Genomic DNA, 52,879 nt, shown 5'->3' on the forward strand with positions numbered 1-52,879 from the left:
ATATTATAATGTATATGGCCCCGAAAAGACCCCAGTAGAGGCTATTGATGTATGGAATCTAGTAAATGAATGCATAGATCCTCAACATGAGAATGCTGAACTTAATCTTGAATTAAGGGAAATTTATGAGTTAAAGGACCCTTCTGAAAAACCTGAGGCTGAGCCATATGCCGCAGCCCAAGAGAGTCTGAGTGAGATTTTGAAAAGGGAACAACAACCAGTAGATATTGAGTATCAGATTTCAGGTTTGAATATCAAGGAGAAAAGTTATGATGAGTCAATGGAGGGCCGGATGGCTACGGTGGAGAGGAAGTTAGAAGAAATGCTACATGTTCTATCGAAAATGGTGATGGAGCAGAGAGCCCCCCCAGAAGTAGGAAAGAAAGATGACCTTCAGGCCACTATGATGTCTGATTCTAAACCTTACCCCTCACACCCACCGCCTCCGGCTGCAGCCTTACGGCCTCAATCCCTTTTTCAACCTTTAGGCAAGCCTAAAAGCCCTAGCAACAAGTCCCTTTTAACAGGCACCACAACCAGGCACAGTGGATCGCAATTGAACCTGACTCAGGCTGCTAGAGAGAGGGAAGATATTTCAGGGCCTCGATGCTTCCCTAGTTTAGTTGATCATGATGAACAAGTATACCATCAACCTGTTCCTGTTAAACTATTACAGGATTTAAAAAGTGCCTGCTCCCAATATGGGCCAACTGCCCCTTTTACTCAAGTAATATTGGAGGCCGCGTGTGCTGGTATTGCATGCCCAAATGACTGGAAGCGGCTTGCCAGAGCATGCCTTAGTGCAGGAGAGTACTTATTATGGGAGACAGAGTTCACTGCACAGTGTCGGGCTAAAATTGAAACAAATGGGTCTAAGAACCTGCCTTACACTGTTGATCAGTTGTTAGGAGAGGGAACCTATAAAAACACCGAAGATCAATTGGGTTATGCAAAGGAGGCCTATTTACAAATAAATGCTGCGGCGAGAGAGGCTTGGAAAAGGTTACGCAATTCCAATCGTACAAAAAATCTAGTAGAAGTTAAACAGGGACCGAATGAACCTTATCTAGAATTTTTGTCTCGATTAATGGAGACTGCAGACCGCCTAGTACAAGATGAGAATGCAAGGAAGATTATAGTTAGACACATAGCCTATGAAAATGCCAACGCCGCCTGTCAGGCTGCTATCAGACCCCATAGGAACAAGGGAGGAATCACGGATTTTATTTCACTGTGTGCTGATATTGGACCCTCCCATGTGCAAGGCCTTACTTTAGCCGCCGCTCCTCAAGGAAAGACTGTTACTGAATTTCTAAAATATAGAGGTCAGCGGCATTCTCGGGATGCTAGACCCCCAGGGCGTTGCTTTTCTTGTGGACAAATAGGACATTGGATGACGCAATGCCCACGCCAGGCCAGGTTAAAGAGAGAAAAATCACCTGGCACATGACCACGCTGTGGTAAAGGGAAGCACTGGGCTAAAGATTGCAAGTCAGCAACAGATCGCAATGGCCGCCCGTTTTCGGGAAACTGGAGAAGGGGCCAGCCCCTGGCCCCGCAAAACCATGGGGCAGTCCCTCCCTCTTCTCGGCCACAAGTGCATCTTCTAACAACCCCCCAAGATCAGTCTCCAGCCTCCTCCGTGCCACCCCAGGCAGTGCAGGATTGGACCTCTGTTCCTCCACCTGCTCAGTATTGACCCCAGAGATGGGGACACAAGCTCTCCCCACGGGGGTCTTCGGCCCCCTTCCCCCGGGAGTGGCTGGATTGCTGTTAGGGCGAAGTAGCTCAGCCCTTAAAGGGATACAGATTACACCTGGCAAAATTGACCAGGATTTTACTGGAGAAATCAAAGTTATGGCCTCTGCCCCGAAACACGCGGTATCGATCCCAGCCGGTCAAAAATTAGCACAACTAATACTTGTGCCTTTACCTCCCGGGGAGACTGCTAATTCCCCATGTGGACAGAGAGGATTTAGATCTTCTGATATCTATTGGGTACAAAGCATAAAACAAGAGAGGCCTGAGATGACTATATTTATACAAGAAAAGCCCTTTAAAGGAATATTAGACACTGGAGCAGATGTGTCTGTGATATCTAAAAAACATTGGCCAGCCCAATGGCCCCTGACAACCTCTATGACTTCCCTACAGGGGATGGGGTATGCAACTGACCCACAGCAGAGCAGTGCGATCCTTGTTTGGAGAGATGAGGAAGGGCACTCTGGTCATTTTCAGCCATTTGTCCTGGATCATCTGCCAATTAATTTATGGGGTCGTGATATCATGGAAAAAATGGGAGTGTATATGTTTAGTCCTAGTGCTGCGGTCACTAAGCAGTTACTTGATCAAGGCCTCCTCCCCTTTAGGGGACTAGGCCAAGCAGCACAGGGGGAGCCAGAGCCACTCCAACCCCAGTCTCACCCCCCGAGACAAGGATTAGGGTATCGTGGAGAGAGCTAATGGATTATTAAAACATCAAATTGCTAAAATACAGAAAGGAGAGTCATATCCCGCTACCCCTGTGAATATACTTAATCATGCCTTATTTGTTTTAAATTTTTTGAATTTGGATTCAAATAATTTATCTGCTGCTCAGCGATTCTGGGAAAAAGGAGAGCAGTGTGCTTTTGCCTTAGTAAAGTGGAAGGATCCCCTAACTGGTGCTTGGCATGGACCCGATCCTGTTCTAACCTGGGGTCGAGGGCATGTATGTGTTTTTTCACAAGGAGAAAATGACGCCTGCTGGCTGCCTGAACGCTGTGTTCGGATCGTGGAGAGTGGGCCTACACCCCCAACCCTCCAGTGGTGCATCCTGCGACGTGGGAAGGACCTGAGTTATTTGTGCATGTCAATTGGGACTGATCCACTTGTTCCACATATTCATATGAGCTGTGTTTCTCCTCCTTTTACTATTATGTAGGGACCTTTTAACATATTCATTGACTCTACACAATTTAATATGTGACATTATTTTGTCTTTACCATCCCTCTTCTTAATAACCTTTTTTGTAAAAGATGCCCAGGTGAAAAGCAAAGGCCTCCAGAGGTAAGTAGAAGTCGGCCGACCCCCTGTATGTCTGTGTTTTATTTTATTTTATTTTTGTTTGTTTGTTTGAAAAGGTGCACTGTGGGCCTAAAACAGAGGCCTGGGTGGTCAAGGGACGCCTTGACCCCCCCCTCCCCTTCTGAGTTTCTTGTCAATAACAAGGCATACCTGAGAGTCCCACCAGCAAGACATGTCTAAATCTAAAAATAACTGTTTGGTGAAAACATTCATTTGAGCTCATGTTTTTTATGTTAAGTGTATCTGATTGAGTCCAAATTTCTTGTTATATGTCAATGTCTGATTCTGTTTAAAAGTCTCTGCTTCTCTGTCTTGTTCATGTTACATAGTTTTCCTTGGGTATTTTGTTTTGTTTTGTCCAGTTTTGTCTTTAAAACTGGTACCAGTTCTAAATATGGATCCTTATGGTTTTTCTGCGTGTACACAAGCACATCCTTGGTATCTTTTTGAATATTTCTGGGAAGTAAAAAGTTTTTCGCTCCACTCGGGCCTGGTATGGCCCCTCCCAATTGGCTGCAGCTGAGGTGAGCAGAGGCCAGACAAAGCAGCTGCAGTCTTCGTCTAGTTTCCTCTTTCCTACAACCTGCTGAAGTGACAGTCTAGAGACAGTTGGTGGCAGGACACAAACTTCAGTCTTTAATTTTAGCTAGTCGCTTTGTTAAAAAGCTTTGTTTTAAAACTTGGTTGTCACCCACAAGAATAAGATTAGCAAAAAACCTTCATGATACTAAAATTTTCCGGAAAATGAACGGCCGATATTAATTTTGCGCGCTTTAAGATCTTTGAGTATGAATGTGTGTGCGAATGGGTGTGAGTGAACATGTTCAAGGTTAAATTGTCAGCATGCTGTATAAAACAATGGTTGAGCTCATTTGAAACACAAAGGGAATTGGGTAAATCTAAGTCTGAACTTCAAAAAAAATTAGTAGGTTTGAATGTTTCCTATATCTCAAAGGTTTATTGCATTGTCTTAAGAAAAGCTGGTAAATATTTTTCTAGATCCTGAAATCTGCATTTTATTGCAAGGCATACAGCTGTTTACATTGTAAACATTGTATCCTGTTTAGCACAGAGGTGTTAGGGAATTTGGGATTTATTACTTTAAGTTAAAGTTTGGAAACATGTATTAGAGATTTAAATGTAAAATTGTTCATTAACATCAGAAACTTTGCCTGTCCTTTCTTGCAAACTGACACTAGAAATCTGATGGTAAAATGTGGATAATGTGATTAGTATTTTAAAGGAATGTTTAAAGGTTTATCTCCATGCTATTGGGTGTATTTAAAAAAAAAAAAAAAAAGAGAGGAAACTAAGTCCAGACTTAGACTTTTGGTGCACTGATGTCTATAGTTCTTGAATTAGGGAAAAACTGTTATTTGAGTTTAAACTGTTGTTGGAGTTTTAGACAGTAATCTAAACTGCAAAAGAGCCCCTTTTTTCTAAAAGGCAAGAGGAGTGCCTTGGGCCCTAGGGGGCCTGAGGGCAGAAGGAGTTCTTTGTGCCCTTAAAGGTTTTTCAATTACAAATAAAGGCTAAGGTGTTAATTGTTTAAGCCAGTATCAGTAAAAGTTATTAAGAACATTGGAAATGGGTTTCTAAACAATATTTGAAAGTGAAGTTGTCTTAAATGTTTAAAGAAAGAGAAAAAAGGAAAATTAGGACTACCAAAATGATTGCTTAATTGCTATTTAGCCTGCTCTTATAAAGTCTCCTTATAGCAATTTCCAGCTGGCCCATGGAGAAGGACAGCAATCCTTATTCAGATGTAACTTTGGCTCTTACCAAGTTCCAGGTAAGATCATGCTTAGAGACTATTTCTGAGTTGACCACCTTGTTGCTTCTAATTGGAGTAACTTGGTCTTTTGTAGGACTCATTGATCTGAAAGCTGCAGTTTCCAGCCAGCCCGGGCAAAGCAAGGTCCCTGTGAGACTGTGGTGTCTAATCTGCCAGCAGAATGCTGAGGCAGAGTTGCTTTGGAGCTCAAAGTGGCAGAGTGCTAGCCTTGAGCTGGAGAGCTGAGGGACAGTACCCAGACCCCGAGTTCAAGTCCAGCAACCAAGCAAGTGAAATGCCCATGGGATGTTTATCCCTGTGTGGAGAGACACTACTGGGACAATGAAGTATCCAGATGCAGAAAGCCTCTGCGTGGATGGCAGAGATGGTGTCAGATCCTAGAGTCACTCGTGCTTGGCCATTCAATATTAATCAGAGCCGGGAGGTCATAGAATAGTTTGTAAGCATGCCTTACTAGTGCCCGTGCCTTTCATAACTGGGCAGGAACTTGTCAATCTTCTGTGATAGTGGGTAGTTTAAAGTCATAATTGAGCGAAATTTTTATTTATTTATTTATTTATTTTTGACACCAGCCACAAATTCAGGAAAAGTTTGTGGATCTGAGGCTTGTGTCTTTATTAATCTGTTTAGATCTGACAACTGAAGCATTGTTAAGGTTGCAGAAATTTAGTTCCCCAGACAATCAAGAAAAAGCCTTTGCAAATGGGTGCTATGTAAGCTACACTATTGTAGCCAAAGATGGTTTGTGCAGTTGTTAAATGTTAAATATGATCTCCAGTTTGGAGCAAATTATTATTCCTGATATCTAATCCTTGCAATCCCTGATAAAACAGGCTAGGCTTCTTAAGGTCCCTGGTCAAGCACAGAGACAACGCCCTTGAGTCAGCTTGAAGAAGTCACAGAAGCTGAATCTCCGCCCATCAATCCCCTTTAGATGAAGGGACCAGTCATTTTTGGAAAGTGAGACAGGATAATTAGAGATATTAGAGATAGTGGAAAGAATAGAAATTGCACTTGTGTTTCTTTTAAAATAAAAATGGGGGATATGTCGGGAGCAAGAGTGGAATCAAACTGTACTTTGATTTGCATCAGATAATTGCTTGATTGTCTTATTGTTTTTTGGCCTTCTCTTGTTCTATTGATCTGAGATTTACCATATGAATGTAACCCCCAACAGTTCCCTGATTAACCATCTGGATGTAACACCTGGGAGTGCCCTGGTCTGGGGAGGGGATATAAGCTTTGAGTTGAGAATAAACGGGGGCTCTGCAGTTTTTGCCTGGGCTGCAGACCTCCTGGACCTGATGTGTTTGTCTCTCTTCTATTTTTTCCAGTCCCTGCCCCCTATTTCAGGAACCCCAATTTGCTGCCGGTAGGCCCCGGCAGATCCCTGCCGATCTGGTGGTGTAGCTAGGAAAGGAGTCCAGTGCGACTTGGTGAATCTAGCTGGAGGCTGACCTGTCAACTACCTGGAGGAGGCACGTTGTGGAGAATAGATAGTAAATCCTAGACCAGCATGAGTGTGCAAGGAAGGCTACTGAGAGCGAGAGCATGTGGTGTGGCAACAAAAATCCCTTGAGGTTGGCAATGTGTCTGTAACTGGTGTGGTAACTTGTTTACTTTCATACTGTGTAGTGGGATTTATTTATATGAGTTAGGCCAATTTCCGGGTGTCGTGGGTTTTTCTTTTTCAGGCTTCTATTATCATACACCTTGTCTGAAGCTTTTGAGGGACTGCAAATCCTGGAGGAATGGTAGAATGGCAAGAATGTCTTTTTAAATCACTTTGAGGGAAAATATGAATTTGACAGAACCAACAGAATTTGAGCAGATTTGTAAGCAGTTTTTTAGTTGGGGGTTATGATATTGTTGGATAGATAATCTGTTTCCCTCCACCCTAAATTAGATTTTGTAAATAAGGACTCTGGGTGTATAACTGTGTGTGGGGAGATGGGGGCCAAATATGTTTTGAGTTCTTTTCCCCTTAGGTCTGTAGAATTGTAAAGGCAGATGATTCAAGGTAAAAGGAAAAAGAAAAATCCAGTCTTAGGATAATGAGAGCACCACAGGTTTACAGTTTGTTTAAACTAGAGACCAGTGGCTCTGTCTGGAGGAGCTGTCCATTGGAGAAATGGTTGGTAGTTATTCTTCCCTCCCCTCCCCTTAATAATCCTATTTTTACTTAAATTACTTGGGGCATGGTCTTCACAGGGAAGAGAGGGATGTTTTTTCTAAGATTTTCCACAGATGCTATAGTACTGTTGACAAAAGTGGGTTAGAGAAGGCGTGTACTGCTGTGCTGCTGTTGGCACGAACACTTCAGGGACTGGAGCTGCCTCTTGGAAGAGTTATTCCAGTTGAAGCTGAAAAAAGCACAGTGCAGCTTTGGCTCATACTCAGTCATCTCAGGAGAACTTCAGGAACGCTCGACAAAATATCCAAGAGTTTCATTGGAAATAATAAACAGTGATGAAAAAGACAGAATGTACCGGTTCATCAGTAGATTTTTATTAGCAGTAAGACCCAGTGGTCATGTGTCAGCAGGCTCCTAACAGGGGGTGAGTGTCAGCAGAACATCCTCCCTCACAGTATCTTGACTACAGAAGTTGAATCTGTGGAGGGAAGCATCAAAAGGTCACTTCCAGGCACACAAGTGGAGTGCTGGATATGAGGCCAGCTATTGCTGTTTCCACTTACTCTCCCCCATGGGAAAGGGGACACCCAGTTTTCAAAGTGAGATGTGGACATTGACAGAGATGTCTATTTAAATGAATGCCTCTCTTTGGCTATGTATGTCTAATATTTTTCCTATTCATTCCCTATTGTTTTCTGTTTGCTTTCCCTTTCATTGTTCTCTTTTACTTCTTTAGGCTCTTTTTATGGCTTATTTCTTATTCTTTTCTATGCTTTTTTTTGGTTTTCTTGCTGTAATTTTTATTATTTTAATTGTTACACTGGAATTGATAATATACACTTAAACTTACCACATTCTATATTCAAGTGGTATTATTCCAGCCCACATAAGGTCCTAGGATACTCACTAGTATATTTCAGTTTTTCACTTCTAATTATTATTATTATTATCATTTTGCCAGACCTGGGACTTGAACTCAGGGCCTGAGCATTGTCCTTAGGCTTGCCTCAAGACTAGTGCTCTACCACTTGAGCCACAGCACCACTTTCTAGCTTTTTCTGTGTATGTGGTACCAAGGAATCAAATGCGGGTCTTCGTGCATGCTAGGCAAGCACTTTACCACGAGGCCTAACTCTTCTTTTTTTTTTTTTTTGTCTTTTTCTCTTTTGGTAGTGGGGATTAAACTCAGGACATTGTACTTGCTAGGCAAGCACTTTGTCATTGAGCTACAGCCCAGCCCAATCACCTCTAATTCTTTAGAATATTATCTTATGCTTTACTTCTTTTCATTCTTGATACTGAGGATGATCAATACATGTTTTGCCAATGAGCTATACCTCCAGACCCTAGTGAATTAGTTTTGTATTTATTTATATGTTTATTTATTTGTTATGAGGTACTGACATTTGAATTTAGGGCCTTGAACTCAGAAGGATTGTTTGCTCAGCTGTCACCCAATCACTTGAGCCATATTACCAGTTCTGTTCTTTTGCTGGTTATTTGTGCATGGAGTTTATTGCACTTTTTTATGTCACAAATTCTGATCCTCCTGATTTCAGCTTCTAAAGTACATATAATAACATTTTTGAGTCATGAGTGCCAGCTCCAGTCAATTATTTTAAAAGAGAATTAAAAACCTCATGTTTTCCCAGTGTAGTTAATATTTTTCTTCCCCTAATTTCCTTCTACATATTATTTTCTAACTCATTATATTTCTTGCCTAATACTATTTATTTATTTTACTATTTCTTGTCATGGTTGACTTGCCACTGGTAATCAACTTTGCGATACCTGAAGAGCCTTTATTTCACCATCAACTTTGAAAGTTATTTGTGTGGGTATAAATTCTCATTGGTGAATATTTATTTGCACTTTTGGAATGCTGCCCATTGCTCTATAGCTTGCACCACTATGACAAGAAATAAGTTGCAATTTTTAAGTTCATTTTTCTACATGCAATCTATCAAAACAAAGCACCATTCCTGGCCCTAGGAGGTACTGAGTACGGCTCCCTCTAACCTGCTCAAATGGCTGTATCCCTCATCATGGCTTGGTCTCTGATCATGGCTGGTTTGCTCACAAACATGTCCTAAGTATCATGCTGAATACTCAAGATGGCTTCTAGACCTCTACAAGTCTCTCTCTGTAGCTTTTTCTTCTCTGGCACACTGTCCTGTGTGATCTAGCTGCCTTAGATTCTCTGATTCTTCAGTCTCCTCAAATCAACTTAGAGCATCCATTGGTCTCTGCCTGAATTTCTCCTGCCTATCCCACACACTGGAAGTTCTCTCAAGGCAGTAGTTGGAACATTATGACTCCAACTGCTTACTTTTTGTCACCCATTATTGTGTTTGATTTCAGTTTGAAGTTCAGTGTCACAAAAATGGTTGTTTCATGTATTTTGTTTAAATTTATACGTGTTATATTCTGTATTAGATACAAGTTTTCTTGGGTTTTAATGAAGATAAATGAAATTTGACAACAGAAGAAGCAATGTGCTCTGCTTCAGAATTCAGCTTACTAATAAAAATCCTCTTAAATCACCATCACTGTTACTGTGATTATTTTAGGTCACCTTCCCTAGAAGTTCGTAATGACATGAATCTTTAGGCTAAGAATCACTCCCCTGTGGGTCAGAACAAAGGGCAGATCTTCTGGATCTCTTCACCAAACCAATTATATGGAACAACTTATTCTGTTTCTTGATCATTTCAATGAGTTTGCTGATTAAGTGGCAATTTGTTGAACCCATACAGTTTGGATTCACATATGATACATTATTTATACACATGGCACAGATTTATCTACCAAATGAAACAATCTTTTCACTTTAGAATCTAATTCTCACTCTAACATTTAATTTCTATCAGAAGAAAAACACTTATCTACAAGTTTATCATTATTGTTTCCCTAAATTCTGATGCTTTCTCCTAAAGATACAAAGGAAGTGCTAGGAAGCATCTGTGACTGGGACACTGTAGGAAGTATGTGTACTTAAGAGAGGATTTTAGTGGCAATAGAATAATAAACACTACTTATTCATCTGACGACTACTTACACTCTTCCATCATTTCTTTCCACTGTGATTCTTGATGCGCCCACTCTGGGCAGGGTTGGGTTGATCACATTGTTATTCCAAACAAATTTCACCTTCTGCAGGTCTCCAGCATCCACATCAGAGTCAAACTCATTGGTATGAGTCTTACCAGGTTGGAGAGAGCCCCTGAGGAGTGGAGAAGTAAAACAAAAAATTCTTGAAATGCACATGTATATGCATTAATCAACATACATGTAAATATGTGTACATATATGTGTAGACATATATTTCTAAAACTGTTTTAGAATCATTCTCTAAGTTGATTTGTTAAAATACTTGTTATTATAATGAATTAAATTCACACAGTGACAAGTTTTTTAATCAGTGATTCATATAAATTTCACACAACTGCAGACATTTTAGTCACAGTCTTCTCACAGTTTAATTTATGATGACATCATTATATCAGATTTCCCCAGTCTTTTACAAGAAAAGTATTTACCACTTATGTCCCAGATGTCCGGCATTGAAGTAAACACTAAGAGTTTTCTTGAGTTATAACAGAAAAATATTTAGAAGCATAGTTCTGAAATATAGTATAAGTGATAGAATATTTTTTCTTACATGTGGCAATATTCTACTCTTGTATGGGAACAAATAAAACCAGTTAATTTACATATGCTACTTTATTCATGGACAGTATGAGAATATTCTAGAAACTCAACATGATATTTTACTTACTTGTAAATTTCATACTGCTTAGAGTTTCCTGTACTTCCAAACAAAGAAACCAGGATATGTCCTGTAACCTTCTGTCCAGACAATGTGACAGCTACTTGATACCTCCAGCCTGAATGGGAATTTTTGCAAAATGTCAATTTATAGAGAAGACAAACTGAAACCTGTGTTTATTTTATACTTGATTTTTTTCTTGTGCTGGGCCTTGAACTCTGGGCCTGGGCACGGTCTCTAAGCTCCTTTTACTCAAAGTTAGCACTCTACCAGTTGACCTACAGGGCCACTTTTGGATTTTTCTGTGATTAATTACAGAGAAGAGTCTCATGGACTTTCCTGCCCAAGTGGCTCTGAACCATAATCTTCAGATTTCAGCCTCCTGAGTACCTGGGATTACAGACATTAGCCATCAGTGCCCCACTCGAAGCCTATGTTCATTTTATTCCACAATATTGGATAATTTTGATAGGAAGTTAATAGCACTATCAATAAAACAATCACAGCCATGCTAATTGGGCAGAGAGAACCAGCATTGATTGAGCACTGGGATAGTACACAATCCCTCTAAAGCTGTTTTTGTTCAAGCCAGTGACTCAGAGATTTTAATTTGGAAATCAAGCAATTCAGAAATTATTTTTTTTCAGTGATCTAAGAATGTTATCTCAAGAGATAGTGGAAAAATGACAGAGGGTCATATCCTCTTCAGTTTGACTTATTTTCAATGATTGCCAATCTGTAGTGTCTTGGCAGTTTCTCCCTAAGCCATCATTGTGAATTAAAATTTCTTTTTAATCCATTTTTTTTGTTGCCTCTGAAATGTATCTATTCCAGGAATCAAAAGAACGATACTGTGAACTATCAATTTTTACTAACTGGTGGCATGAAATTTGTTCTTAGCATTTACAAGACTGCTAAACCCAGTAGTTCCCATTGTATTCTTCTCTTCCTCTGTCCTCCAGACAAGAAACCTGGGGCCTATCCCCATGCCTCACCATTCCCTCATGCTGTTCTTCCCGTGACCCAAGGAGTCTGCACTCCTAAATAGCCTCTGAATCTGTCATCCCCTTTCCATTCCAACCTCCAGCTCTATTGGGGAGATGGCTTTTCTGCTTGTGTAAACCCCCAGGATTCTGCTCAGTGTATTTTTTTTTTAAGTACAAAGGCTAGACCAGAAGTCTTCTGAATTCAGCCCTAAAATCAAATGTCTCTCTAATACTGCGAACCCCAGATTCTTTCCAGCTACCTCAGTTAGTCATCATTACCTCGAGCATAGAACCAGGTATGCTTTTCATATTGAGGAGGAATACTTAAAGATTTGTGTAGAAAAGCTATTTCAGACATTGTCAGTGAATATGTTAAAATACATAATATTTAAGGTACATAAAATAGACTTACGTGCAAAATTACTCTTATCACCGGTGTTCAGATAAAATGTCTGGTATAGTCTACTTGTTTTCCCAGAAAATCTGTCAGCATAATGACCCATCTGCGGGCACTCTCCACTTGCACAGGGGAAACACTGGTTCTGTGGGAATAAAGACGTCCTGGATGAAGTGCTCTTTCTTTTAACAGTGTATCATCTTTCCCTTCATGGCATTACAAGTCAAATGTTTACAGCTAATTTCATTTCTGATGGTGGGAAATGGGATTTTATTAATGTTTCAGTGAGGATTATCAATGCATCTCATTACTCACAGCATAAGCCAGTATTTCTACTGTTGGACTGTATTGAACACTGTTGAAAAACACAGAATGGAAATGGTTATAGACATAGGTTTTGTTTTCTTTTTGTTTCTTTCAGTTGATCTAGGTATGCTAAAACATTTACCTGTCAATAAGATTTTAGAATTTATTTACTTATTTATATAAAAAATAACAACCCAGGGCCTTGAGCATGGAATCTAGGGCCTGGACCTCTTAGGCAAAAGCTGTGTACATGAGCTCTTTCCCCCAAATCTACAATTTATTTTAGAAAGATTGCCTAAAACAGAACAACTTCTGAAGAAGAATAGGCTCCCAAGTCTGTCTTTTCTTAATTTATTTAGAATTAATGCCTGGTGGATCCCTGAACCACAGAACTATCTGATACCTTAGGCAGTCTGGAGTTGGTCCTATAAAAACAAGAAAAGACTGATCCACCAGCAAGTCACCAAAGCTGTTTGAAGGAATATTGATGGCAGTGACCTCATTTTGCAGTTCAGCCCCCATGCTGTGCTGTGTAACCGCTCTATGAATTTGCTGACATGCCAAAAGAGTTATCTGCTGAAAAGCTACAACCTGTAACTTCATGTCTGTAGAAATAACTTCTCTCTAGAACCACAGTTGGGTTGGACGACTGAGCTATACAGATAAAATTATCCTTTCTCTTTCAGTAATAATTCTTGTATCTCTTAACTTGGTTAGTCACTGAGACTTCCCCTGAGGACCAGCTAAGCTCTCTCCAGTGAACACATTCTGTCTTCCAATGGAATCTTTGCTCCTCAAATGACTATTTTTTTTGCCAGTCCTGGGCTTGAGCTCAGGACCTGAGCACTGTCCTTGACTTTCTCAAGGCTAGAGTTCTACCACTTGAGCCTCAGCACCACTTCTGGCTTTTTTCTATGTATGTGGTACCAAGGAAATGAACCCAGGTCTTTGTGCATGCTAGGCAAGCACTCTACTACTAGGCCAAACTCCTGGCCCCTCTTTTTCTTATTCTTAACAGCTCATTAGAGCCTCTCTGAACAAGTTCTGAGGTCATTTCCTAAGCTAGAAGGTGAACAGTATGAATGTACCATCTTTCATCTCTAAGTGCTTAGAGTGTGTCCACCAGCAGACTAGAAAGGGATGTGGCTCAGAAGAGACATGTGTGATGGTCCCTAGGCTGCTCTTAGTATGGACCATCCTGTACAGATTGACGTCTACATGACCTGATCCAGTGCCAGCCTTGACACAAGCTGGAGATGGGGCCGCAAGGCAGACAGATCCAGAAGACCAAGGCACTGTCCTTCAAAAAGTACTAAGCTCACCTAAAAAGATTGCTTATTATTGCCTCAGCATTGTTTTAACTGTAGGAGATGCATCTCCTCTATCCATCCTTGGTTATAGGGGAAGATTTTAAGACATGTTAAACCAAAGAAAGAGAAATGATGTTTTCTGTATTAATATATATTATCATTGCTGTACAGTGAATAAAACATGTATCATTTCAGCATAATAACCAAAGTCTATTGAATTATAATCATTACCATTTTTATTCTAGTCTGAATAATTTGTACAAATAATTTTATCAATGCCTCCTACCAAATACATTGAGTCTGTCATTATCATTTCCATAGCTAAATGAAGAAAGACTTAAAAGGAGTGAAGTATTTTACTCAAAACCATTTAATTATTTAATGGCAAAGCCTAGATTTCAGGCTTCTCTCTTCATCATTATGGTACATTTTTGGTAATTATTAGAGCTCCTGGGAGGAACTAATTTGATGCTTTCTTTATTTAATAACATAGGTTACAAGTTTAGAGTTGAGTAGAAATTAAGGTGAGAATACTATGTCAGAAGTTTACTGTTGAAAAGAAATTAAGATGAAAATAACAGTTTTGTAAAAACAGCTGACAAGTGCTGGGAGTTAAGCCTAGTGGTAGAGTGCTTTCCTAGCATGCACGAAGACCCGGGTTCAATTCCTTGGCACCACATACATAGAAAAGGCTGTGGCTCAAGTGGTAGAGCTCTAGCATTGAGAAAGCCCAAGGACAGTGTTCAGGCCCTGAGTTCAAAGCACAGGACTGGCAAAAAAAAAAAAAAAAACAACCCAGCAGGAAAGGAGGGGCAGCAGAAGATGGCGGCGGTTCAGTTTGAGTCTTTCTGAGCTCTCGCCAAGGTACCAGTTTTGGCAGCGTAGGGCACAGTACATACCTCAAATCGATCCTAGGTAAGCTTTAGCGATACAGAGACCTCAGTCACAGAGGAAAAAGGCAGAAATCCGGCACAAAGAAGACAGCGGGGACTGGTGCCAGCCGCTTGGAGCGGCCGCGGAGACAAAGCGGCTCTTCTGAATCTGAGCAGACAGGGCTTCTTGGCGCCGCAACCTGCCAGCTGCAGACAGAGCCACACAGAGCCTGCGGGAGCCCAGAGCCACTGCACGGAGCTGCCAGCTTCACGGAACCGGAGAACCCAGCAATTTGTGAGTAATGCCCAGGAGAAGTTTCCACTTCTGCTCCCAGAACGGCATTAGGAGGGAGCCCCTCCCCCACAAGCTGAGAGCAGCGCCATCTTGACTACTGGCAACGACCTGGCCAAAGCAATTGGAGCCTGAGAGGTGTTGCTGACAGCGCCATCTTTTTTATTGGCAAAGGATTTCCCAGAGATCCCTTAGCCGGAAATCCAGCCCCAGAGCTGCTGAAGTCCAGACCCTGCGGCAGCCGCAGACCTGGTAAACAAAGCCGCCCGCGGATCTTTCAGCTTCATTTTCCCAAACAAACAATCGGATCCGAAAAACCTCATAGCCAAATCACAAGAGAAAAAGACTTTCTGAACTGTTCGGATCCCGAATTTAGTGGAAACACAGTTTCCTATCCTGCCCTGACCCCCCCCCCAAAAAAAAAAATCCTGAAGAATACCCTTTTTTTTCTTTAATTTTGTTTTGTTCTTTTTCTTTGTTTTTGTTTTTTTTTCTTTTTTTTCTTCCACCCCTTTTTTTATTTGCATTTATAGGTGTTCTTATTTTCTCTTTACCATCCTACCTACACTTTTTTTTCTCTTTTCTCTCCCGCATCCCTCTGTCACTGTGGTTGTTCCTGGAAACATAGTGACAGCTCTGGATACAGTCTGAATACAAACGATATCTATATTGATACAGTCACCTGCTTTTTAATCTCCTGGTCTCAACCCTAGTATTTCTTAAGTAAGAGCTCACAATAGTGAGGAATCTCCCCCCACCTTTTTCTTTTTTTTGATTTTTTTGTTATTGTTGTTGTTTTTGCTTTTTTGTTTGTCTGTTTTTCATTCTATATGGGTTTTTTTTTGTTTTTTTGTGCTTGTTGTTTTTGTCTTACTTTGCTTTTTTTTTCTTTCTTTTTTCATCATTGAAATCTCCTATATCTACTTCCCTCTTTTCTCTATATATTCTTCTTATTACCCTTCTTACTTTCATAAGATTTATCTAATACTTTCCAAACTTTGTACTCAAATACGCTACCTGCTTATCAACTTAGGTCAGTTATCCTTACGCTATACTTTTTCTTCATTACTATAATAATCTTACACTCCTACGTTATTCCTCTTGTACCTCCCCTGTTCTCTCTCATACTATTTTTTCTATCTCTGGTCCTCTGTTCATCTTTCAACCCTTATAATACATGGATCTAAACTTGATGGCTGTTGAGCAATACTGTATATCTAGGTGTTCAATTATACTCTAGGTCCAGAGGGACTTAAATACAATAGAGATTGGATTGAGAGGCTTATTGTTTTGGTCATAAATCAGTTATCAGTGGTTATATTAGGCTGGTCTGTAAGTGCACAAAAAGAAAGAGTGATAATACCAATCAAAAATTGTGAACATCTAGTGTCTTCCAGCTACAGAGGTCTAGGTTGGTTATATCTGAAAAATTATAATCGTGTTTAGTATTAATCTTGCTCCCATTTTCAAATGGGCAGAACAAGAAACTCAAGAAAAATGTCAAATCAAGGAATAACATCTTCCACCCAATATAAACAGACAATGGAACAGTCACTGGCAAACCTAGAGGAGAGTCTTCCAAGTGCTATACAAATGCAATTGATAAACATCATTAATGAAAAATGTGAAAATATAAAGAAAGAGATAAGGGAGGAAGCCATAGCTAAATAAGAGGAAATCATAAACAAGATGATAAGTAAAAAGGAGAAGCCATAAAGGAGGCCATAAAAAAGGTTTTTCAAAGAAAAATGGATGAGTTCATAGAATCCACAAACAAAAAGGTGACCGAACTCCAGCAAATGTCCAAAGAGAATAAAGCTACTGAGCTAACCACTCAAATGGAAATAAAGGAGCTAAAGAAATCCATACATAATCTAAAAGAAGAGATGCAAGGCATCAAAAATGAGCAATTAGAAGCAAGGGAGATGAAGAATAAAGTAGATACCTTTGATAGCAGATTAGACAATGCAGAAGAGAGAATTTTCGGGGCTGAAGATAATTTAGTTGTTATAAAGAAAGAACAAAAAATGAGTCAATCCAAATATGAGAGAGTGTTTCAGGAGGTCCAAGATACAATTAGGAAGCCTAATTTAAGGCTAATTGGTATTGAGGAGGGTCTGGAGAAAGAGGTTAATGGTATTGGAAATATACTTCAGGGAATCATCTCAGAGAACTTCCCAAATATCCAGAAGGGCAGGCCCATCCAGATACAAGAAGCTTTTAGAACCCCAAACAGACCTGACCAGAAAAGGACATCCCACCACCACATTATAATCCGAACTAAATCAATAGAGACCAAAGAAAGGATCCTAAAGGCAGCCAGGGAGAAGGGATCAATCACCTATACAGGCAAACCAATCAGAATAACCCCAGATTTCTCAGCAGAGACCATGCAAGCAAGAAGTGACTGGAAGCATATATGTCATGTCCTTAAGTCAAATAACTACCAACCAAGAATACTGTACCCAGCTAAGCTCTCATTCATAACTGAGGGAACAATAAAAACATTCCATTCCAGGGAAAAGCTGCAACATTATGTAGCAACCAAACCAACATTACAAAAAATTCTCAAAGATGTTCTACACATAGAGAACCAACATAAATGCAATACAGAGAAAGAAATGGCACCTAAACATCATACCATCTAAGTGCCACAAGAACTGTCAGACACAGGCCCTAATGAAAGCTTTTAAAAATGGTAGGAACTAATTAATATCTCCCAATCCTAACTCTCAATATCAATGGACTTAACACTCCAATTAAATGGCATATTGTCTAGTTGGATCAAAAAGCAAGAGCCATCGTTCTGCTGTCTTCAAGAGACACATCTTACCCAAAAAAACCAATCATCTTTTGAAAGTGAGAGGTTGGAATAAACTCTATCAAGCTAACGGCCCTAAACAGGCTGGAGTTGCCATCCTCATATCAGATAAAATAGACTTCAAACTAAAATTAGTGAAAAAAGACAAAGAAAGTTACTACATAATACTAAAGGGATCTTTCCTCCACGAAGACAGAAGGATCCTAAATGTGTACACACCGAATCCCGGCGCTCTGAACTTCATCAAGCAAACTTTACTTTCACTGAAACCATACATAGATCGAAACACAGTGATTGTTGGTGACTTTAACACACCACTCTCACCTATGGACAGATCAACAAGGCAAAAACTCAACAGAGAAACCTTAGAACTGAACAACTATATAGACCAAGTAGATCTAACAGACATCTGCAGATTATTCCACCCAGCAACAACACAATATACGTTTTTCTCAGCAGCACATGGAACATTTTCCAAAATAGACCACATCTTAGGCCATAAAACAAACCTGGACAGATTCAGAAACACTGAAATTATTCCCTGCATGCTCTCAGACCACAAAGGCATCAAATTGGAACTGAACACACATCTCCACCAACAAAAACCCTGTAACTCATGGAGATTGAACAACACATTGTTGAATCACTAATGGGTCATCGAAGAGATCAGTACAGAAATCCAACAGTTTATGAAATTTAACAATAAGGAGCACACAAAATACCAGCTCCTTTGGTACATGGCAAAGGCAGTACTCAGAGGAAAATTTATAGCGCTGAGTGCCTACAACAACAAGTTGGAAAAATCGCAAACCAACAAGTTAATGTCTCACCTTAAGCTCCTGGAAAAAGAGCAACAAACCAACCCTAATCCCAGTAGAAGGAAGCAAATTATTAAAATCAAAGCAGAATTAAATGATTTGGAATCCAAAAAACTATAGAAAGAATCAACAGTACAAGGAGTTGGTTCTTTGAAAGAATTAACAAAATTGACAAACCCTTAGCAAACCTTACCAAAAAAAAGAGAGCATACCAAAATAAACAAAAATTGCAGACAAAAATGGTAAAATCACGACAGAAATTACTAAGATCCAGAATATCATGAGGGAATACTTCTCAAACCTTTACGCCAACAAATTTGAGAATCCAGATGAAATGGATGAATTGCTAGCCAGTATTAACATACCCACACTGAACCAAGAAGAACTAACCCAACTAAACAGGCCTATCTCACTGAAATAGAAATGGCAGTAAGAGACCTTCCACCTAAGAAAAGCCCAGGGCCAGATGGATTCACAGCTGAATTCTATAAGGTCTTCAATGCAGAGCTCACACCAATACTCCTCAAGCTCTTCAACGAAATTGAAAATGAAGGTTCTTTACCAAACTCATTCTATGAAGCCAGTATAACCCTCATCCCCAAACCAGACAGAGATTCATCAACGAAAGAGAACTATAGACCTATTTCTTTGATGAACATCGATGCAAACTTCTCAACAAAATACTGGCCAACCATCTATAACAACTTATCAAAAAAATTATACACTATGATCAAACAGGATTCATCACAGGGAGGCAAAGTTGGTTCAACATATGCAAATCAATTAATATAATTCAACACATCAAGAGGAGCAAGGACAAAAATCACATGATTGTCTCAATAGATGCAGAAAAGGCATTTGACAAGATCCAACACCCCTTTATGTTAAAAGCTCTGGAGAAACTAGGAATCCATGGAACATTCCACAATATAATAAAGGCTGTGTATGACAAACCCACAGCTAGTATTATATTTAATGGCGAAGGCTAAAGCCATTCCCTCAAATCAGGAAGGAGTCAAGGATGCCCACTCTCTCCACTCCTCTTTAACATAGTATTAGAATTCCTAGCCAGTGCAATAAGGCAAGAAGCAAGCATAAAGTGGATCCAAGTAGGGAAAGAGGAAGTAAAACTATCCCTCTTTGTAGATGACATCATGATTCTGTATTTAAAGAATCCTATATACTCTACTCCCAAGCTCCTTGAGCTGATTCAAAACTTAGGAAGGGTAGCAGGCTGTAAAATTAACCCTCAAGAATCAACTGCTTTCCTCTATGCCAACAGTGAGGGGAATGAGGCAACAATTAGGAAAGCAACTCCTTTTGCAATAGCCTCAAAGAAAATAAAGTACCTAGGAATTAGCTTAACTAAGAATGTAAAGGACCTTTTTGATGAAAACTTTAAAACCCTGAAAAAGGAAATTAAAGCAGAACTGAGGAAATGGAAAAACCTCCCATGCTCCTGGATTGGAAGAATCAACATCGTGAAAATGACAATCTTGCCAAGGGCTATCTACAAATTCAACACAATACCCATCAATATCCCAATGTCATTCTTTAAAGAAATAGAAGAAGCAATCCAACATTTCATATGGAATAATAAAAGACCCTGTATAGCAAAAACACTTCTTAGCAGAAAGAACAGCACAGGAAGAATTTCAATACCAAACTTTAGACTCTATTACAGAGCTATAATTATCAAAACAGCTTGGTACTAGTACAAGAACAGGCCTGAAGACCAATGGAATAGAACTGAGGACCCAGATATTAAACCACAGACCTATGGCCACCTAACCTTTGTCAAGGGAGCCAAAAAAATAGAATGGAAGAAAGATAGCCTCTTCAACTGCCGGGGCCTCCCGGCAGCAAATTGGGGTTCCTGAATTAAGGGGCAGGGACTGGAAAAATTAGAAGAGAGACAAACACATCGGGTCCAGGAGGTCTGCAGCCCAAGCAAAAACTGCCGCCTCGTTTATTCTTAACTCAAAGTTTTTATCCCTTCTTGAGACCAGGGCACTGCCAGGTGTTACATCCAGATGGTTAATCAGGGAACTGTTGGGGGTTACATTCATATGGTAAATCTCAGATCAATTGAACAGGAGAAGGCCAAAAAACAATAAGACAATCAAGCAATTATCTGATGCAAATCAAAGTACAGTTTGATTCCACTCTTGCTCCTGACATATCCCCCATCTTTATTTTAAAAGAAACACAAGTGCAATTTCTATTCTTTCCACTATCTCTAATTATCTCATTATTAGTCATGCAGGCAATTGAGAAAAAAACAATAGTGCAGAAATTAAACAAAAAATTATTCTTCCCTTCCGCCCTCCTCTATACTCTTCAAAACGTCTTTCCCGGGACCAGGTGTGAGGCCTCTGAGGCACGGCACGCGTCACCATCTGCCGTTAGAAGCTCTACCCGCGGCGACTTAGTACATTATAAAAATGTCCACATGCAGAAGTCTAAAAAAGGTTGAAAAGCTACAGCAAATCTACAATATAGTGTTTTATATCTGACCACTGGTTTGTTTTATATAGAAGTCATAGATTTGGTAAAGCATTTTAACAATTTAGGAAGGCATCTAAATCTGCAAATTCTTGGTGAATTTATTATGTTTCACTCTTGCTCCCGACATTCAACAAGTGGTGCTGGCAGAACTGGTTAAGCACATGCAGAAAACTAAAGTTGGATCCTTCTTTGTCACCCTGCACTAGAATTAACTCCAAATGGATCAAAGACCTGGAGGTAAAACCCAACACACTGAAACTTTACAAGAAGGAATAGGAGATACACTAGGCCTCCTTGGCACTGATCAAAACTTTCTCAATAAGTACCAAGAAACACAAGAAATCAGAGAAAGGCTGTATAAGTGGGACTGCATTAAACTGCAGAGCTTTTGTAAAGCAAAGGACATAGCTAGTAAATTAATTAGGAAGCCTACAGAGTGGGAGAAGATCTTCACCAACCAAACAACGGACAAAGGCCTTATATCTAAAATATATCAACAGCTTAAAAAATTGAATCACTCCAAAACTAATCTCCAAAGTAACAACCATCCCATTAAAACATGGGCCAAGACTTAAAGAGAGTCTTCTCTGAAGAAGAAACAAAAATGGCCTATAGACACATGAAGAAATGCTCAACATCTCTGGTTATAAAAGAAATGCAAATCAAAACAACTCTAAGATTCTACCTCACTCCAGTTAGAATGGCCAGGATCAAGAAAACTAATAACAACAGATGCTGGAGGGATGTGGCCAGGAGGGATCACTACTACACTGTTGGTGGGAGTGCAAACTCGTTCAACCACTATGGAAAGCAGTATGGCAGTGCCTCAAAAGGCTAAACATAGAGCTTCCCTATGACCCAGCAATTCCACAACTTGGCATTTACCCAACCATCCAGAAACTAGGGCATACTAAATCCACTACCACAACAATGTTCATTGCAGCATTATTCACCATAGCAAAGATATGGAACCAACCTAGATGTCCCTCAGTTGATGAATGGATTAACAAGATGTGGTATTTGTACACAATGGAATTCTATGCTGCTGTTAGAAAAAACGACATCACCCCATTTGTTAGGAAATGGAAAGACTTAGAAAAAAATCATATTAAGTGAAGTAAGCCAGACTCAAAGGAACTTAGGCTCAATGGTTTCCTTCATTTGTCATAATCAGTAGAAACCTTGGGCTCTACTAGCAGAGATTTGCAATAGAGCAAAACCTTGATATATAAGGCCATATAGTATGAAGCTAATTGAAAGGACCTCTAGGATATTGAAACAAAAGCCATATAATGAATGATTGTTATCCTTAATGTACTATGTTATCTCTCATCTCTTTGCTGTCCCTTGGTTATCTCATATTGTTACAGTATCTCTCTTTGTTATCTGATATATTGGATATATTTGTATTTGGTTATTTGAAATTGGATAGGGAAGGGGGGAAAACCAAGATGGGGGGGTAGGGGGGAGGGTAATGGGGACCAAGACATGTGAAAGGGTATCAATGTATGTGAATTAATGCACCTTCTATCTGGCAAGTATCATGTAACCCTTTTATTAATTACAAGAAAAAATATTAAAAAAAACCCCAGCAGGTAATAAATGTGTCATATTCAAGAATGCATATAAGAATTCAATTTATATATCAAGAGGATATGAAATAATATGAAAGCTCAAATACTAAGAAATGTAAAAAGTCATAAACATTTTCACAAGAAAACTTTTTCCACATTGTTTAGCATCCTATAAGTATCCACAGAAAAGTCCTGTTACTATTGTGACTTAGGGTTCTTTCTAAAATAAAAAAGCATTTATCATATATATATATATATCTAATCGTGGTAGAAGGCTCAATACAGGACATTTCATGTTCAAGTCCATTTCTCTGCAATCTTCTGGTATTTCTATGAGGTCAGACCCAGTGGCTCAAGCCTGTAAACCTGGCTGCTCTGGAGGTAGAGATCAGGGAGTACAATTTAATGTCATTTCTAGGATAAAAGTTCATGAGATTTCATGTCTAACTAGTGACTAGCTGCAGTGGTGTGCACTTATAATCTCCAGCTATACAAAGAAGCATAAATAGGAGTATAGTACTCTAGGTAAGCATGGACATAAAATGCCACCTTTCTCCAAAATAACCAACTAACAGAAAGTGGCTGAAGTGGTCGAGTGCCTGGAAAGTGAAAGGCTCTGAATTCAAAACCTAGTACCACCACCAAAATGATTCTCTGATATATAAACAATATGAACATATAAACAGAATAAATCATACCAAGTCATGAAAAATGACAATTATATAGTTCTCAATTAAAATGTGGCTACTTACTGCAGTGAAATCATTATAAGAGGAACAAGAGAATCCAGCAAAGCCAGTAGGGTTGAGGATGCTGTCAGCATAATACTTGTAGCTTCTTAAATGATTACAGGCCACAAAGTCACGACTTCCTGTGAGATCAGATATGATTATGCATCAGTACAGATTTGATTCTTCCAAGTTAACATATTGATGACAATGTAGTTATTGAATAAGTTCCTCCATATTCAAAGGAGGTGAAAGTAAAAAAATAATTCATGAAATATATTTTTATTTAAAATGCAATCAAATTTAAAATTATGATAATAAATATTATTAAATCAATAAAAATGTCTCAAGAAGGGAAACATTGATCCATTCAGATATAAGGATAACTTAGTAACAGATTTCCTGAATTCGATCCTTAGAAGGTTAATCATAAATATGTATTTTCCTAAAGTGTTCCTATGTCTCCTTGGGAAAGTCAGGGATCCAATTAAAAGCCCTTTATCAGATAAAATACGATTAAGGTCAATTCCAATATTCAGCAAGATTAGCAATAGCAAACAAATGTTCTCTAGTGATATTCTCTGTGCATTCAGGATGTTTTTACCTTCCCAGATACCATCAATGTCAACGATCTGAGAGATAGGATTCTTCTGACATCCAGGCATTTCCTTCCCACCATTTGGAAAGAAATCCAGGTGGCCCACAGTTTGGCTCATTCCCAGTCCTGAAAAGTTTTTTTTAAAAACAAGAGAAGCTTTATGTGACGGTATAGTAACAAGTCAGACTCAAGCACTGTGAAACACTCTAAACAACAGTTATGACAGGACGCTCCAGGAGGACAAGTTGAGACACTCACCCATGTTGGGAATCATGGGGGCAGAATCTGTATGAATGACATCCACAAACTGGGCATCACTAGGGTCCAATCGAACTATTTCTGGTGTGTTCTGAAAGTAAGGTTCAGCAGGATCCAAACCTACATAAACCAAAAGTGTCATGAACGATTCCAGCACTCATGAATAGTCATTTTTCTACACTAGTTACATACCCGATACAAGTCGTATCTACAGTTATGATTTACCCATGGAAAGAAACAAATGAGTTTTTCTTATATGACCACATTTGAAAAAGAGATTTGCTTCAAGTTCACTATTTGATACTGCCCAATTTTCTCTCTAGACCCACTCAGAGGTGTTTATGGTTAAATTTTACAGCATGTGGTGAGTCATGACTGACCTGTGATTCTTCCAATGGCTCCATTGGTCCTTCTTCCAGCATCCCCAGCAATATGGGAGCCCAGGCTGTGGCCAATGAGGTGGACGTTGGAAGGTGAGTATCCAAATTGAGACTATTGGGGAATGAAGAAAACAAGCCTTGATCATTAATCACTATCATTACCAGAAATTCTTTGAGCTGGGAGCAGCAGAAGAGTAGACTACTTCATGTACCCTAGGTCAGCCACCATAAGCTGAACCACTTTCTATGAAAAAAAACAACACTAGGTGACTACTGACTAACTGACTACTGGGGCTACAATGTTTGTGAAAATTAACTTACTACAATACCCCTTCCCTGCTACTTCATATTCCTCTTAGTGACAGCTCTGGTATTTACTTTCCCCAGTCCAAGACCCTTGGTCATTGTGTGTGTGTGTGTGTGTGTGTGTGTGTGTGTGTGTGTGTGTGTGTGTGTGTGTGTGTGTGTCCTGGCACTTGAACTCAGGATCTGGGTCCTGTTTCTAAACATTTTGCTCAAGGGCTCATGCGGCACTTTACCACATGAGCCACAGCTTCACTTACAGTGCTTTGGCGATTAATTGGAGATAAGAGTCTCCTGGACTTTCCTTCTTTGGCTGGATTTGATCCTCAGATCTCAGACTCCTGAATAGTTAGGATTACAGGCATGAGCCACCAGTGCCTGGCTCATTATAGGGATTAAAAAAAACCCTCTAAATCTCTCCTTTGAGCCAAGATTTACATATTCAGCAAAAAAGATACTTGTTTAGTAAACCATTCCAAAGATAAATAGATCAGAACAGTTTCATTTTTGTCTTCAGTGGAAATTTGTTCCCCAGTATAAAGGCATAGATAGAAGAGAATGAAATCATCTTTGGTAATAAACAATTTCTTCTCTGGGTGTCATTCATGTTACAACCAAACATCTTTTTTGGTCTGGGACTGGGTTTTAAGCTCATAGACTCACATTTCTAGATGAACAGGCTACCTGAAGTCATAACCCCAGCCCTTCATGCTTATTTTTGAGATAAGGTCTCAGTTCTGTATAGACTAGAATAGCATGCGTGTTCCACTACCCTCAGGATTTTATTGGCTGAGATGACTCCTGTAAATGTTTGCCCACACTGGCTTGTAACTTGCATACTCCAGATCTCTGCTTCCTGAGTAACTAGGACTAAAGACGCGAACTCATGGTACTCTGGTATAAACCAGTCCTTTGAGGAATTAAAAAACAACTGCTACTGTTTTGCAAATTGACTTTCTGCAAAGTATATTATTGAAATATCACATAGTACTGTGTGACTTTGTTCAATGTTTATGTATCAGTTAAAAATAAGTTTACGTAATGGTCACAGGTACTGTTTTCTTTTGGGAAAAGTGTCTCAAGGAATTATGAGTAGAGTTAAAACTAATCTGAAGCAGTTACCTTAAGCACATCAACGAAATAAGCTATTTCTGCAGCCACCACCCTGGTGTTCTGTGTGGCCTGTGTGTATCCAGTTCGGGAGCCTCCTTTCCAGTCCACGCAGATGCAGTTCACGCTTTCTACCTGTAACATGTTCTGATGGGAGAGACACAAGACACCGGTAAGTAAACCAGGGTGCTTACTCATTTCTAATGAACACGTTTGAAGTGTAGGACAGAGGTATACAGCATAATGTTATTTTTTTTTAACATCTATGCTGTCAACGAGCACTTAAGTACCAAATTCCAACCCACCCCACCCCCTCCTGAAATTTACTAGAGGCACTGGCCAGCATGAGGGCGGAATTATTGGATTTCTAGTGAAATCAAGATAGTCATTTGGTTCCTAGGAAAATGTTTAGGATGTGACAGAGTTAGTTGTCTCATAAGAGCGTCATAAAGACCTTTAGATTACACTGCTCCTTACTAAAGTGCAATAGGGCATTGCTTGCCTTACCTTAGTGTCTAGAATATTTTTGCTACATAGGTGTCTTTACTGAATGACAAATTGATTTATATCCGAATATATTGAAGGTTAAAGAGTAAATTTTTTAGGTGATAAAGTCCAATCTATTTTTTGGGGGGAGGGGGAAGATTTTTCTGTTGTGTCTCACTGCAGTTGTTTCACATAGCCTACCTGATATGAGGAACTGTAATAACTTTTGGTTATGGTTTCATGAAGGGTAGTTATAGGAGAAATATATATATATGTATATATATATATTCCTAGCTATGACCCTCAAAGAACTTGAGAATAATGACTACAGAGAAATCATTTCCTCTTTTCATTTTACAAAAGGAAAAAATCCAAAGCAAGGAACTTATTTCCTACAGGCATGGTAACGATAGCATCAAGACTGGAATTGGGGACCTTTAACCATGCAATTGAATCTGTTAATATCTCTACCATAGCACAACTGCATTGCCAAAGCTAAATGAAATGCATGTAAAACAAACCTGTTTTGGGAATCTTAGAAACTCAACAAACATATCTTTAAAAAATCTGTATCCTCTTTAAGCACAGAATCACAATGTTTTCTTCACTCTGTACAGAGCTATTATTGCCCCCACCCACAATAACTATAGAATTTAAATTGTATTAGAGGAAAAGCTATGATTTTACTACTATTTCTAAACTAATGAAGAGAATGGACTTTGGTGTGCTTATCTGTCACCAAGATCAGACCAGATGCTCTGCATGACTGGTTCTGCATTTGACTTGAGTCAAAGATAAACCCCAAAGTAATGGATTTAACAGAGCTTGGGGTTCATTTCATGACAGTCCTGAAGAAATGAGAGAAGTGTGTTATGGCAGCCACAGAAAAATGGATGAAAATGTGAAGAAATACAGAAGTAAATAAATCAATAATTGTGATCCTCCAGGAAGTTTTATAAAAGTTGATTTACTGTCCCTTAAATCGTCATTATCACTAGAAGAGTCAAATGTAAATTAAAGAAAACTAGATCACTTCTGTAGAAACAATGGCAGCCAGAGATAAAAGCTGTCAAGTGATCATTGACGTCACTGCCAGACAAGATCAGCTGATGACGTGAAGATGGAAGGAGAAGTCTGGGACAATGAGAGCTCTTAGTAGTTCTTCACCCAGAAATTAAAAGTGAATGAACAGAGGCCATCCTAGGGCTGGCTAGGGCACCAGTGTACCAGCATACATTCTTTTGAAGTAGCACTACTTCAATTATTAAAATATATTTTGGCAGTAGTGGTGTTTGAATGCACAGCCTACTGCTTATTGGCAGGAATTCTACCTCTGAGCCACATCTCTAGTCCGTATTAATGATGAAGTAACCACTTTCAGGAGCCATCAAATGCCAGCCAACATCACTGTATGACTGTCTCAGAGTCTCTACATCTGCCACACTCCCCTTCCCCTCACCTCCCTCCCCTGGGACCTCCCAGGGGACCCCTGGACTAGCAGGGGCAGAGCAGAGGCCACAGGATGTTCCAATGTGGTGGTGACCTGCCTTGCAAGTTATTGCTGTTTACTCCTAGGACTCCACCTTTCCTTGCGAGATCACCGGGTCTCACCTTGCATATACTGGCCAACCAGTTTTCTTCCCCCTTGTCTGTGAATCCATGAATAATAAAGCGAGTTTTTCTGTTTGTCTTGAAATTGGAACTCCTGATGCTTGATGCGTCTGCAGTAACAACCTGTTTAGGGGAGAGAAGTATTTCAGGTCAAGTTCTTTGTAGTGCTTTTGTAACAGAGTTGATTGTTTTGTAATATCATATGATACTGTAATAAATTATCTAATAGGTGCATAATATAATTTCATAATTATAATATTGGGATTTTGTTGGTGGTAGTCATGGGGCTTGAACTCAGGGCCTATCCCCGAACTTTTCTGCTCAAGGCTAGCACTCTACCACTTTGAGTCACAGTGTCACTTCTGGTTTTCCAGTGGTTAATTGGAGAAAAGAGTCTTATGGCCTTTCCGCCCAGGCTGGCTTTGAACCGTGATCCTCAGATCTCAGCCTCCTAAGTTGTTAGGATTAGAGGTATGAGCCACCAGTGTCCACTAATACTGGGACATTTTAAATATACGTACATACACATAAACATATACTCATATATGTAAATTGGTTAAACAAAAAGTTTATTTGACAGGGGCTTTAGTGCTATCTTCCCATGCTGTAATTTAGATTGGCAAGTCAGTGTGAGACAGACAACAAGAGACAAACTCATTTTTTTCTTTTATGCAAAGATATAAAATGATTTTAGAACAAGAGCAATAATAAACAATAGCAACAATAGCAGAAATTTACTAGCAGGGGTTGTATGGCATACAAAGTAAGATTTATCCCAGCAATAAGAAAAAACACCCAGCATTATCCACTATATCAACAGATAGAAGAAGAAATTTCACACTATTACCATATTCACTAGTGTAGGAAACACCTTTGACAAAACCGAATTCCCACTTGTGACAAAAACTTCTAGAACTAGCCATGTGCTAGTGGCTCACAGCTGGAATCTCAGCTACTCAGGAGGATTGAAGTTCTTAGCCAGTCCTAGAAAACGCTCATCTCCAACCAACCAGCAAAATGACAAACTCACTTTTTATCTGGAAAATACTCTCATGATAACTACCTAAATCCATTTTGAATATAACTTCTTAATAACAATACAATAGCAACTAAATGTTGATTGTATGTTCATGGAGCCATTGGAATCCATTTTAGAGTACTTATTAATGATATTATGCATATAATACATGAAATTGAATATTTATAAAGAAGATACATAAAATAATACACTTATTACCTGAAAGTCTACAGAAATGCAAATGCCATCATCTGATTAGTTCTCCTTATAAAACTTGGATACTTGCTCTTTTTTATTTTTGTTTCTGGTTCTGGGGCTTGAACTCAAAGCCTGAGCATCTTTTGCTCAATGTTAGAGCTCTACTACTTGAGTCGCAGCTCCACTTCCAGCTTCTGTTTGTTTGTTTGTTTTAGTAGTTTAGTAGAGATATGAATTTTGCAGACTTTCCTTTCTCCATGATAGCCCTAGAGCCCTACAAGGACAAGATGGTTGAGAAGTAGGGTCTGAAACATCCTGTCTAGGTCTGCTGCTTAGGCTGCCTTCTAGTCCCTGTAGTTTACTTTTCCTCAGACATCCCTGTTATGGCACATGCAGGCTCAGGCATAGCTCAGGTTATCCTCTGAAGAAGGCAACCTGTAGACCCGGGTGCTATCCTTGTGGTATTGTCCTCAGGCTTGCAGAATGCCAGGGCAGTGGAGCATGTAAGCCTATGTACTTCAAAGGCTGTTAAGGACAGTTTGGGGGTCCAGAAAGACTATTACAATGACAGGGAGGAAGCACCACGGAGGATCCTCTGAAGAGCATTCCTGGGGGAGTTGTGGCAGTGAGGCAATCCCTGAGACCTCAGAACTGCAGTGCTACCATCTTGTACCATCTGCCTGGAGGAGCTATAGGTATAAAGTCCAGTCTATGAGCTGTTGTATGGACTGCATTCTCTAACCAGGGCTGGGAAATTCTGATCCATCCCATGTTTTCCTTCTCTTTTACATGTGATGTCTAACACTACATTCCATTATGATGCAGTGAGACAGTGTTCAAACGCTTGGGTTCTGGGGATATCCTTCTCTCAAGAGCTGTGAGTTGAATGGGCATCAATTTTAAAAATAATGACCTCTCTGTGGTATTCTCTCACCGAAGTGGCACACAGAGTACAGACAGACTTCTTACATACAAGAGATGGCACTAAGTGTGAACATCCTTACTTTATAATTGTTTGGATTCTCATTAGTGTACAGGAGGAAACGGGTGTTGATCAGTTTTGGAGACCAGGGCAGCATTTTCAGGGGTCTTTCCACAGTGCCGCCATATGGGGCATCGTCACTGAAGCAGCCCAGTCTGTCAAAGCAGACTTCTTTTCCTGAAATGATCCAGAAGGATTTCAAGGATAGTAGCTTACAAACAATTGTCCTTTGAATAGTCTCTCAATCAGAATATAAGTTAAATTACATAGTATGCAGATCTGTTTCCACTACTCTCCCACAAAACATCTATACAGATCAATGCTTTGTTGTAAGCTAGCTGATTCTTCAGGGAACCACATCACTTTCCTTTTGTTCCTGCTAAGGAAAAGGCAAGTACTCATTTTAGCTTCTCAAAACAGATTCATCCTTTGGCAATTGGTGCCTAGGAATGGAGTAGCTCTATGTGTTGTGTTTTAGTGGTGGACTGAGTGGAGGTCTCAACTGCCAGTAGCTTTGTAGATTGGGTGGCACAAGTTTTATCTCCATTCTGTATGAGCCCATAGGTATCTGGCCTATGTTTGAGGGTTACCCTGGATTACTGTGAGGAAGGAAGTACTCAATTGTACAAACAGTGGAAGAAAATGTCCGTGCTTGACATAACTACAGAGGGAATGTGACTAGTGACATATCAAAAGTAACTTCATCATATCAGCAGGGGTACATGCAGTGGCTGTTGTGGGAACTGAGTTCCTCTAAATTTCACTATGTGCCAGATGTTGGGCAAGGTGATTTCTTTGTCTAACCTAAGCCTCACCAGCATCCCATGAAAGGGATGTCATTATCCTCCTTTGCCCAAGAAAAGAGCCTGAAGCACAGAGTTGGTCAGTGTTTTGTTCAGGATCAGTAAGTTGTGGATGATGAAAGAAGGCCTCACACCACTCCCTGGATTCCAAGCTTAGAGCTTAGAGTTCAGAAAACAAATGTGCACAAGGAAACTGAAATGAAGTACTCATTAGAATGCTTCCAGGATTTGTTTCTAAAATGAATATCACACTTTCATCTGTCTTAAATATTTTTTGTTTATTCAGAGCTGGAGCTGGGTGTATAGATCTTATTTGACAACCAAGCTCTGGGCTCTTAATCCTGCATCTTCCTGACTTTACTACACAGACTTATCATGGCTGATTTTAATCTTCTGGAATGAACTGAATAATGAGGCTTCCTCATTGCCAAATAAGTGTCTTTCCTCACCTACTACTGTTCCCAGCAGCAGTGGCAGCGTCCACAGCAGCAGCATCTGCAGAAAGGTAAAAAATAGGGTTGATCCAGGTAGAGTGTGTAATTCCAGTGCATGCAGAACTCTGGGGAAATTGAGTGAATTCTATCAAATTAGTGCAGAAAGCATGTTCCTGACTCACCGTGATGGGTCCGTTGGGTTCTTGGGCAACCAGCTACTACTGAAAGTTCTTTTTATAGAGCAGCCTTATCTTTTTGAGCAGTGCCATGGAAAAGTGGCACAAAAGAGAGAGAAGGTTCCAAGGACATAGTTATAATTTTAATTGCAGATAAGCCCATATTGATAGAACAGGAAAGGTTCTCCAAGTTGCTGTGTGAAGATACAAAACAATAGATGGGGAACATTTAAATCGACAAATTTGAAATCAGCAAATGTATATGTCAAAATTTTTCAAGTATTGATTACTATAGCTCTGTTATAGAGTCTAAAGTTTGCTGTTGCTATTCCTCCAGCACTGCTCTTTCTGCTAAGGATTGTTTTGGTATTCAGGATCTTTTATTATTCCATATGAATTTTTGGATTGCTTCCTCTATTTCATTAATGAATGACACTGGGTTATTGATGGGTATGGCACTGAATTTGTAGATAGCCTTTGGCAGGATTGCCATTTTCACAATGTGAATTCTTCCAATCCAGGAGCATGGTTTTTTACATTTCCTTAGTTCTGCTTTGATTTCCTTTTTCAGATTTTTGAAGTTTTTATCATAAATATCTTTTACATCCTTAGCTAAGTTAATTCCTAAGTATTTTATTTTCTTTGAGGCGACTGCAAAAGGAGTTGCTCTCCTGATTTCTGAATCACTTTTCTATGGAATCAACCCAGATGACCCTCAGTAGGTCAGTGGATCAAGAAAATGTGGCATTTATACACAATGGAATTCTATGCTGCCATCAGAAAGAATGACATCACCCAATTCATAAAGAAATGGAAAGACTTGGAAAAAATCATATTAAGTGAAGTAAGCCAGCCCCAAAGGAACGTAGGCTTTATGGTTTCCTTTATTTGTAATAATTAGTACACATCAAGAATTCCCCTAACAGAGGATCACAAAAGCTCAAAAGCTGTGCACTCATTCTGTGTCATACAGGATGAGTCTAAACAAAATGAACTCTAGGTTAATGAAACAAGAGGTTTATCTTTGTGATTGTTGTTCTTAATGTACTATATGAAGTTATTTCTTTTCTCTTTTTTTGACTTATCTTTAATCTCATGAGATTACTGCATCTGAATTTGTATACTGATATACTATATATACACTGATTTGTTTATTTGAAATAGGAAAGGGAAGGGGAAAAACAAGATGGATGGGAGGGGGTGGGAGGAAGGAAAAGGGGACAAAAACATGAAAAGGTGTATCAAGGTTCGAGAAGTAATATAAGTCACTATCTGATGAATGTAACTGTAACCCCTCTACATATTATCCCAGCAATAAAATACAATAAAAATTTTTTTCAAGTAAAAATGGAGTCCTTATACAAATGAAAGGTCTACAAAAGAGTCACATTTTCTTTTCTCTGTGTGTGTACACAACAGGGCTAAGGAAAGAAGGCAATGAACTACATGGACTATAGACTTGGGGGCATTTTACTGAATTCTGAAACAGAATCCATGAGAATTTACTCTCCAATATTCCTTAATTCAATCCTGGTGAACTTCCCAACAGCCCCAGTGTTTACTTGGACCACTCACTTACCTTCTGGTAAAGAAGGCTGACATCTTTTTATAGGAGTACCAGCCATCATTTCTTCCTCTGTAATCACAGGAAGATGGACACATGCCAGCTTTCTTCCATAAAGTGTGCACGTGTGGTTTGCCTGAGTTCCAGTCCTGTTCCTAAAATCCCACACAAGATCCTCCATGTGCTTATGCCTCCATGAGTTGATGCAGGCAAGCACAACAACCTGGAAATCAGGTGCCGAAGATGGAAGAACTTAAAACATTCCCCACTAGGAAGAAAGCTAGTCAACAGCTGCACTCAGTTTCCATCTCATGGTCTCCATGCTTGCCACCAATATATTTTACAAGTTTCCCCATTAATGCTAGGCCTTTAAGTCATCTCTCCTGCCATCCCTTAATTATAAAAAAATAAGCACTCAGTCCTTCACCTCACAATGGAAGAATTTTAATTTAATAGACAGTTTTTCGTGTAGTTCTTCCTGGGGAACCATTTTTCATAGGCAAACTGGACTACAGGTCAAAGTTGGTGAAAATTCACCCGTGTTGTCATAGCTGTAATTATTAATGTAGACTTGAAGCAGCTCACTGTTCTGCATACTCAGGTGCCTGTCTTGGAAGTTTCTCATCACCTGCCTGTATTTGCATAGGAGATAAATCTTGCCTTATGCAATATGCTGATTCTGGCAGCTGTGTGAAGTCAAAGTCCAGGCAAAGGAAAGAAAGTTCCTAGAGCACCTGTAGCCAGATAACAAGAACATTATACAGCTGGGGGCTCATTTACTCGAGCTTCAGAGAGCCTGTGCTGTTTGCCCCTTGTAGAACTCAGCTGCTGCCAGGGCTGTCCTGGGGAAGGGAATACAGTTCCCCAAACAGAAAATACTGTAATGACAGGGGGTGTTAGTGCTCTACAACTTCCAGAACAATAATTCTGTCAAATGTGAGGGTTTCCAGTACCTACTTACTCTAATCCAGGCATCAAATTTTAGCTATCTGTCTAGTATTATTCATGAGTTAATTTCCTGAACAGAAAAACAAGTCTATTCAAATTTTATTTTATTTAGGGTCCCATAATTTTGAATTTTTGTATCTTATCCAAGTGCGACCTTGTGCATGGTGTAGATATTTTTCTTATGCAGTTGGTTGAAATCCAGTTTATACAATCTGTTCAGAGACATAGAAGTGATAAGTAGCAGAGTTCAGCCAAGTTGCACAAATTCTTTCCACTAGCTTCAACTGAGCATGTTTGTGTCAATACACAGAAGATTATCCTGTCCTGGACTGTGTTCATCTAGATTTGATCTGAAAAAGTACTTAAGAATATGTGTACAGAGGAGATGTTAGCATGTGAACACAGCCATCTGTCTAAGATGAGAAAGAATATACTTTCTCAAATTAACATATTTTTAGGTAACCTAGGCTTAAAAAATTCTTTATAGTTGTTTTCACTTCCATACAACTAGGGAATAGCAGATTTATCAAACAAAAATACATCTATGTACTATTAAATATAATCTTTCATTTTCTGAGCAGTATCATTAATTTTCTAACTTCTCTCTTTTCCAGATTATTTCTCCTTGTCTTTCCTCTATACCCAAACAGTCAGTACAAAAATGACAACTATTCATGCTTCTGTCCTTAAAATCTCAGTTGCCTTCTCCTGCTTGTGTTTCTTTGCTTGGCACTGTTTAGTAGAGATATAATGCAAATTATTCTAAAAATGCCAGGAAGGTGGTGGCATTTAGTGGTGAAATACATACCTACTATGTATTAGGCCCATGGTTAAATCCTCATTACCATTCTCCAAATTAAGAAAATTTCAGTGAATTTAATTTAAATAATTTATACAATCTAATAACATTCCCAAATATTATAATTTCTCTGTGTGTTACTAGATGCATTTAAAATGATCAATGGCTTCCTTTGATAGTGGCTACTGTATCGCATAACATACTTTCCAGATAATTTATTCTGAGGACTTCAGTTCAAAGCCAGCTTGGGCAGAAAAGTGCCCAAGACATTTATCTTCATTTAACCACTAGAAAACTGAAGGTGGTGCTATGGCTCAACGTGGTAGAGTGGTAGGCTTGAGCAAAAGAGCTGAAGGACAGTGCCCAGGCCCTGAGTTCAAGGTCCATGACCGACAAACAAAGATTCTGCTATGCCTATTAGACTGCAATTCTGCTCATTGTTGTTGTTGTTTTTTTTAATTTTTTAGCTATAGCTCTTACTGGACCCTGAGTTCTATCTTTAAGTTGTTAACAAAGGAATTTCAGTTCAACATGTCAGTTTATGAGTACAATGCTAACATATATAAATCAATGAATATAATAATGTAAGTATAATTAATGGCAACTATCACATGACAAACAGCCATGAGGACATACTCGTTCGAAGCATCGAACTTTAGCATAGTAAAGGTGATGTATGACATAACCATAATCAGCACTGTAATGAATGGGGAAAAATTGAAAGTATTTTCATACTACAAAATAGACTAAGCTGTCCACTGTCAGTGATCTTATTCAATACGGTATTTGAAATCTTATCCAGAAAGAAATCAAAAGACTATAAATGCAGAAAGAAAAACACTGAATTATCTCTGTTTTCAGATGCAAGATCCCATGTATATTACAGCATACAGGCTCCTTTATAAAACTCATATATATATATATGAGTCTTACATATATAATAATCTATTACATATATACATGAGCACTTCAAGGTAGATCAGCCAACAAAAATTACTTCTATACACATATATACTTGCTGCTGAGAAATGAATCAGAAAAAGTACACTTCCATAACCTAAGACACATGAAATCGTTGGAGTGATTTTTCTGTGTGTGTGTGTGTGTGTGTGTGTGTGTCGTGTGTGTGTGTGTATGTGTGTATGTGTGTGTATTTGTGTGTGTATGTGCGTGTGTGTGTGTGTGTGTGTGTGTGTGTTTTGCTTGGCTTTGAACTGAGGGTCTGAAGGAGGCACTGTTCCACTGAGCTCCACCTCCAGCCAGCATCTTTTCACATTTGCCATTCTGAAGGTCTGGTCTCTAGGTCTGAGCTGGTCTAGGCTATGATCCTCTACTTGTATGTCCCCTCCTCCCCACCCCATCCCTATATCACTGAGAATGTCAATGTGCCACTGCATACACACTGTGTCACTGAGGCTGTGCTGCAGCATACACACTTTGTCATTGTGAATACCCTGCATGTGGGATAACAGGCATGGGACACTACGTCCTGTCACAGATTGATATGGAGCCTCCCCAACTACCACCACTGCTCCCATCTTCCCCAGGGTCACCGCCCCAGCAGCTGGAATTCCAGCTACTCATCTACCACTGCACGCTGCTAGGATCGATTCTTCTTCTTAACAACAGACTGAAGTAGAAGTGGTTTTAAATCTTCAACAAAGCTAAAGTCCTGTTTTTATTTAATCTTATACGAGAGTCAATTTGTAGCTAACGCGTTTCTTTGCTAATTTTAGTATCATATTTTCATTTTTTGTTGCAATTTCACTATGCAGTCCAGACTGACTTTAAAAGAACCTTGCTTCTAACCTCCCAAGTGCTGGGATTATACATATGTACTGCCATGCTTGCCTCGTCCATATTAATTTTATAGAAATTTATATAAGGTCCTAACACAAAATATAATTGTAAGCATTAATTCGCACTGATGTGTAAAACATTGTGCTAGTCTCCTATCAGAAAAATACAGGTCTTCAAAACATGTCAACCATATCTGAAACATACCCAAGTTTTTATGTCTCATTCAGGCCTATATCCTCTACTCTAAACCATATGTCCCTTTGCTTATTTAATAGGGCCCTTTGAGGTCTGATAAACATCTCAGAGGACAAGATGAAATTGACCTTCTGACCTTGCTCCTGAAATATTTCTCACAGAGCATTCCAAATCAAAGACATTTGCATGTTCTAGTTGTTGACTAAGGAGGATGGGTCCTCATTTTTTATTTTAGATACTCATTCCTTGTGCACATGAACCGTGTACACTAGGGATTCTGGCCTCATCTCCTGTCCAAGGTTGGCCTCTGCCTGGCTTTATCCAATCACCATATTCCATTTTATTTCCAAAGGTCTATCAGGGGGAATTTCTGGAACTTTGTCAGAAAGACTGAGAAGCATGATATACTTTCTCCCTTACGAGACATGCAGGAGGAAGTCTGCGGCACAGGTTGAGGAAGACAACAACCATTCAATTGGGAATGAAGCCAGTCATGGACAGGAGAACAAAGAAACAGGAATACAATAGGTTTGGAAGAGGTCAATAAAGCTGCTGGACTAACAAAAGCACACCTTCAAATGTCTTCTGGACTTTCCAGTCATGTGATACAACATGCAGCCCTTTTGTGGACGTTAGATGGAGTTGAATGAAGCTTTTGGTTCTTCAAGAGTTAGCCATCCTAATTATTCTAGGTTGACAGTGCTTAGAACAAGTTTTCCTATTTTATCAATGTGAATATAAAGTAATTTGATGAACCATGCAACAAAGCATGTTTTGAATTTCTCATGTTTTCATATCTTTGTGTGTTGCCTCTGTTGTTTTCTAAATCTGAATTACCCTTCCTACCACATCATCTTAGCATAATTCCATTGTCTTATAAGACATAGCACATATATTTTTTTCTTTTGGGTTTCTTGTTTTTAAACATAGCTTAAGTTTTCCCATATATTTTTATTGTAATTAATAGAAGGGTTACATTATATTCATCAGATAGAAGGTGCATTACTTTGCAAACATTGATACCTTTTCTCATGTCTAGTACCCATTTCCATCCTCCCACCCCGCCTTTCATCTTGTTTCCCCTCCTTCCCTATTCGATTTCAAATAACCAAATGAGCATATATACAATATATTAGATAAGAAGGTGAAATACTGTAATAATATGAGAAAACCAAGTGACAGATGAGAGATTACACAGTACATTAAGGACAACAATCACTGATTATATAAACATAGCCTAAATTTAAATACCTGATTTTAGTAGACTCATTTCTTCTTTCTATTAGTGGAATCATAGTTAAATATCTCAGCAGTATTCTTAGAATGTAACATCCTTAATTTGACAAATAGGTATTACAAATGAGGTGAGAATTCATAATTACAGATGGAGACAGTTATGACAAGGGAGAAAACCAGAAGCAGTGGAAATGTAGAGAAAGAGAACTAAGTCAGTCTGGAAGAGAGAGGTATAGAAAGGATTTCTGGGTAAAATAAAGTCAATAGAGATATTTAAGAACTGACAAAAGTCAAACAAATGGAAGGAAATGGAGGCAACAGGTAAGTAAAGATATGCAAGAAAGAAAAATATCAGATTGTGCAAATGAGACCAAAATCCCCCTCTGGTAGCATGTCTTAAACATGGAGTTTGAGAAAGAAACATCTGGGGTGAGAATGGAATCCAAGAGGAAAAACTTGACCAAGTGGACCTGACACTAAGAAATGTGGATTCTGTCCAGAGGCTCACTATGGGGAACTCTGATTTGGGCTTAGGTAGAGCAGATGGACTGCAGGGAGGGAAGAGGTGTGTGGGCAATCCAGCTGGGGGACCAGTGAGGAGCCTTCAGAGAGCCTCGCCGTCCTCATTCCTTACTGTGTCATCACCCACAGATGTCTAGTTAGGAACACAACTTAAGCATGGTGGGAAAGAATCATTGGCTGGCACTTTCCTGTGAGGCCAATAACAATGTGTCACGTTGGGCTTAGATGGCTGCCTTACATGCTCAGAATGGTATCTACAATTTGAGTAGGTGACACCATATCACTCTCACGGAAACAAAGTTTCCAAGATCAAATGCCATATGCTTAGGTAGTGAAAGTTAGCAGTCTTTTGTGTTTCAGCACACCAAACACACGTTTTAGATTTTTTCATCTTATCCAGGAGTTTCACTGGAAGTAATTAATGACAAAAGACAAAAGTAATTAAAGACAAAAGCAACACATCGCTTGACAGGTAGATTTTATTAGCAGTAAGACCAGTGGCCATGTGTCAACAGGCTCTTAACATGGGGTGAGGGTTAGCAGAACATCCTCTCTCACAGTATCTTGACTACAGAAGTTGAATCTGTGGAGGGAAGCATCAACAGGTCACTCCTGTCACAAAGTGGACTGATGGGGATGAGACCAACTTATGCTCTCTCTACCTATTCTACCCTCCTAGAATCTTAAAGGAAGCGCACTCTTTGTCCAAGGAGAGGTGTTGAGAATATTGACAAGAGACCTCTTTCTAAGTCATCTTACTGCTCCAGTTTCTTTGGTTCTTCTCCTGCTGTCTGAATTCTTCCTGCCCATGCCTTCCCCTGGGAACTCAAAGAAGTAGTTGGGGAATTTTATGGCTCTAGTTGTATATTTTTTATCTGTGAGACATCATTGTCTTCTATTGTTTCATGTATTTTCCCTGAATTTGTACTAATGTGGAAATGTTGTGGTTTGTACTTTGTGTTGGTGCAAGTTTTCTTGGGAATAAGTGCAATCTGGTGACAGAAGAAGCAGTCTTCTTTGCCTCAGATTTTGGCTTATTAATAAAAAAAATCCTCTTAAAACAATATTGCTAACATTGTAATTATTATCAGTTCACTTTCTCTCAACATCCCTTGGCTTTGAAACACTCCAGTGTGGGTTCTAACAAAGGGTATACCTTCTGGGTGTATTGAATCCAATTGTATGGAATATCCTATTCTCTTCCTTGGTAGAGTCTCTGATAATGTAATTTTTGAACCCATAAAATTTAGGTTCACACATGACATGCATTATTTACACACATGGCATAGATGATTAACATATGGAACATTATTTACATTTTCAAATCATGACGTTAGATTCTCACTTTACTACTGAATTTCTACCAGAGAGACTTATGTACAAATTTATCAAAATTGGTTTCCTAAATTTCTATATTTTCTCTTAAAGATACAAAAAGCATTAGATAGCATCTGTGGCAGAGATAAATCATTGTAGAAGCGTGTGTACTTAAGAAAGAATTTTAGTGAGAATAGAATTATAAACACTACCCAATCCTCATCCTTTCCACAACTACTTACACTCTTCCATCATTTCTTTCCACTGTGATTCTTGATGCTCCTACTTGGGGCCGGGTTGGGTTGATCACGTTGTTATACCAAATAAACTTAACCTTCTGCAGGTCTCCAACATCCACATCAGAGTCAAACTCATTGACAAGAACTGTACCAGGTTGGAGTGTGCCCCTGAGGTGGCAAGAAGATAAAAGATATGTGAACATTTATAAACACAAACAAAAATAATCATACAATAAATATATATCATATGTGGTCTATATACATGCATGTTTCTAGAACACGCTTAACATGTCCATAGCTAAGGTGACTCATGTGCCAATCCAATGTTTGAATTAGTTTCTCAAATGTATTGAACTCAATGGCTGGTTTTCTACCAGTGGGGTCATGTTAATTTAGTTATCTTTCATTTAATATAAACAAAAGATGTGTTATGTGTTCAATTATGTTTTAGTCTTTAATTCAATAAATTATGTCAGACAGCAAAGGAAACATTAATAATTTCCTACCAAAGTAGGAGAGAAGAAACTTCGAAATACAATTCTGAAATATATGTCAATGTGTGTGTGGAAAACTTTATCACATGTGACAGTATTCTCATATACAAGAGGAAATAAAAGCTTTTTGTCAGTAACATATATTATAAATAAACAGTATTCCAACACTTCAAAAGTGCAAAATAGTTCTTTTACTCACTTGTAAATTTCATACTGCTTAGAGTTTCCTCCACTTCCAAATATAGAAACCAGGGTATGTCCTGTCACCTTCTTTCCAGACAGTGTGACAGCTACCTGATACCTCCAGCCTGAATGGGGGGAAGAATTTACAAAATGTGACCTTTAGGAGGAAAGATCCTGAAAACAGGACAATTCCCATCACCATCGCAAAAGAATTTTGAGTAATTTCTACACCATGTTGGTGATTCTGCTAGTGAAAAATCACAGTTGATCCAAGCGTTATCCCCTTATCCAAGCGTTCAGAGGACAGGCATTGGGAAACAGCAGATGTGCAGTGTGTTTCCAAACTTAGTTTTTAAAGCCAAGGGACAAAAGAAGATATCAGGTTTTAAAATCTGAATCTAACCATGTATATCTGAATAGTCTTAGTAACTCTGTAGTCAAAGATAAATGATCACAAAACATTGTCTTTTCATCTTTTTGTCTAAATTGTTTACATGAATTTCCTCTCAATTGAGGTGTCTCAATTTAGCAAGCAAAAGAAAATTCTCTTGTTATTGGTGAGTAGGGAAACACAGTACTGGCCAGTTAGTGCTAGCCTGGGCTAAACTGGGTCTTGGATTAAGTGTGTTTTCAGTTTCTACAAGATTGTTAACTCAAATGAATCCTTGAGAATCAATTTTCTTTCTTATTCATCCAGAAAAGAAACCTGGATCCTATCTTCATGTCTCACAATTTTCCCATCCTCTATTTCAATTCTCATGTCCCTCTGCATTCCCCCTTCGCCCTTTCCCCTTCCCCCTCTCTCATTCCAGGAGAACATTTCACTGCTATATTTCTATACATGTTTATAATATATAAAAATCAAGCTCTATGTCCCTAAGTGTCTCTTGAACTGAACTTGCTAACTCCTCTCCATTCCTATCACCTCTGCTTCCTCTTTTAAAAGCTTATTTTCTCTCCTATTTTTTTTTTCGTGGCAGTAAGATTTGAACTGAAGGCCCTGCTCTTGCTGGGCTAGTGCTCTACCAGTTGGTCTATGTCTTTGGCCCTGCATCGTTGCTGATTGTTTGGAAATAGAGCTTACCAACACTACTGCCTGACCTGGTGTCAAACCACAATACTCCTGATCAGAGCCTCCCAAACAGCTAGGATTACAGGTGTGGGACTGGTGCCTGCCCAGTGCGAGGATGCTTTTCTGTTTGTACTGAACTTGACAATTTTGTTCAAAGTTTTGGCTGAATAAAGAGAGACAGAAACAGAAGCTTCCTAAGTTCAGCATCAGAAAAAAAAACCACATGGAACCTGTTCGTCACGTTGATAATCTCGGCCCCATATTCTGTTCTGCTTTGTTGAGTGTGGCATTTAAAAAGATTTCACATTGGGGGGGGATGTATAAACATTTCCATGGAAAACAACTTTATACATTATGAGTAGACGGAAGTTACATAGAATTAACAATTTAGTCATGGCTGGTGTTGTAGCTCAGTGGAAGAACATTGGTTTGTTATTGGTAAGGCCCGGGATTTGATATACTGCACCAAGCAAGGAGAGAGGTGAGGGAGAGGGGAGAGAATAACTTAAGGTTCATAAAGCAAGAACTTACGAGCAAAGTTACTCTTATCACCAGTGTTTAGATAGAATGTTTGATATACTCCACTTGTTTTCCCAGAAAACCTGTCAGCATAATGACCCATCTGTGGGCACCCTCCACTTGCACAAGGGAAGCACCGGTTCTGTGAAAACAAAGACGTCCTGGATGAAGTGCATCATCTTTCCCTTCATGGTGCTACAAGGCAAGTTCTGCAATGTTAATTGTGATCCTGATGGTAAAAAGATGTTAATAATGTCTCAGCAAAGTTTAACAATGCAGGAGGATAAACAAACGGTTTCCCGGTTAGATAACATACAAGCAGGGAGAATTCGTGTGCATGCATTGTTTTCTCATTTGTCTCTCTAAGTTGGCCTACTGCCCCCAAGATGTTCACGTTCCTGGAATTTCTTTTAGAACAGTTGCAGAAGAAAGGACAGGATGGGATAATCAGCTTCTCATATGCAAAACAGAATCCATGAGGTGGACAATCCATTTGCAAGCTAGGTAATTCTCAAGTCTCTCTGCCTCCATTCAGTGCATGGGACTGCAGACTTGTATCTCAGAATACTCCCCTTGTGGAGAGGAAGCAATCCTGATGGTCATTAAATATTAATCAAGAGGTGTGTTTCTGGGGAACATTGATAAAATGGGACACTATCCTTGCTTCCTGGATGTGGGGAATTAGGAGAAATGAATGGATTCAGGGAGGTGAACACCCATTTCAGTGGAGGGGGGAAGGATTCCACAGGAAAGGTATCTACTAAGTGGCTCACACCTGCAAGCCTATCCACACAGCAGGCTAATATCTGAAGATCATGGTTCGAAACCAGCCCAGGCAGAAAGGTCCATGAGACATCTACCTCTAATTAACCTGCAAAAAACTGAAATTAGAAGTATGCTGATGTGGTGGAGTGCCAGCCTTGAGTAAAAGAAGCTCAAGAATGGCACCCAGGTCCAGTGAGTACTACCTTGAAGAGACATTCAGCAAGGGGTTTAGAGAGCCAAGAAATCTCAAGATTGAATGACTTTTACTCAGATTAAGTGCTGAGCATTTTTCCCAAAAGGATTGTTTATATTGTTGAAGTGGATGGTTTTAACTGTATGAAATACAGTTTCCTCTGTTTTGTTTAAAGAATGATAAAAACAAAACTTTACACAGAAGAAAGGTAGGAGGGAGTTTAGTTCTAATTTTGTTATTAGACTATATGTGACTGAAATATGTCCCACTTTCCCATAATCACTAGCATTTGAGAATACTGATGATTGGGTTTTTTATTTTTGGTCTAGACTAAGTAATCCATGTCGTATCATGAATTTCTTTTGGATAGGCATTGAGTCTGCCATTATTATTCTTATCTATTGATGAATATGCTGTCTTAAAGCAATGAAGTGCTTTGCTCAGAATTATTCAGCTGTTTTTTTCTTTTATTTTTCTCAATTAAAATTTTAATCTACAAATTATAATAAACAGCAGATATTTCATGTCTAAGGTGACTTAGAAGAATTCAAACTGAATATCAAGAAGTTATCAAAGATGGAAATTCAAAGAAATATTGGTGAATATGAAGTAGTTAAGAACTGTCTCTATGTCCATAATTCTACTGTTTCAGAGGTTGGCGTTTAAGGAAAATCTCCCATGTTAACTAGCTTCCATTGAACATTGCTCTCAGATTACCATGGACTCATGCTTTGCTTGTTTAGGATTATGAATTTGAATGTTTACCTTATGTAGAAAAGTAATAGGGCATAAGTTATAAAAAGGAAATTTCCATTTACAAGCCTAATATGGAAATTCTTCAAGTGCTTTTCTGCTACTAAAATATTTATCTGCAATTTAGTATACATTTGACACTATTAAGTATTCACTGAATGATGTGCTACAGTGAGCCATGCTAGTACTGAGAACCAATGGCCACAAAACACAAATGGAGTGCCTTAGAAATAGAGCTTAGTGGTGTCTTTAGCGTGCCCAACGCCCTAGGTTCCATCCTCAGTACTGCGGAAAAAAAATTCAAAATTAAAATTTAAATGAAAGTGGAAATGTACTTACTGCAGAAAAATCACTGTAAGAGGAGCAAGAGAACCCAGCAAAGCCAGTAGGGTTGAGGATGCTGTCAGCATAATACTTATAGCTTCTTAAGTGATTACAGGATATGAAGTTACGAGTTCCTATGAAATCAGATATGATTACACATCAGTGACACTTTTATTTTTCCAAGCCAACATCGCAATGAAAATGTAGGTATTAAAGCTTTCTCTAATTAATATGAACACAGAAAATCACAATATACAGTTTACAAAGTGCATTTATGACTTAAAATTCAACCAGAAATTAAGTACTGTATAAGATGATAATATTTGATGCCATTGTTATACGAAACAAAAAATAACTTGGTCCATAGGGCAATTTAATAATTCAGTCCCTGAATCAAGTCCTTGTGGAGTTGATCATAAATGTCATTCTCTTCCCTAAGACTCCACATTCCTTGATGTATCAATGGGAATCTGTATCTCAAGGGTGCAATTAAAGATTCTTTGTCATTTAAAATGTTGTACAATTCTGAATTATTCAGCGAGCTTATCAACATAAAACAAATTTTTCCTCGCAAACATCTGTCTGCTCATAGGATGCTTTTACCTTCCCAGATTCCATCAATGTCAATAATCTGAGAGAGGGCATTCTTCTGACATCCAGGCATCTCTTCTCCACCATTTGGAAAGAAGTCAAGGTGACCCGAAGGTTGGCTCAGTCCAAACCCTGAATAATTTTAACCACAAGGGTAAGTTAATGCTACAATAGAGATTCAAGACTGCAAATACTCTAAAATTGTACAGTCAAAATCTTCTAGAAGGACAAATTGAGGAACTCACCTAAGTTGGGGACGAACGGGGCAGCATCTGTATGAATGACATCCACAAACTGAGCATCACTGGGGTCCAATCGGATTAGCTCAGGTGCACCCTCAAAGCAAGGCTCAGCAGGATCCAACCCTAAACAAGGAGTATATGTCATTGATCATGTCCTTGCTTGTACACATTCACCTTTCTTCATGAGTTACACATCTGAGTGCAAGTCTTGGTAACAATTGTGAGTTACAGATGGAAAGAAATCAAATCTTCCTGAAATAACCATATTCTTAGGGAAATTTGCTGGGTTAGCTATTGCCTCGGAAGTGGATGTTTCCAAACCATAGAACCGTCACTATGGATGGATGCTTAGTCTTTCAGAGGATCTTCGTCATTTGATGCAGTTATTAGAAAAGAGTTTAATACTATTCTGAATAGAAGTGTTCCAATGAGAATAGAGTCTCCCAGTTGGACAAGGACCGTGGCTCTCCTCATGGAATCCACAGCCTAGCATGGCCTAGTACTTGGTTGAACACACTATGGTAAACATGGAAGAAAATGGGAGAAAATACAATGGAAGAACTTCTTTTCAGCAAATTAAGAGATAGAAAGTCTGGGTGCTTCCATCAATCCAAATACAAACACCTTATCTGAATATTACTAGTCCTCACAGACAGTCAAGAGATTGAAGAGGAAAATGGTCATTCCTGAAGGAATCAGGTCTCAGATCCAATATAGTAACATCTTTATCAAAGGTCAAATGTGTCATGGTTGTTTGTGGGACCTGAATACCCAAATGAGACCCTACTAGTTTAAAGCAGTCATTCTGAATTTTGTAAAATGGAATTTAATATAAAGTTAGTAGTACTCAGAGCAGAACTACCAGCCCAGGGAAGCCTGGCCCTCTTTTCCCTCTCTTGTCTCTGAAGATTGTGCTTGATAATATATGTGCTTATTAGTAATTGCTATTGAAGCAGAATTACAATTAACTGTACACATTTAAGCTCTGTTGGTTAATTGATATGCTTTACGGTATTTATTCAGTAAAAGAGGGGCAATAGTCTGAAGCACCTTAATTTGTTGTTTAGTCATATGTAATGCATTCAAATGTTAAACGGAAGAGTGAAAAACTAAGATTGGTGGCAATAAAGCAATCTACCAGGACATGGAACATTCCGGTTTCTTTTTTTCCCCTTTTTTGTTGATCAGGGGGCTTGAACTCTGGGCCTGGGTGTTGTTCCTTCAATGCCACTACTGGTTTTCTGATGGTTAATTGGAGATAAGAGACTCATGGACTTTTGTGCTTGAACTGGTTTTGAACTGTGATTTTCAGATCTCAGCCTCCTGTGTAGCTAGAATTATAGACAAGAGCAACCACAACCCGGGCATTCTGATGTGTAATCACGGCACAATTCAGAAAATGTGAGAAGGTTAAGGGGCTGCACCAGATTTTTCTTTTCTGATTTCCATAGGGGATAGAGTGATGTAATATTGCAGTCATTATTGCTGTGACTGACCTGTGATTCTTCCAATGGCTCCATTGGTCCTTCTCCCAGCTTCTCCAGCAACATGGGAGCCCAGGCTGTGGCCAATGAGGTGAACGTTGGAAGGTGAGTATTCAAATTGATTCTGTTGGAAAGCAAACCTCTTTAACATGTTGTCAAGGGTTCAGAAGTCTAGGTGGACACTATAGAGGGACCTTACACTCTTTGTTTTTAGGAAGACATGCTGTCTCCTCAGAGAAGATTGTTTTCAGAGTTTTTTTTTATAAAAGTTATAATTTATGGTTTATAATTATGCTTATTATTAAAGTTTTAAAAATTATAAACTACTTGTAAAAATGGAAATGGGATTAACATTTGAACTAGTAAAACTAGTTTAAACTAACTTATTCGTTTAAACTAATAAAATTCTACTATATTGTCTACTAAATAAAACATATCTTTAAAGAATATGAGTTGCTAGAAAGAAATGATTAAGTGACAAATTGGATGTGAAACTCATAATGGAAGAAGTTATTGAAATATCTTCAAGTTTCATTTTTTTATTTGGATTTTGGTTACCCAATCAGTTAGCATTTTGTCATTGAATAAAGTAGATATCATCTGCCTAGTTTTTTAAGTTCATTTAACTGAAAATAAAAATTAACTTCTTACAGTAAATAGGTTATTGATGAAGCATTTTTACTTGAAGGAAAAGCCTATTTCAACAGATAAATATCCCAATCAGTTATTATACCCACAAATATTCTTTTTTGAATCAGAATGCAGAAAATAAAGTGTATGAGATTTTACATAACACAGCATGATTTACCCGAAGGACATCAACAAAATATGCTATTTCTGCGCCCACAACCCGGGTGTTCTGTGAGGCCTGGGAATATGTGGTTCTTGAGCCTCCTTTCCAGTCCACACAGATGCAGTTCACACTTTCCACCTGAAACATGTTCTGATGGAAGAGACACAAGAAACAGGTAAGTAAATCAGGGCCTTTACTCATTTCTAATGGAGACATTTGAAGACTAGGTAAATTCCCTCCTTGAACTATACAATATCATCACTTTTAATTGCAACACTATGAACAAAACTGCTGGTCAAAGATATATAGGGGCTGGGAATATGCCTAATGGTGGAGTGCTTGTTTATCATGCACAAAGACCTGGGTTCAATTCCTCAGTACCATATACATAGAAAAAAGTCAGAAGTGGTGCTGTGGCACAAGTGGTAGAGTTTTTCCCTTGAGAAAGTCCAAGGACAATTCTCAGCCCCGGAGTTCAATCCCCAGAGCTGGAAAGAAAAGAAATAAATTCTTTACTCATATCTAAAATAATGAATTCCCCTGAATACATTCTTCCTTCACTGCTGTACAGAAAGATACCATTGTCATTCAAATATTATTACCACACACAATAACATAAAATTGAAGCTCTGTTTTTACTGATTTTCCTAAACTTGTAAAGGACTGGACTAAAGTGAGTTCTTCTTTTTTCAGGATTGATCAGGATCAGCACAGGTGCTCTGTATTTGACTGGTTCTGTCTTTAGTTCCAGTAAAAGTTAAGATAAAAATTAATTGGTTAAGCAGAGCCTGGGATTTTTTCCATGATGGCCCTGAAGACACAAGTTCAATCCAGTGCCACAGCAGCCACAAAAGTTTGATGAGAATGTGAATAAATATACAAATAAATGAATCAATAATAATGCTCTTCAAGTACTAGCAGTTTCATGGACAATCTATTTTTCTTGATTTTCTATCTTCTAAACCTTCGTTATCACTGAGAACAGAGCCAAAGGCAAATAAAATAAAATGAGATCACTTTAGCAGAAACAACAGAACCCTGAAATGGAAATTATCCAGTGATCATAGACATTACTACCAGAGGAGATCAGAGTTATCAACTGAAAATCAATTGGAGCTTCTATTGCTGAAGTCTTGAAATGTCACCAAATGAGCTCGTACATAATCAATGATGAGAGCCCCCAAATGCTTGCTGCCCTGACTCTCCCAGGATCTCAACTCCCATCTGCACCCTGGAGCCTTCGTGGCAACTAGAGTCTTCCAGTGCAGCAGGCAATACTAATGTTTGCTCTCCCTGGTTGGAGCCCTGCCTTATGGATGGCTGAATTCCCACACACAAGACAAACTAACCTTCTCCTGTGAGATCACCAGGCCTCACCTTGCACACATTGGACAGCCAGTCTGCATCTCCCTTGCCTGTGAATCCATGAGTGATGAAACGAGTTTTTCTATTTGTATTGAAGTTGGAGCTCCTGATGCTTGATGGATCTGCAGTGACTATCTGTTGGGGGAGAAAAGGGTTCCAGGTAAGTGTTTATAGTATCTTCAAGAATCATTAATATACGCCAGGAGGTAGTCAGAAGATGAAAACCAGGAGCATTTGGGATGCCTGAAGGACATTCCTATTGCAACCAAGCTATTCTGTGTTTCTAGTTTCTATTGTTACAAAATTTTGTAATTTTTCTATAATATTTGTCAGTTATATCTTATCTACTTCAGTGGGATTCTTCATATATATAAGTATGTATTGGTACATATACATATATACACTCAACAGTAAATAGCTCTAACCTAATCTACATATTTACAACTACAATTGTCTACTACCTGTCTACCTACCTACTTACCTAGATTGTCCTCTAGTTATTACAGAGTTAGGTCACAACAAACCCAGTGTAATTTGAAGGTACTGTGAGCTGGAAATGCATTGAAAATAGCCAAGCTACTGAGTATGATAGCTTAGTAACATGTCATACTCTAGTGCATCAGGCATCAACGTTCATTATTAGTGGCTGATTGGCATTGTGGCTCAGTACTCCTGTCTATTGCTAGTCTCCAAATCACCGGAACTTAAAATTGAAAGATGGTATCTACTAAATACATACAAGTTTCCTACCATAGCCAGGTCAAAGAAACATTCATTCAAGCCATTTTATATACGTACCACGTATATATGTACTATATTTCAAGAAGTTGCAAATTTTACGTGTGTCTGAATATGAATATGTACAAATATACATGCATATCATATACATTTACATATTTATGTATACACACCTACACTGGGAAAGTAAAAATGAATTTCAATGCCCTAGAAGTCTATAAATGTAAGACTACGAAGCTGCTTTTTTGTCTCTTTGGAAGATTTAAATACTTAGTATACAAATCACATAAACACAGATTGAACTCTATCCTGGAAAGGAGGCTTCTTACTTGATAGTTGTCTTGGTTCTCATTGGTGTAGAGGAGGAAGCGGGTGTTGATATCTTCTGGACTCCAGGGAAGAACTTTCAGGGGTCTTTCCAAAATTCCTGCCCACGGGGCATCATCACTGAAGCAGCCCAGTCTGTCATAGCAGACTTCTTTTCCTGAAATCACCCAGAAGGATATTTATTAATGTAACCAGCATGCATTTTCAATGGTCTCTAGAGCGTTTGAGAAGTAAAATGGCATCTTATGTACATTTTCTTCCTTTACTACCCAGATACCATTCTATTGCACACACAAAACACCTTCAGAGCCAGGCGTTGATGGCTCTCTCCTGTATCCTAGGTACACGAGAAGCTAAGATGTGAGGATCATGGCCCAAAGCCAGCCCACGCATGAAAATCCGTGAGACTCTTACCTCCAGTTAACCACCAGAAAACCAGAAGAGGTGCTGTGGCTCAAGAGGTAGAGTGCTAGACTTAAGCTGCAGAGTTCAGGGACAATGTCCAGGCCCAAAGTTCAATTCCAATGCTCACCGCCCCACCCAAAAAAAAAGCCCCTTAATAAACAGCAAGGGATATTAAGACAGGCTGTGGTTCTTCACTTTTAACTCAGGAGATTGATTCACTCTCCTCTTGTCTCCACTCAGCAGAAGGTAGGGAATCATTTTTGCTTCACAAAATAGATGTTATAGCTATGCAATTGGTGCCCAAGAACTGAGTTGCATCATGTGTCAGACTTGGTGGTGGTGGGATGTGTGGAGGACTGGACTACCACCAGCCCCTCCACCTTTGGAATTTGGGTGGGGTGGGGTCGGGACTTCTCATCTCCACCATGGGTATCTGACATATATTTGCCAACCATCCTAGGTTCCTGTGATGATGTAGGTACTCAAACAAACAAAAAAAACACCCATCATTGAACACAACCTCGGCTGGCATGTTACTGCATAAAGGGAAACCTCAGAGGAAGTGTGCAACAGGGCTAAGCTCACCATAACAGCAGTGCTCGTAGTAGTAGCTGCGATGGTGACAGCATTTGTCTAGAATTTACCATGTGCCAGATGCTGGGCAAGGTGATTTCTTTACCCTATCTTCACCTCACAGTCATCCCATAACAAGATTGGCATTATCCTCATTTGATCAAAAAACAGCCTGAAACACAAGAGGCTTAAGGTTTTGCATAGTGTGACTGAGTTGTAGGTGACTACAACTCCACTGATTCAAATGACACCACTGATTGAAGCTAGAGGTGCTAGGTTTAGAAAATACATATTGATGATAAATTTGAACTTCAGATAAGCAGTACTTTTCTTTTAGAATAGCATCACATATTCATTGTATGTCTGAATTCTTGTTTATTCCAAATGCAAATTGAACTGGATGTCATTGGTCTCATGTGACAACCCCACCCCAGGCCCTGTGCTCTTAATCCTGTGCATTCATCTCATTACCCCTTGTCCTGACCATGTCTTAATTCAGACATTCCACAATTCCAGAAAGCACTAAATAGTGAGGCTTCCCCATGTCCACATAGATCCCTCACCTACTGCAGCTCCCAGCAGCAGTGACAGCGTCCACAGCAGCAGCATCTGCAGAGAGGTAAAAACATGGTTGATTCAGGTGAACTAACATGCTGAGAGATGGATAGAATTCAAATTCATGCAGACCTTTGGAGGAAAATGAATGAACTCTAACAAATTAACCTCACTCACCGTGGCGAGTTGGGTTCTTGGACAACCAGTTACCATTGGAAGGTCTTTTTATAGGGGAACCTTATCTTTTTGAACAGTGCCATGGAAAAGTGGCATGAAAACAGAGGAGGTTCCAAGAACACATTTCTAATTTTAATCACAGATAAGCCCATATTGATAGAGCTGGTAAGGTTCTGCAAGGTGTTCGTGGGAAGATGAGAAAGTGGGAGATATGCAAGCTCTCTTCCGGTGTACTTATGCAATACTCAGAATCACCAGGGAAGGTTCTTGTCTCGTTCCTTAAAGTTCTCTGTGCAGGTTCACTGACATGTGTCTAGCCCAATTGTTTTCACACATTTGACAATAAGCACCTGGAATTCAAAGACAGACCGTTATATGCAGCTTTTTTTTTTTTTTGCAATTTTTGCCTTGCCCTCAACCATAGAACTAGTGCTTAAAGAGAGTTCATTCCTCCTAGAAAAACAGTTAGCATTTCAGGCTGAAAGGCTACAATACTCACTTTTCAACAATAACAAAGAAGGAAGAATAAACAAAGGATCAAGTAGGATCTAGTGCCTGTGAGGGTGGCTTCTATCTATTGCATAGTTTCTTGAAAGGCAGAGGTGGGATGATTGTGAGTTGAAAGCCTGCATGACCACATAGGACAAGTGTGTCCAAGTAAAAATTAAGAGAAACAAAATTTCAAAAAGAAAGAAGAAAGAGGGGTTCTACAAAAATGAGGAGAAAAGGAAGAGAGGTCACCTGTGATCTCACTGGAATCAGCTGAAATAATGAATAAGGGAAAACAACTATAAACCTACTTGCAAATAATGGTCTGGAAATGGTGCACAAAAAGAAGTATTTGGCAAAAAATGGGATATTTTAGTTAATGTTATAGTACTTAAAATAAGTAGTTAGAAACTATTAAAGGAGATGACCTTTTTAAGGAAGGAGAGCTGTCCATCCTGATATTGTGAAAATCCTTAAATGAGT

General features: G+C 39.1%; 2 protein-coding genes across 3 annotated transcripts; both read right to left on the reverse strand.

The window, feature by feature from the left end:
* Nucleotides 1-7,398: 7,398 nt before the first annotated feature.
* On the reverse strand, nt 7,399-33,479 carry LOC150053794 (pancreatic triacylglycerol lipase-like). The gene is made up of 12 exons (XM_090345511.1): nt 33,314-33,479; nt 30,344-30,498; nt 28,124-28,246; nt 26,039-26,173; nt 24,614-24,725; nt 24,234-24,353; nt 23,982-24,101; nt 23,402-23,520; nt 12,164-12,293; nt 10,775-10,883; nt 10,055-10,219; nt 7,399-7,474 (listed from the first exon to the last, which is right to left on the reverse strand). Exons 1-12 carry the CDS (start codon nt 33,477-33,479, stop codon nt 7,411-7,413), a joined length of 1,518 nt encoding a protein of 505 aa, XP_090201637.1. The 3' UTR covers nt 7,399-7,410.
* A 5,817-nt stretch (nt 33,480-39,296) lies between these two features.
* LOC150053795 (pancreatic triacylglycerol lipase-like) lies at nt 39,297-51,799 on the reverse strand. Of its 2 annotated transcripts, none has more exons than XM_090346886.1 (12): nt 51,739-51,799; nt 50,200-50,354; nt 49,145-49,267; nt 47,783-47,917; nt 46,987-47,098; nt 45,494-45,613; nt 45,261-45,380; nt 44,673-44,791; nt 42,635-42,764; nt 41,048-41,156; nt 40,358-40,522; nt 39,297-39,381 (listed from the first exon to the last, which is right to left on the reverse strand). In XM_090346886.1, the coding sequence occupies exons 1-12, from the start codon at nt 51,782-51,784 to the stop codon at nt 39,318-39,320; spliced, it is 1,398 nt and encodes a 465-aa protein (XP_090203012.1). In that variant the 5' UTR covers nt 51,785-51,799; the 3' UTR covers nt 39,297-39,317. The 2 variants fall into 2 exon arrangements, with proteins under 2 accessions (XP_090203012.1, XP_090203010.1); XM_090346884.1 differs by having other exon boundaries at nt 49,145-49,263; nt 50,193-50,354; nt 51,739-51,784.
* Between the last annotated feature and the right edge of the window lie 1,080 nt (nt 51,800-52,879).

This window comes from Megascapheus bottae, chromosome 15 (assembly GCF_031878675.1).
Source record: "Megascapheus bottae isolate mThoBot1 chromosome 15, mThoBot2.hap1, whole genome shotgun sequence".
Classification (NCBI taxonomy): domain Eukaryota; kingdom Metazoa; phylum Chordata; class Mammalia; order Rodentia; family Geomyidae; genus Megascapheus; species Megascapheus bottae.

Bases quoted from the DNA above. Each gene is read 5' to 3' on its own strand.
- LOC150053794 (XM_090345511.1), bottom strand. From the start codon at position 33,479: ATGGAGGATCTTGTGTGGGATTTTAGGAACAGGACTGGAACTCAGGCA. The intron at 26,174-28,123 runs GTGAGACCCGGT...CTCTCCCATCAG, and splicing joins GGTTGGCCAGTATATGCAAG to AACATGTTACAGGTAGAAAG. The intron at 24,102-24,233 runs GTGAGTGTCTCA...AAAACTTTTCAG, and splicing joins CCCCATGATTCCCAACATGG to GACTGGGAATGAGCCAAACT.
- LOC150053795 (XM_090346884.1), bottom strand. From the start codon at position 51,784: ATGCTGCTGCTGTGGACGCTGTCACTGCTGCTGGGAGCTGCAGTAG. The intron at 49,264-50,192 runs GCCTCCTTTCCA...CCCAACAGATAG, and splicing joins AGACAACTATCAAGTAAGAA to TCACTGCAGATCCATCAAGC. The intron at 47,099-47,782 runs GTAAATCATGCT...GCTTTCCAACAG, and splicing joins ATTTTGTTGATGTCCTTCGG to AATCAATTTGAATACTCACC.